At 50.7% G+C, this 70,533-nt stretch overlaps 3 protein-coding genes across 3 annotated transcripts; 1 reads left to right on the plus strand and 2 right to left on the minus strand.

The window, feature by feature from the left end:
* Positions 1–15,930: 15,930 nt before the first annotated feature.
* Positions 15,931–31,366, plus strand: LOC131096402 (serine/threonine-protein kinase pim-1-like). The gene is made up of 6 exons (XM_058044741.1): positions 15,931–15,963; positions 28,867–29,448; positions 29,572–29,622; positions 29,820–30,186; positions 30,835–31,011; positions 31,260–31,366. Exons 1-6 carry the CDS (start codon positions 15,931–15,933, stop codon positions 31,364–31,366), a joined length of 1,317 nt encoding a protein of 438 aa, XP_057900724.1.
* A 6,227-nt stretch (positions 31,367–37,593) lies between these two features.
* On the minus strand, positions 37,594–37,872 carry LOC131096507 (olfactory receptor 14I1-like; the record flags this gene model as incomplete). The annotated part of the gene is made up of 1 exon (XM_058044850.1): positions 37,594–37,872. A coding segment is annotated over one exon (279 nt), but the record flags the coding sequence as incomplete, so codon positions are not given.
* Positions 37,873–61,264: 23,392 nt separating this feature from the next.
* On the minus strand, positions 61,265–66,327 carry LOC131096403 (olfactory receptor 14J1-like; the record flags this gene model as incomplete). Its single annotated transcript, XM_058044742.1, has 2 exons — positions 66,201–66,327; positions 61,265–61,821 (listed from the first exon to the last, which is right to left on the minus strand). Coding segments are annotated over exons 1-2 (684 nt in total), but the record flags the coding sequence as incomplete, so codon positions are not given.
* Positions 66,328–70,533: the final 4,206 nt, after the last annotated feature.

Genomic DNA, 70,533 nt, shown 5'->3' on the forward strand with positions numbered 1-70,533 from the left:
GTGTGCTGGCCAAAGGCAGTGTGCTCTGGAGATGATGAATGAAGAGTCTTCCCAGCTTTCAAAGCACATTGTGAAAAACAACAATCCCTTCTTTTCAAATTTGAACCGTTTAGTAGCAATAAAATGGTTATTAAGATAGTAATAGAAGTTAGAATAATAAGAATTTAGACAATCAGAGTTAGAACAGTAAAGGACAATAAAAACAAAGACATATGGACAGTCCTGGTGCCTCCTGGGCAATTATGCCCCGAAAGCACACACACTAACAAAGGATTAGCCCTTAAAAGAATAGCCTGTTGCATATTCATATATCTCATACATGATGCATAAATTTTTTCCAAACAAAGGGTGTTCTCTGCTTATTGTCAAGTTCTCTCCCTTAATCCTGTTGGCTCCTCAAAGTCGGGAAGGAGGTGGAAGAAAGTTGATCTTTTCCAATAAGGACGCAAGAATTCTTCCCTTGGGGCTCTTGGTGTCCTGTTGCTGTCATCTCTGGGCAAAGAATTTCTTGATTACCCCATCCCTTTCTTGAGCTAGTTAAAAAAGTATCTTACATCACATAGCTCCTGTTTTACATAATGTTATAACCTAAAACTATATTTACCACTGAAATAATTACCAATATAGCTGGACGGGACATACATGAGCTTGTCTGGCCTTTGCTGCCTGACCAAATAGTGGCAACTGTGGAATTTTACCCCAGAGACACTTTTGGCTAGCTGGGTGCTGCAGCTGGGCACTTGGAGGCAAGTCCAGGCATGCAGGAGTTCAGGTTTACCTTTGGTGGAGAAGCTTTAAGGCGAGGTGAAGGAAAGGAGTCGGTTCTGATGGAGGGTTTCTATCCAGAGCTTTATTCCTGGCCCACAGGCCTCTGGATCCAGCAAGGGCTCCAGGAGAACTCCCAACCGCATGGTTTGCTCGCCCTTTTACCCGGGGAAGAGGGGCAGGGAAGGAACACGGGGAGCACCAACCAGGTACGGGGCGGGGAAGTCTCAAGGGACAGAGGACACCGTGATGGCCCAATGTCCTTCCAGGAGGGGAGGGCATCTTTTGAATTCTGCCAATCACTCGACACCCTTCTGGAATGCCAGGATTGACAGACAGCGCTCAGCAGGGGTCAGGGTGTGGAAAGGAGGGATGACTGACACACCTGGCAGGGAATTATCAGGGAGGAACCTGGGGTATCTGAGGCAAACCATGACATCACACCGCAACATACCACACTACTTAATAAAATACAGTACTACTAACTAAGACACCATAACACATATAGTATACTTATTTATTTATATATATATATATATATATATATATATATAATATTTAATATCTGTGAAGAGCCTGTCCTGTAGTATGTACTTTTTACAACACCAAAGAAGCCATTGCACCTTTAAGAGACAGCTGACAACTCAGAAGGAAATGTTCAGCTTGTTCACAGGGTGAGAAAGAAAGAATTCTTCCAGATGAGTTAAAGTTTCAGAAACTTTATTTATTTACAATCCTACTCTATAATCCTGTAGGGTGGTATTTACAGAAAAATGGACAGGCACTAAATGAACCAGCCTAACCTTCTGGAGCTAACTAAAATAACTAACCTTCTAGGACTAAGTCAGGTTTTTAATAAAGCTGCATTCAACTTTGTGGATAAAAAGGTGATGTTGCGAGCAGAAAGAAGAAGCAGAAAAGTTGCTGACAGACAAAGGGGTAGCAACCCAAATAAAATGTCCCTTACAGCATCTACCAATTCGATTAAGAAAAAGATGCAACCAAACAATGCATGACTACAGAAAGCTATAGGATAGGAACTAATTATAAACTATGTTTAGAAGCATAATAAATTGCTTCTCCTTGATTCACATTAAATTGTGCAGAGTCTTTTTTCTTTTCTCCACATAGTCCTACTCTAAATCCTACTCTAAATCCTACTGTACCGTACTACTCTACAATCCTACTCTAAGATGGCTATGGAGAAAATGGTCCTGATACGATTATAGCACCGTTTGCTTCTCCATCCTCCTCTTCACTGAGATGATGAGTGGTGCCAGGGTGGATGCAGCCTCGGCTGATGTTACAAATGGATGCTGTTCACAAAAAAAACCAAAAAACAAAAAAAGGAATACAAAAACAAAAACAAAAAAGAAAACAAAACACAAACAAAAAACCCAAACCCAAAACAAAACAAATAAACCCAAAACAAACAACAAACCAAACAACAAAAAGACAAAGAACAGTGAACAGTGAACCATTACTTTCCAAGCTCAATGCTTTACAGGCTCAGTTGGGATTGCTCTGGGTCCTAAAAAGACCCAGAAAGAGGAGCAGTGGGACCATCTGCTACCCAGCAGTCATGTGCAGGACCCTGCCATCACAGGCAAACCTGGCCAAGAATCCCACTCATCCATTAATTCAGGTTTCTTTATCTTGTTGGGATTTTTGCCCTGCCAGTGCTCTAGAAATGGTGCTTTCTGTCCCTGGGTTTTCTTCCTTTCAGGAAACTCCAATGGCTCACATGGGTCCCTGCCTTTGAAAGACAGGCACTGTGCTGATTGCCACAGGGACAGAAAGCAGTGTCTACCTTTCCATGCCCTACCCCTCGTGTGCTGGATGGCACCTTCCTTCCCAGCAGGGCCAGCCCAGTGGCACTGGGCCCTGCAGTTCCCTCTCTGCCACACAACCTGGCAGTAACCCTGGCGCAGTTCCTGTCTGCTTGAGCGTGCCAGGCAGCAGATGGGGCTGGGACAAGTCCCTCCCAGCTGTCCCTGTCTGCATGGCAGAAACCTCTGAGGGTGGGCTGGGGGGCACAAACCAGGGCCCCTCAGAGTGAGCCCCCCACAGCCCCTCCTGCCCACAGCCAAATCTCTGACTGCTCAGCTGGGACTGGCTTCCTTGGGTTCCTCCACCATCATTTCATGTCTCTGTACCCTGCATTGCTCTACTTCAATTCTTTTGCCATTACATAAAACTGAGCACTCCACCAAATCCCAAAAGAGGGCAACAGACACAGTCAGAGGACAGAGCACCTCTCCTCTCAGGAAATGCAGAGTGAGCTGGAGTTATTCAGTTTTGTGAAGGACAGGCCCCAGGGAGACTTTATTGCCACTTTCCAAGATTTCAGAGTGGCTTTGAAGAAAGTGGGGGACATCTTTTTTAACAGGGTCAGTTACAATAGGATATGGACAAATATTTTTAAACACAAAGGGAATCTAATCAGAGTAGGTCTAAGGAAGAACTTGTTTTCTCGGAGCATGGTGCCACACTGGCACAGCTTGCCCCAAGAGCTTGTAGGTGCCCCATCCCTCCAACCATTCCGGCTCCAGTGGCAAAGGGCTCTGAGCAACCTGATCTCTTTAAAGATGTCCCTGCACATTGCAGGACACTTGCACCACCGGACCTGTACAGGGCCCTGCCACCCAGCCCAGTCTAGGATTCCTCACTGTTTTCATTTGAAGAGCACCAAGAATGGAGGTGAGGAGGAAGGGGGCTCATCTGCTGCCTTGGACTTGAGTGGAGGAGGAGCCCATCCCTCAGAGACTGTTTCCCCTGCAGCCCCTTCACATTTTACCTGCAGGAGCTCCTTGGCAGACCAGCGCCGCGCCTCGTCTCTCTGCAGGCAGCAGCTCAGGAAGTCACGCAGGCAGGATGAAAATAGGTTGGGCTGCTTCAGCTTTTGTCTTCCTCCTGTGGCTATCAGGAGTTGAGGCTGGGGAAAAAGGAGACACCAGGCTCCACCTGCTTCTTTCCCATCTGTCACTGCTCTCCCAGATCACATTGATTAAGCTCCACTCTGCAGTGGCAGTTTCTGCCCTGGCAGAGACCCAGAGATGACTTTCCTTTACCAACCAAAAACCCAAACTCCGATGCAGCCACAGCTTTCCCACTGTCCTGCAGATCTTGCCTTGGCAACTGATTTCATTGCCTGACCTAGTTAGTGGGAACTACATCAGCACAAGCACATTGCCTTCCCTGAGGATTCATATCAGCCTCGAAGAAGGCGTTTTGGAAGAAGGACTTTGCTATACTAACTCTACTGTATCCAAGGGTTAGGATATGAAAAGTATCTCTGCAGTGCTTCTTGTCTCTTAAGCACAGCTGCCATAAAACAAAACCAATCAAGCTTTTTGCTTTGTTCTTGAAAACAATGGGAATTGGAAGGAAAGAAAGGAAATCCACCAGGTATTCCTCAGGTAAGGAGACAAACATTTGGAATCTCATCTTCAACACAGACACATTATGATCCATGCACAAATGTACTGGGATGAAAACGCCTGCTGGGACACACAGGAGCCACCTGCAGCTCTGTCTCTCAGCAGCCTGAAAAATTCTGCTTTCCTTACATGGAAAAGAAAAACCTTTCATGGTCAAATCAGAAGGAGAGGTTCCATCCCTACGGTCACCCTCGACTCATTTGGCTACACAAATTAATGCATGAATGGTAGGCCCATCCCAGAAAGTGCCAGGAAACAAACGGGAGGTTTTGGCAGGCTCTCCACATCACCAGGCTCTGGCTTGGTGATGTGGAGAATGTTGCTTTGGGCTAGGAGAGAAACACGGTCACTGAGTGTTTCAGCAGCACTGCGCAAGAAGCAGAAGAGACTCTGTGGCCTTTACACCCTCATTCCCAGGTTTCAGGCATGTTTTCCAGTGAGAAGAAACTGCACAGGGGGTTAAGTTCCTCTCTAAAATACAGTGCCTTAGCAACTTTCCTGTGTTTGGGCTTCCTTTCTTCATTTCTGGAAATGGAACACCACTTCTGAGAGGCTTGCATTGTGGTTTGAGGGGCATCTTCACAGACAGACAAGTGGGAACAACTTGAAACCCAAAGCAAATGTTGCCTGAGAAGAGCTGGGTAATGTTTGCCTGTGGTGAGGCTTGACCTGTCTGGCAATCCCTTTCCATGATGTGCAGAAACATCCAGCTGCTCCCCAGAACTCAGTCCCTCTGGGCATGCAGGCCTCTGGAAACCCCTGAGGATTCCAGCCTTTCTCCTGCTCAAGAGCATCTAACCTAAGCTGAGCTCCAGTTTCTTCAGCAAGGCCAAGGATGCTCACTTCCATGCAGCTGACAGTGTCCATGGAGCTCAGCAGGTCTTTCTGATACTCCTCAGGCCAAGGAATTACAGTGCAGATTGGCAAGACATCAACTGATCATTATCCAGTGTGGTTCATGTGGAACCAAGCTCTAACACGCTGACAAGTCAGAGGGAGAGAGCTCATTCTGCTTTTGCAAGATGGTATTTAGAAACATAAGACACCAACTTGGAACTATTCAAACCTCAACTTGCAGACTCCATCTCAAATAGACAAAAAGAACAATGGCAAGAGGCCTTGGAGTCTCCATAAAAATGCCCACCACTGTCATGATAACTCTGTGCTCTTGGCACTGAAATAGATGGTGACCAAAGAGACTTTGCTATTATCCTCTTTAAGCCAAAGCAGAATTTCAAAGCCGGAAATGGCAATGCACTCCCCTTGTGTACAAATAATTTATGTGGCTTTCTGTCCTTTTCCCACATCACCAGAGGTGACAAAGAGGGTTTTACCCTGACTCTCAGCTGAGCTCAGCCACTGGCCATGGTGGGGAGCTGGAGCCCTCCCTGTCATTAGAACTGTGCAGGCCAGGGATGGCCCTGCTCCTGAGGTAAAGAAACACAGCACTGTTGTCAACTGCCCACGCTGGATCCCAGCCCAGGCACCTGCCTGCAAGCTCATCAACTTGTTAAAGTACCCAGAAACAGCCAAGGGTTTGGCAAACAATTCTAACTACAGTCGGAGAAAAACACATCCTACACTTATCCAGGCCACCCACACACGTGACTGAACAATGTACAGATGACTTGAAAGCCTGAAAGTTTCAACGACCACAGGATTTGGAAAAGACGCTACAGAATGGAAGAGAAGAGCTGTGTTTAAAAAATGAAAAAGCAAGCAGAACTGCTTGGGCATTGCTTTGGTAGTAGGTTTTTTTCTCTTTTCCTTTTTTGTTTAGTTTTCTTTTTCCTTTTTTCCTATGTTTTCTATGAAATTTAAACTGGAAAGGTCTAACCTCTATTTCTCGGGATATTTATCGCATGTCTCCCCTGTCCACTGAAAAATTCTTGTCCTTCAGAAACAGAGTTCCAACATTGTTCAAAAAACAAGTGGGAAATGTCAGGCATGGCTGGAGGCCAAAATGACAGGTTTCTGAACTGGTTAGGTTTCTGAACTGCCACTTCCCTTTCTGATACAACCAAAGCTACAGCAGATGCTGCTGTGCTGCAGGGGCATTTTTAGAAGGGGACCTTGGTGGAAGTGGTTCCAGCAGATGGCAATGGGATTTTGTCCTATGGCACACAGAACATGGGACAGGTGAGAAAGACAGTGGGATCAGTGAGTATTTGCACCTTACCAAGACAGGAGTTGCATTCCAGGAAGGAACTTCTCGTTCCACCATTTCGATGCCCACGATTCCCAAAGACCATATGTCCACTTTGGGGCCACATGGTTGGCCTGTCACCACTTCAGGCGCCAGCCACCCAGCAGAGCCAGCCACGGAGCTCTGTCTGTCCTGCTCAGGGCTGAGCTGAGCAAAGAGGCCAAAGTCAGCTGTGGAGAAAACAGCAAACCATGAAAGCCAGCTCCAATTAGGAAACCAAGCAAAAGAATTCCCCACTCTCAGGCTAAGAATGTGCTGTTGAATCTCCTGGAGAACTGTCCACACTCGATTTCCTTGGGGCTTTAGCCAAGGGAGTATGGAATTGGCCACCCCCCAAAAACCCCAGGTTTCTTAACGCTGCTCACAGCAGTGGACTTTATTCCCCTGAAGCTTTAGATTGTAGATTCCTCTGTCTAGAAGGGACACACACAGAGCAAGGCCACTCTTGACTGCTTGTGGCTCCTTATACCTCTGTGCACGTTGCAACTGTGCCCTCAGCTCGCAGCAGGGGTCCCTGCACTGCCACCAGCACCATTTTTGGGGAGCTGGCAGTCACTCCAAGCAGCCCCACACCCACATCCCTGGAACGCTGCACCTGACCAAGAATATACTGACCCAGCTTGACAGAACCGTCAGTTCTGAGAAGGATGTTTCTGCTCTTCACATCTTGGTGGATGACATGGTTTGAATGAAGAAAATCCAGTCCTTGCAGGCACTGAGAGAGAAAACAGAAACAGGAGGTCAAAAATGAGTGATGTGATTTCATCACAAAAGAAAGGAAACAAAGAATCTAAAAGATTCCCTCTCCAGGGGAATGGGGAGTAAGGGCAGAACAGTAATGGCCACTGAGAGGAAGAGCTTGCTGCTCCAACACTTGCAGAGCAGGACCTTTCTGAGGAAAGGCATGTCAGCTTTTGAAAGAGCAACAGCACCTGCTGTTGTAGGCTGTCCCCTGCAAACCAGCCAGGATGACTCCTGCTGCAGTGGACCTGCTTTTTCCATGCAGAGGACAAAGGAGGGGTTTTGAAAGGAAAAGTCCCTCTCTTTGGTGTTTAGTGGATCACTTTTGGGTGGGAGGCTGCATGACAAAGATTTTCTTGCTGGCCTCAGCACAGGCTTGGATGTATCACACCAGTCACTTTCCAGAAGCAAAGAGCATTTTGGCTGCACTACTATCCTTTTCAGCTGAGGACTGTGAGAAATGAGTCTTTTTTCTTTGCTGATCATTTCAAATCCTGCCACCAGCACCTTTCCTTTCACAGGCAAGGAATGCAGTGAAGACAGACTCCAGGCATACATTTAGAGAGGCAAGGTGGAGAACAGCAAATACAAATACAAGAGAGAGAGCGAGAATACAACAGCAGGAGATAAGAGTACTGGCACTGAGTACAGGGAGTGCAGGGGCACTGGCAGGCCTTTCACTTGAGATGCTTTTACTTGCCTATAGCATACCAGCAACACAGAAACAAAGCTTGGCACAGGAAATCACTCCAGCTCTGAGCCCCTGTTTCCCAGACAATGCTGCCCAAGCCCTTGGAAACACAGATGGGATTGCTGACCTCCCGACTGATGGCTGCCATCTCATCTTCCGACAGGTAGGTCTGGCTGATGACATTGCTCAGAGTGCCTCCATCCATGTACTCCATAACCAGGGACAGTTCCTCACCCACAAGGTAGCTTAAAGAAGGAAACAAGGGCGTGGAGATGAATGTACATGTCTAGGTTGCTGTTTGGAAAAGATGGGTTGACTCTTCTTTTCAGATCCCTTTGAGACAAAGACAAAACAAAGGAATAGACATTCCCTCTTGGCTGTGCATTGTTTGCCATCTGTGCAGTCTCAAAGAGAAAGGTGCAGCTGCGAAAAAGGAGATGTCTTAGATGGGCAGCAAGCAAAATGTGCAGTTTAGTAACAGCCCAGATAAAAAGCCTGTCATGCATGGTGTTTCTGGGAAAAAGCACCTAGTCTTCCTGGCATGCATAGCAATGGAAAACAGTGGCAACAATCCAAGGGAAATCCTTGTTAGTTTATCTGGATGTAAGAAGACACTTGAATAAAATCAAGCTCCAAAACAAAGTGGTGGCTGCGAATATAGAGATCATTGATTTAGTAAGACACAACTCATCCGGGTTTTTGAACAATTTTCCAATACCATGTGCCAGCGAAGACTCATACAGGCAAAATGCAATCTCTTCCCATCCACTGGAGATGAAAAGAGCAATAATAATTAGCCAATAATTACAGCTCTATTTTCTGCCAGTGACCAAAGTGGGATTTTACCTTGCATGTTTGCAATATGTGAACAAACATTCATGGGACAAAAGTACAACTCACCTGTCAAAACAGTTGACCAGGTTGGGATTCCTGTTCACCTTCATGACCATGAGTTCATTGACTTTTAGTTCCTTCTTCCTCAGTCCTTGAAGACGTATTTTCTTGATGGCCACCTAAAATGGTATTGAAAATCAGTAACTTGAGAGGTTGGTGGCACGAGACCACAAGGCACGTGGAGCGAGTGATTTTGCAATGACACAGCTGAGCTGTGCCAAACTGCCTTGTGATCAGGCACTGCAGTAATTAGGAACTGACATTCCAACAGCCCATTTCTCTGCTCCCTTGGGAGCCAGTTACAGGACACGTGGGGCCACTGACATTTTGCCTTGACCACTTGGTAACAGCAGTGTCTCAGTTATCACCCACAAACCTCTGACCACACTCTCTGCTGCGTCGTTTGGGATTCAGAAGAAGTAATCCATGTCTTAATGCTCTCTGAATACATCTTGTGATATGGGCAGGGCTTAGGGCTTTCAGGGACGCCTTGCAGATCTCTCCCTATGTGCAGTTCCCAAGTGCAGCACTGCAGGTGGCTAAGGATCTGCCAGTAACTTTCAGATGGATTTGCTGGCAGCCAGAAATGAGAATTCAGGACTCTGAAGCTGTAGCCCCAAAGAGCAGTGAGGTGCTCAAAGGCACCACCTTTGTTTTAGCAATGGAGAGCGAGTGAGCGTGTCCTTCTCTGAAAGGAACCGCTGCCCTCCGTGCCTTCCTTCCGGCAGCTGAGGAGGACAAAGTCCCAAATGTGTTCTGTGGGCTGGCACCAGTCTGTGCTTCTTGTGCCTTTTCAGCACAGCTCTGCCCAAAGCTCCAGCCACAGCTCACACCAGAGGGGAAAGCCCTCGAGTGCAGCAGAGTCTGCAGGGGCTGTTGATATTTACCTCTCCTCCTGTGGCAGTGTCGAGCGCTCTATAAACGTCTCCAAAACTCCTAGAAACAAAACAGAAGCAAAGAAAGGAGAAGCCATTTAGATCTTGCAGTGAAAGCCAGCCCACACAGGAGATCTCTGCTGTAAATGCCTGCAGGACACTGGAAGCATGAAGATGTCTTTGACAATGCCTTCTGAGCACACCTAGAAATTCTGATCAGCACTGACAATCTAAGCCCAGTGCCTGAAAACATTTGCAGTTTGTCTGACTTCACACTTGATACCTATTCCACCAGCAAAACACCTGATGCATAGTTTTGTACCATTAACATTGCTTGGACTCACCCACTGCCAATATTTTCCAGTTCAATGTATTTTAGAATAGGACTTTCCATCTTCACCATTCTCCCTGAGGGAAACAAAATGCAAGATGTTCACTTCAAAGCAGAGATCCCACCTTCTAGGAGATACAAAAGGCAGCCCCACTGTCTGGAGCTCTGAGCCCTCCCTTTGTGGACAGCTGGCTAACAACAACAGGAACAGCAACTGGAACACCAAGAAAAGAACAGCAGGCCCACAGCACAAGTGGCTGGCACAGAGACTGATTTCCAGCATCCTTTGAATTGAGAGACCTCTTGACAGCAGGCACACAGGGAAGCACAGGGAGATACATTCACAGGAGATTGAGACCAGAAGAGAATACCTAGCAAGGCAAGTAAGTCTGTCATCTAGAAACATTAAGGAGAGCTGGAACTAACAGTGCCTTTGTTTTCTTGGGAATAAACACTGTGAGATTTAGAAAAGGTTTCCTACTTGCTAAGATTAAATGCACTTGGACATGTAGAATCAATTCCTCTGAACAGATGCCAAGTCCAGAACAGGAGGAATATTGCCAAGTGTTCCCATCTTTTCCACCTTGCAGCAGTTTGCCAGAAGAATGCCTCTGCGTTTGTAAACCAGAGCAGCTCATGCTAGAATCAATCCCCACGGGGCTTTCAGCATCAGGACCCTCACCCTTTATGAGCAGGCTGAGCTCACAGACGCCCTTGCCCGTGCCCTGCGTGAAGAACCGCGCCGCTTCTCGTCACCCTGACAGCGCGGCTCAGTCGCTCCCATTGCACTCGCCCTCTCGGCACCGCACACGTCCCCATCTTCCCAACTCGGCACGGCGGGCACGGGCACAGAGGACAGCAGTGCTCCTCAGGTGTCCCTGTGACACAGAGAGCTGCCCAGAGGAGATGCTGACCCTCTTGTGAGCCCAGGCCGTGCGAGGCAGAAGCCGGCCCAGAGCAGGGGCTGCTGCCTCAGGCAGCTCCGCACTGCAGCAGCTGGGCAGCAGCGGGACCCTCCCAGCCAAGGAAGACTCCAGCCTCTGCATTGCCACAGCCCTCAGGGGCAGGGCAGCGACCACAACAAGGCTGGCAAAGCCCAAGCATGAGCACTGACAGGCACTGATGGGAAGAAGCCAGAGTGAGCCTGAGCCCCGGACAAGCTGTTGCCCCCATTCAGGACACAACAGGATGGGCTTTGAGATCAGCCACACCCAGGCACAGATCAGTGCCCTTTTTGTCCCAACAGGTTATGGTAGACACAGAATGCACTGGGCTCTCTTCTCAACCCTACCAGATCTTATCTGAGGGCACAGCACTGGCAGCTGTTCAGGGCAAGAAGCAGATTCATTGGGTTGTGCTGCAGAATTACAAAGGGCTTGATGTGTTCTCCTAGAGACTGATCTCAGCAGGGCTTCTGCCAATGGCTAGGACTCAAGCAGTCACAGCCTTCTGCCGATCCAGGAACAATCCCTGCTTCTGCCTTCGGCAGAGAGAAGGGAAGCCCAGGCAAATTCCAGCCAGTCTAAGCTGCCCTCAGAGGCAGCAGGAACACCCAGAGCTCTCTCTTGCTGCCTCGGAGCAATGCCAGCACTTCTGTGACACTAAACTGAGCAGAACCCTTGGCTACAGCTGTGCTGACACGTGCACACAACTCACTGTCCCTCAGATAAGAAAGATACCAGACGTACTCTGCTGCTCCAGGGAGTCACCCGCCATCTCCTGTTGCTGAGCAGCAGCTGGGTCAGCACGGCAGGTGAACCAAGGGCTCAGGCTCCACTTCTTCAGCTGGGGAGCAAAGGCTCCTTGGGATGGCACTGCGGCTTCTGCAGCAGCTTCAGTGTCAGAGTCGGTGTAGATCTGAGACAAGAAATGAGTTGATGTCAGGAAGGTGTGGCAGAGATTGCCCTGAAATGCAAGAGAGATTGCCATTTGAAATGCAAGCCCTTAGGAAGCTGCTGTCAGCCACATGCAGAGCTCTTCAACTGGATTGCTTTGGATGTCCACTTGTGAAACCAAATGGTCAAAACCAAAGGCTGGTTTTACTCGAGTTCATAGCCGGTTTCTTGTTCTAAAGGATGACTGCAGCAACGACCGCTCCACTTCTCCCAAAGACTCCTTTCCCCCTCCTAGGTCTGCAGATACGTTTGCAGCTCCACATTCTAATGTTCTACCTCCTGCCATGAAATTCCCTTTTTCTGCACCTTCCTCGGGATGAGCTTATCCTGCAGCATCTCTGGATGGGTCAGTTCCTGGGCCTCATGCCAGCCTCGGGGCTCTTGGTTGCCCATCATTTGCTGGAACTCTCTACAGGCTGCCAGGTAGGATGGCGACACTTCCACCTCAAGTCAAACAGAACAAAGCAGTCAGAGACTACAGCTTGTCCCCGTCAGCCAGGAGCCATCGACTGGGAAGAAAGTAAAGGACAGGAGCAGATTCGCAAGGGATACAGACAGCTTGTAGCTCGTATTCCAAATCTATGTGAGTGACCATGTTCACCTGCAAAAACACCTCAAGAAGCAAGGTCACCTGGAAGAAGCCAGCAGGAGTTCATTCGGGTGACTGCTGGCTAAATGGCCAAAGGAGTAATGCCACTGTCTAGAGCATCAGCTGAGATCCAGCAGAGCAGGAAGTGTCCCTGAGAGCAGCTCTGACAGAGGCCTCATCAGGATGGCACTCAGAGGCATCACCCACCCCCTGCTGCTGCTCTGCACTGGAAAGGCAGGGCAGGCAGAAACCACCCCTTGGGTGACTGCAGTGCTGATTGCTATTTCACTCGCTTTTCAAGAGCCTTTTGCTCCTGAAGGAGGTGATTCATTTTCTCTTTGATGATTTTAATTTTTTCATCTAGCCTCTTCTTCCTTGTCTTTATCCTAGCCTCAGTTTCCTGCAGCTGTGCCTCCATCTGTTCGTCAATTTTCTGTAAACAACAACGGAAAGGACTCTCTTTCATGAGTGGAGTGGCTGCCATTCCTTCATTCACCTGTTTTTGTTGATTGCCCCTCTGCATAGGGAGATTCTTCTCCTCTTGAATGTCTTCATTCCTCCTCTTCACTGCCATGATGGCACTCTGAGCTTCAGGCAGCTCTGCTTGTGGCTCTGCCTTGATGTTCTGTGCACACAAAAGCAGAGCAAGTGACTGAGAGCTGCCATCAAGCTCAGCTTTTCCCTCTTTTAGCCTCAAAATCACATTTATTCAGCCCCTTTTTCTGCTTCCCTACCCAGCTCTGATTCCACTGTAACCTTCCTGTCCTGGTGCTGATCTCTGCAGATTCCAAGTCTCTGTGCTTCCAGTGCCTGTGGGATTCCTGGCCTCCTCAGTCCCAGGAGCTCTGGTTTATGCCCCTCTTCCTGCCCTTCCCTCTGTCCCCTGGCCAGTCAGGCTTACCTGGCCATTCTCCTGTGGCTCTTCCACCTGCTGCCTGAGCTGCTCTTCCTGCTCTCGGGCAGGGAACAGCTCTCCCTGAGTCTGGCATGGCAGCTCAGATGAGGCAGTGTGCTCCTGCTCTTTCTCTAGAAGCACCTGCACAGAAAGCAAGAGAAGATGGGTTTCAGCTTCCCATACGCCCTTTGTGGGCCAAGACTCACAGACTGCTGGGCTCACACGTTCCCAAAGCACTGTGCTGCTGCTCTCCTGGGTCGTTCTCTGCCCGAGGGGAGGCACAGATTCCACAGTGACCCTGGCCTTACAGTCAGGGCCATCTGGGACTGAAGCTCCAACAGCCTCTCAGGCAGCTGACAGGGAAGGGGTGGCATTTCTCAAGGGTCTGGTGAGAGCCTCCCTCTGCTTCTGCCATGTCCTGTTTGTCTTTCAGTAGTGACTGACACCCCGCTCTGTCCCACAGCTCCATCCTGGCTCTGCAGGGGCTTCCTGGGTGAGCTCACTCCTTGTGAGACACTTCTGGAGTTCACATTCTCTTCAGGCCTGCACCAGCATTCCTCCCTCCTGACATCCACACACTCGTTAGAAAACCGGGTCATTCAGGAGATAAGGATGCACTCAAAGATCTCTTATGGAAGTCAGAGAACCCCTATGGCCACCTCAGTATATGGAGGAGGACCAAGGTGTTTCTTCTCCCTCTTTTGTCAACTGAGAATTCTGAGCAACAGTAACAGAGTTTCTCATAAGGCCCCATTAATGAATGCACTTACACAGCCCTGGGGATGCCAGCGAAGGAAACCATGTGTCATGTAATGCAAACCATGTGTCATGTATGAGCAAAGTCACCAGACCCCAGCTACAGCATGGGATAGTTCTACTTCCTCAGGACATGCAAAAATTTAAAGGATAAAAAGAAGGCTTCAGGGCACAAGAGGCTGGAGGAGGAAAACATGAGGGGAAAAAACAACCATCTCTGGAGGGGGAAACATCTCTACCTACTCAGGATCAGTCAATGGAACTTGTCTCTACTCCTCTCCTGAAGGGATGCCTTTAGGTGAGCTTTGCATCTTCCACTGGTTTGGAGCTGAGCCAGGAAGATGCAATAGAAAGATAGATAGACAGATCTCACTTTTATAATCTCTCTTTACTGTGCTGTGGCATTTACATTCTTTGAATACAGAGAGATATAGTTCCTCTCTCTCTCCTAGGTTTTTTTTAAAGGAAGGTAGTGAGAAACTTAGAGAAGAAGAGAAAACAATTATCTCTATTGGCTGTTCTTTTTGTTTAGTACATGTAGAATGTGTTATAGTGATTGTTTACTGAAAGTGATTTGTTAAGTGGATTTTAGTGATAGTTGTTTAGCTTGATTAGCTAATTAGATAAAATCTGTGTTGCGACTGTCTGGAGACAGTCACGAGTTTTTCTTTAGTAGCTTTTTAGTATAGTATCTCTATAGTATAGTTTTAATATAGTACTAGTGTAATATACCATAGCTTAAGAAAGCATTTGTTTAACCTTCTAAATCATAGAGTCAAAGCACATTATTCGCCATGTGGGGGTCACCCTGAATCAATACTGTCCTTTCTGTCACTACACACATCAGCACTCAGTAGCAGTACCGCAGTCAGCAGCCATCCTGAACTTGCTCTCATGTTGCTTCAGTAACCCACACTCTTGGGGAATCTGGAGCATGTGGGTCCTTACAGAATGCAACCAGACCCAGAGCACTGCACTGGGAACTGCACTCTTTGTGCATTTGTGCTCGGGCAAGTTCTTCTCTTGGACTCGAGCACACTGATGGTGCTAAAGTGGCTGGAATCAGAAATGCAGCCCAGCCCCTCCCAGCTCCTCTAATCTCTGAGCACCAGCTGGAATGCAAGGGCATTGATTTCCTGCTCAATTCCCAAACACAACACACACTGATTCCCTAGACTGCCAAAAGAGACGGGAGCTGTTAACCTGAAAGTGATGTGTTTCTGCCAGTGCTGGAAAAGGGCAGAAAAACTGAGAAAAAGCTCCCTGGAGAAGGAGAAATTACACAAAGCTTCTCCTTCTAGCAAACAAACAAACAAATAAACAAACAAAATATGAAAGTGTTACCCACTCCAGTGTCTAAAGCACTTGGATGCAGTGAAGGGATGTTTGGCAGGGAAACAGCCCTTGTGCTGAGCATTGGCTCTATGGATCCAAGGCAGGGATCTATGGAAGTCTGCCTGAAGGTCCCTCATGAGCCCCCATTGTCCAGGCTAAAGCTCTCTCAGCCCCTCCTCCCTGGCCTTGTGCTGCACCCCTTGCCCAGCTCCCCTGTCCCTCTGTGCCCACGCTGCTGCCCCTCCATGACTTTCTGCTTCCCAGGGCCCACAGCTGCACACAGCACTCCAGCTGTGGCCGCAGCGCTGCCCAGCACAGGCCACGCTCCCTGCCCTGCTCCTGCTGCCCCACTGCTGCTGGCACAGCCACCGTGCCCTTGGCCTTCTTGGCCCCCTGGCCCCACGCTGCCTCATCTTCAGCTGCTCACGGCCGCCAGCCCTGCGTCCTTTGGGCCCACGCAGCTCCCCAGCCACAAAGGTGCCCACTGCACTTCAGATACAGCAGGCACCATTGCAAGATGGCCTTCCTGTTCTACAACGACATCTTCGAAGTAGATATCATAAAGTTTGATAGGAATAGAATTCTAAGGGACTCTGACTAAATTAAAATGGTCTAATTCAACTGTACAGGAAATTGCTCCTATGTAAATATTCCACCCTATCTGTCGTCAGCAAGCAAGGTTCTCTCTTCAAAACTAGGTTTGTAGTTCTTCAAAGCTCTGATATAGAAATTTAAAATATCCATTTCGCACTTTGTTATTTTTCTTCAGGCATGAAAATGGATTTTCTTTTGGCCTTCCTAGCTGGCTCTCTACACTCTACTGCTACTGGCCCAGCTCACATCATGTTCTACAATTCTTAAACACCAGGAACTTGAAATGTTCCTTTCTCACTCACCTCAGGATCTTCAGCACTGCTGAATACACGCTTCAGGTGACCTGTAGTGGGAAGGGAAAATGAACCAGATGCTGTCAGAAAACTGCCTGGGCTGCTGAATCCCACAGAACAAGTCAACTCAAACAGAGATGATTTCCCGTTTCACAACATCCCTCCAGCAGACACATTTCATTCACACATCCAGCAAGGGATCAGGACAATATTCTTGCTTGTGCCTACACTTCAGCCTGTTTTGCCAGTAAATGAATACAAATATGACCAAGAAAATGCAAATTGTTCTTTAACACTCAGTGCTCCTGTTCTACCAAAGACATAAAACAGCTTCTGAAATCCTCTCCTTGAGGTTCTTTTTTTTTTTTAATCAGTTGCATGCACCGGTTCTCATTAACTTGCTTGAAACAGTTGCTCAGAAAAGCTTCCCTAAAATCCCCCTGAGCTGTGGCAGACACTCACTGCTTTGGAGTTTGCATTTCCTTGCAAAGGGAATCACTATTTTAGCACTTTGAAAAAGGTCAAGTTAGACAGTCAAATCCTTTCATGATAAAATTTAAAAAGAAATAAGCTTTCTCTGAATTCTGGGAACAACTGCAGAGTTTTTAGAAGGCCTTCCAAGAAGCTCTGCCAGTCTACAATCTCAAAGGTGTCTTGCTTGTCCCAGCAAACTGAGGAAATGACAGACTCTGCTGCCACAGACTCTCCCGTGGAGGGAACGGAAGCCCTGCAGGTTCCCCTGCAAATGCTGCCCCTGTGGCTACAGACCCCCCCTTTTTAGCTGAATGTCATGACAGGAGCTATACCACACCAGTGGCATCCTAATGCTCTTTCTCTTTCAAAATCAGTAACTCAGCCACCAGCAGGAAGACATACAAAAGCCAGGTTAGGATACACCCTAACCTAAGTAGAATGGAAAACTCTACTTACGTGCAAAGTGTGTAACATAATACGCGGAAAAACAAACACCATAAGCAGCAAAAGCTGCTGTGGCCAGATGGTGGATCATATTCCCAGAGCTGTGCCAGTCTTCTCCAACACTAGAAAAACAAATGGCCTCTCAGAGTGCAACTACCCACTGACCAATGCTCCAGCCAGGAGGGTTCTCCTGATGTGAGCAAGGCTGCTCTGACACTCAGGCCTTCTGTGCACAAGGCAACCTTCTGATGTCACCACGACGATGTGGCAACCATGCCGTGACATCACAAAGCAAAGTATGACAAAGAAAAGCATCACAAAGCATGTTGGTCTGTGAATTTATGCAAAGCAATAATCAACCTTCCCTACAGCAAACACAAAAGAGCCCGGGAAGTTCTTCTCTGTCACAAAGCAGCACAAGTTCCCCTCATGGGTAAAACCCTGTTGTTGAGGGGATCCAAGAGGAACTCCAAGAGTGCCTCAAGCATCTACAGCCTGTACCCCAGCTGAGCATTCAGATGGGACCCAAGCAAAGGAAACCAGACCAAGATAATGGCCCACAGTATTGCACATGTGAGAAATGACTCTCACTTTTAACATTTTAAAGGTTTAGTAAACCTTAACAAAGGACTGAATAAGGAAAAATTGCAGCATTGGGAGTCTCTGTGACTAGCAGCCACGTGCTCATCTACAAAAAGGATGCTCTGCCTTTTATACCCTTAGCCCCTCCAAAAGTTTTGTCAGTCAACTCTTTCTCTGCTGTCCATTGGTGGAGATTACTTTCTTGCATCCTGACTGGAGGTCAGGTGTTGTTACACCCTGCCTGCTGGTCACAAGCCAGCCCTCCCCAAATGCCCTGACTACCAAGGCTATTACAAGGGGGACGGGAAAGAGGACTATGGGAGGATATATTACAATACCATCACTACACATTTGAACATCCACATAACATCTGCTTATTAATTGTCAGAGCCAACCATTGCATTACTCGTCCAGAACACACAGAACCGGGAGAGAGGCCACTGTTGGCATCACAGCTGAAATGTTTCCTAACAAATCTCCCCATATATTTGCTCCTTTATTGGACATGCCCAGGGCTCCGGTGCGTGTACATCTCTGCCTTTCTTCCCCTTTGGCAGCAGTTGAAATGGCAGCATCTGCCCGCCAGCAGCAGCTGCTCCCAGCTGGGAACGCCACTGGCGGCGCTGATTTCCAGAGGCTTCTGTGTGCCAGGGGAAGCCAAGGCAGGAGCGGGTTGAACGGTGCTGGCGCTGCTGCTGCTCTGTGCCAGAGAGCCCCGGCTGGGCAGGGCACGGTGCCCACTGCACTGCGGGCTCCTTCTCCTGCCACAGCCGGGCACACCTGGCAACAAGGCATGACAACCTGTGGGCAAGCCAAGGGGTTTCTGGGGCTGCACTGCTCTGCACACACCCAGCACACCTGCAGCACAGAATTTTACCCCTCAAACAGGTAAACCAAAGGGAAACAGCTGGAAAAGATTTCATTTCAACCATTCTTTATGCTTCAATAGAAATTACCAAAATGAAAGTCACCGAGCAGGGCCCAATCCACACTGCCAGCTCAGTGTGAGAAAAGAGGCATTACTTTATTTCAGTGCTGGGTGCGTGAGGAATCACTTCCCTGAAACATGCACACCCACGTGTTAGTATCCACGGAACTAAGACATTACTTTCATTACTTTTATTTATTCCTTTGCTCAAACTCACAGGCTAAACATTCTCACAAAGTGTTTGACATGTTTAAATCACTTCCCCAAAATTACTGACATTTAGAGTAGGGGTCTCTTGAGGGTCTCTGGTGGTCATGGGGTGAACATCCTGTTCCTCAATTTCTCCTTCTATGGTTAAGAGCCTTCTGCTTGAATGCATTGCAGCTACCTCCTCAGCAGGCCCACTGTCTTTATTCTCAAGGCTAAGACATCCACTTGCACACATTAACCACTGCTGTGAGGGAAGGTACTACTAAGCACTGCCTGTTAAAGCTTAACAAATTCACAATTTGTTGCAGGTCAACACTTCCCCAACATCTCTCGTTCCTTCTCTGGGAATCAAACACAAGCATTTTGTGATCCCCGAGCCCAAGGCTGCCTCCAGCCCTCCTGTCACCCAGCAGCCCTTCTCTCCTCACAAACAGCAGGCCCAGAAGTGCCTTCCCTCACTGGCTCAGTCACCAGCTGTGTCAAGAGTTCTCTGTCACACACTACAGGACCATCCTGGACTGTTTGCTCTCCGCTGCACTCTGTTGCCAGCAGACATCCCCACCCTGTTCCATGCCCCTTGCAGAACCCTGCACCTGCTGTCCATGGGCACCTGGAAGGGGAGGCACTCACGGCAGAGATGCACCAGCTGCCCTGGGCAGGAACCAAAACCCTCTGGCGGCACAGCTGCTGGCCTGGGTCTGGCACAGCTCTGCACGCCCCACTCCTCATGGACTTTGGGCTGGAAATGCAATTGCACTTTCTGCCTCATGGAGAAATACCAGGGCTGCACAAACAACGGCCAGCAGGCCACATCCCAAAGGCACTGCAGCATGGAGCTGAGAAGGAAGATCCTTCCCTAATTCCTAACCATACCAAAACCACCATAATGGGGACTTTTAATCTTCTGAATGTAGAGTTGATTCACAGGGTGACAAGGGAATCTTCCAATGGAGTTGAAGTTTGGTAGAGTTTTTATTCTGAGTCCTACTCAGACTGTTGATTTGAAAATTTATTTTAAAATAGTTTTTAAAAGGCTGTGCAGTCATATGGTTTTGTTCTAATACCAAAATGGCTAGATGAAATGTACTGGCATTTTAATTACATCCAAACTGATTAGTCTGTAAAAGCTTTCCTGCAGAATAGCCACTAAACAATAAATGAAAATCTGTGGACTGTTGACTTTGCAAATTTCTACTAAACTTAGCAGACAATGAGGCATTTTTAGGTAGATCATAGAGCAAATTAATTCCTATGGATAACTTGATTTGGATAAACCTGTTGATTTCAAATTAAAACTGCCAGCACATACTAAGTGGAAATCTGAATACTCACTTCCATGAGCTCTGAATTATTAGATAGTCATTGTCTGCCATATTAACAAAAATTAACATTCTGGCTATATTTTTACTTACAGTCAGCTCTTCAACACTCTGTAACACCAGAATGAGAGTTTGTAGCAATGTGAATCATGGGTTGGTGGAGCATTGCAGAAGACTCCTATGTCAGCACTAAATGTTCACATTTACCATGGCATCACTTCTTGCCTTTAATTCCAAGCTACAGCTCAGTTCCTGCAGTATAGATTCACACTTGTAGTCTGTATTTGCAGCTGGTTCTTGCTTTCCTGTCCAGAAAAAAAATAATGCTTGGATCTCAAATCAAAATAAAATGAGGAGAGAGTCAGGTTCTGGATAGGTATAGCAAAAACTAAGAGATTTATTTGCAAATATGTTGAAGAGTTGTTTGTACATGCTGCAAAACCAGCAGATTAAAGACTTGCACTCTAACTTGCAAGCTGAGGTTTGCCTGTTCTTTCTGGACTGATTTTTTGAGGCCAGACACTGAACCTAATCAGTAAGAAAATCCAAACCACAGGAGTAGTTTGGAGAATATTGTAAATTATTCTGTCATTATGCTTTTTGCCTAAAAGTTCTGGCCATCATCCAATTGGAGTAATTAGAGGAGATCGAAGCCATCATACTGTGCCTGTGCACACAATTCCTTCCCAGGAGTAATCCATGAAGCAATGCTGACAAATCCACACCAGCAGCTGTTGCCACACACCATGAAGCAGAGAATATGTATTTCTGCTACACTTGGACAGCTGAAGATGCCTCTGTTGAGCTATTTTTAGTGACTGCCCACCACAGATGAGACCTTGTGGTCAGTCTCCAACAAGTCAGGGCAGTTAATATTCTGCCTAAATGAAGTGAGTCTAGCAATACATAAACCATGGAGCCTGAGGAAAGCCAGCAGCTGTGGGAAATTTAATTTGTTTCCGTATCTTTCTTTTTACTCTTTAATTACAATCAATTATTTAAAGAATGGAAACTTCTGGCATGCCATTGGCTGGAAGGTTGGTCAGTCTTCCATTCATGACTTCTCTGAAAGCATCACCCCATTGTTTTTATCAGTAGCTCTTCCATCATCATGGCTCACACAGCATTTCCTGCAGCTCTTGCTGGAGTCAGGGAAAGGCACCAGGAGAAGGGGGAGAAAGCTGTGTGCAGAGACTGTGTCAGCTGAAGAGACATTTGTTTCCTCTGATTTGGCTGAATGGCTGCAGGAACCTTGCTGGCACTGCTGGCGGGGTGGCCTTTGGCAGGGCTGGGCAGAGTTTGGGGCCCAGGATCCCTCCTCTCGGTGGGACACCAGGGTGAGCAGCCCCTGTCCCAGGCAGGAGCAGAGGTTCTGTGGCTCTGCCCTGGGCACAGGGACCTGCCACTGCCACGAGCTCCTGCCGCGGCTCCTCTGGGGCAGCTCCTGCTCTGCAGTGATGATGGGCACAGCTGGGGGTGGCTGCAATGGAGGGGGGCTTCCAGTGGGCTCTGCTGGTCTGCCACACTGGAGCCAGCAGAGCTTCTGGAAGGAGTCTCCTCTTGTGAGCTGCTGGAGCTGGCACTGGCCACAGAGCCGCTGTGTTCATCCCTGACAGGCCCAGAGCACAGCAGCCTCTGGGCCTCCTTGCTGCACGATGGCAGTGAGCAGGCCATGGACCAGAGGTTCAGTATGTGTGACTCAGTTTCCTGATAAACTGTGCTAAGAAAACCCTGCATCCCTCCTGCCAGATCTAAGACACTCCAAGAAATCTGTTGGCACTTTGGGAGCTCAGAATTGTTTGCATTTTGAACAATTTTCCTATGAGCTCTTTTGATGGTTTTTGTAATTTTGTGTTGATTCAGTTGATCCTTCAGAGAAGCTTTCCTAATAATATAAAACATGGTGAACTGTGGAGACGCTGGGGGAGGCATTCCCTGGTCTAGGGAGACACAAGAATCTTCCCCCAAAAAGCTGTTAGACCCCATTGGCTCCTTCCCCTGTTCCTGTGTCTGTTCCTGCATTCCTGAGCCACACCTTCCCTATTCCCTGATTGGCCTCCTTATCTTTGTACTGCCCCGAGATCAGGGTCAGCCCCCAGGCCCCTGTGGAAACAAAGTGAGACCCTCTGTGTGTGGCTGCTGGGACCTGAACATCTCCCTGCACAGCTGAATAAAACATCTGTGGAGATTATGCAAAGGTCCTTTTTGCTTCTTTACCCTGGACTATGCTAGCAGCAATTCAGACTGCTCCAGAGGAGAAGTTGCCGTACTGGCACCAAGGTTTTGGCAACTTGACCATAGGCACAGAGGGCATGCAGGATGCTGCTCTATGAACTCCTTAACCAGCCATCTCTGCTGCTGGCATATTCCCTCCAGCTTCTGGTGCAGCCAGGGCCACCTTTGGTCCAGCAGATGACATTGTTATTTGAAAAATTCAGCCCACTCCTTGGGCAGGAGCCCATCCACAGGCTCTGGTCCTGCAGCCCCTGCTCAGCTGGGGACAGTGTTCCCTGTGGGGAAGATGGAGCAGCCATCACAGGGTCTTGGAGGCTGCTTTCAGCAAGGTGGCCAGGCTCTCTCCCTGCTGGGCTCTAGCAATTGTTTGGGGGAGCTGGTGGCAAATTGTATGTAGTCCTGTTCATCCTACTCAGAAAACATGACAGCTTCTATCATTCTTCTGCAGAGTTGGCACGCTGGATTTCTCTTTGCCCACTGCAGGATGCAGCCCAGGCAGAACTGGTGGTGACAGGGCAGAGAAAAATTCACATCCTTCTTAGTGCCCTGGCAGATGGGGCAGCTCCATTCTGTCCCCATGGCCATGTCTGTCTGTCCCAGCAGCAGGGAAGAGCTGAGGACCACGAGCTGCTCTCATTGGCAATCCTGCTTGGCCAGAGCCCAAGCTCGAGGCAGAGTGGTCCAGGCTCTGTCAGTGCCCAAACATAAGCAGAAAGGGATGTTGTATCACAATCCATTCCTTGGTGAAGGAGGTCCATAGCAGCCTCAAGAGGCACCTCAGACACTCAACAGTCAAGGCAGTAACATATGGACAGGACACAGATGGCAGTTCATGACTGGGAGAGCATTCGTAGGCATATCCAAGGACAAATTTCCCAGGAACTCTCCACAGCTCTGGGATCTGCCCATCAGCTCTGTCAGAAGCTTCAGCAGAACCACCAAATTCCTAAAAAGCAGCTCCCAGACACTTTTCCTACCACCCTGCCTGAGTAGCCGGGTTGCTTGTTGCAAAACACTCTTTTTATCCTCTTCCCCAATGCCCTGTGGACACTTGCGGCCAAAATAAAAAGCTCCTGGCCCTTTGTGTGATGTGATAATACAGTTTTTATATTTCCATGCTGGGATGAAAGAAAGCTGTGCTGTGGGTCAGGAGAGGCCAGGACCCACTTGTCCTTCCTGCAGGCTGAGGTGGTCCCAGCAGACATCCTGCTGCTTTTTGGGGAATGTGTGAGAGGGAGTGGAGGGGGTGACAGAGAGGCCGAGATCATAGATTGGAAACTCAGCTCCAGAGTGGCAGTGCAGACTCTCCCTGCTGAATGCCTGCTGGGGCTGGCAAAGAAGGAAAATGCCCCAATAACAGCCTGGTGGCACTGTGTCTCAGGGACAGGTACAGGGAGGTGACAACAAACAGCAGCATGGCCCGGTCTCACAGTTTCTAGGAAGCAGTGACAGAGGGGCCTCATGTGCCAGAGATTTCAGAAAGGCTGTCTTCTCAAATGGCCACTCTAAAACCCCTCTCTTTGCCTCTTGGGTTTGTGAATGCTTTTGACAGCCACAGCATCCTGGGGCAACGCATTCCATGATTTCATTAAGCACTCCTTGAAAAGCACCTCCCATTGTTCAACTGAGCTGCCAGCCTGGTCATTTCAGAGGGTGCTGCCTTGGTGGAGAGAAAAATCAATCTTCTGCCTTTCCGGGAGCTGAAGGAGAAGGGACTCTTCACCATCCAACACCTGGCTGGGTCCCATTCACAGGTCCTGCTTTGCAGACTTGGTGAGGTTTGCTTGGCAGTTACCAGCGAGGTGAGAACATTGTTCTGAATTGTCCCCCATACTTCATACACAGTGTGTAGAGTAGGTATGTGCTTGCTCATCTCCATGTGTGCTCAGGGTGTGCCTTCATTTCTGTTTTAGACCTGATATTTCTAATGTCTGTCAGCTCTCATGTTACATCTGAAGAAAATTGCACAAGATCATCAAGAATTCTGCTGTCAGGAACAAGACAAGAGCCTTGCGACACTCACCTGCAGCTGTCCTGGATTGCTGCAGCCCTTTGTGCAAAGCTGCTGCTGACAGAGTGTTTGGAGTTGGTTTGGGCCTGTATGAAAGATCTGTGGAGCAGCGTGCAGGGCTCTCCTGGCAGGAAACTGTTTGTCCAAGCCCAGGGACACGGTGCCGGCAGGAGCGGAGCGGCCCCGCTCCCAGCCTGAGAGTCTGTGAGCTGAGCCACGCCGGGGAGAAAAGGCAGCGAGGGGCTCCAGCCCAGCTGCTTCACTGCCCTGCCCGCTCCATGGAGCTCTGCCACGGGAGAAAGCCGATGCCAGACGAGCCCCCGAGCTTCCATCAGCTGCTGGAACTGCTCCGTGACAGCACCTGTTCTTCCGAGAGAGACCCCGGCGCCTTCTTGTAACGCGTGTCATGGGGGGATTCTGTTTGTTAATAAACTGTTGGGGGTTTTCCACTTTCATCTCTTAGTAATAATTTCCTATTGCTGGTAAGGGGTTGTTGCAACCCTTTAGAGGAGACGACTTATTGCACGATATCCTGTTTGAAGTTGTCTGAAACTGTGTGAGACAGATGGCTTCACACAGGAGCATCCCCAAGGCTGCTGAGGGGAAGGCACAGAGGAAGACAAACCCAGTATTTCTGAGGGAAACTCCTTGACACCAAACCAACCTGAGCTGTCAAACAGCAGACCTGATGTTTCGAGACAGGGGCCACAGGGGAAACCTTTCAGTGTGTTTGGTCTAGGCTGGGTTATGGTCGAGGCAAAGGCGTGTCAGTGTGTTGGATAATACTCTTTTCTTGACCTAGAGATGGGGACACTGAGAGGTGTTTTAAAAACTTTTATTCCATTTTCAGTCTCATGAGAAGGGTGAGACAATACAGATGTTATAATTCATGCCATCACAATCAGAGGCCAACTACTTCCTAATTATAATACATTATAAGCGTTTCTTGGTCTATCAGCCTTTTTGCCATGCCATGTTGTAGATGCCTTAAAGCCAATTATTAAAACTGCCCCTCATGGGTCCCACTACAATGCATCTTTCATAGCTCTGTTTTTCCAAAGTCTTATTTGCAAGGCCATCTTTAGAAACTTTTATCTAGCTCCATTTCTCTCTCAACAATATCTGTCCTATTCCATGGAAATTTTTAAGTTACCATTTCTTGTCTCAAGATTTAAATACATATTCATACTTTGTGGGCTTTCTATCAGGCTCTAAAAACTTTATACAAATCCATTTACCACATCAGTGCACTTGGCTCCTTCTCTCCTCATTGTGCCTGGCAAGCACAGGAGCCCAGAGCTCCTGCAGAACCCATCACAGCACTCAGTGGAAGCAAACTTGTGTCCAGTCCTCACCTGGAGCTGTGGTGCCCAGCATTCCACCACATTGGAATGAGGAACTGTTCCTGCTCTTTCAGAAGGAGCTAAGGAGGTTTGGCCTTCAGATCAATTGTCTGCAGGCTCCTGCAGTGCCTGGTGCTGCTCCCTTGCCAGCGGCACCCCAGGGCAGGGGGGCACATCTGGGCTGCTGTGTCTGCCTCTGGGGCTCCCTGTTCTGGGCAGTGAGGAGGAGCTGCAGAGGCTCTGCAGGACTGACAGGATGGGCTTTGGGGCTGGCAGGAGAAGCTGAGGGACCTGGGCTGCTGGAGCTTCTGAAGAGGAGGCCCAGGGCTCATCCTGCAACTGCTCCAAGGGTGGTTTCAGAGAATCACAGAATCAGCAAGGGTGGAACAGGCCATGGAGATCATCAAGTCCAACCTGTGCCCTGACACCACCTTGTCTCCCCTGAGCCTCCTCTCCTCCAGGATAAGCAACCCCAGCTCTCTCAGCCACTCCCCACAGCTCTTGTGCTCCCGACTCCTCCTCAGCCTTGTTGCCCTTCTCTGGACACGCTCCAGCCCCTCCATGTCCTTCCTAAATTGGGGGCACCAGAACTACAAACAGCACTTGAGGCGCTGCCCAAGCAGTGCCCAGCACAGGGGAAGAATCCCTGCCCTGCTCCTGCTGGCCACACAATTCCTGATGCAGGCCAGGAGCCATTGGCCTTCTTGGCCACCTGGGCACACTGCTGGCTCATGTCCAGCCTGCTGTCCATCAGTCCCTGCAGGTGCCTTTCTGCCTGGCTGCTCTCCAGCCCCTCTGGCACCTTGTTGAGGGAGGGAGGCAGGGATGGAACGGGTCCAGATCCAGTCCTTCCTGAAAAGTGGTTTTTGCTGGCACTGCCAGTTCCCAGATTTTGATATTTCCCTATTCTGGCACAGCCCAAGTGCAGCAACTTGCTGGCAAAGAAAGTCAAAACCAAGCAAAGACCTGGTACCTACAGCAACCCGATCTCATGTTTGGTGACAATGCCAGTACCCAGATCGGGAATGTTTCAGATGCCTGCACAGCCTAATTCCAGCAGTTTGCTGGCACAGGAAATTAGAATCTGGCAATTTCTCAGTGCCAGCAAAACCTGGCTGAAAAAAATGCAGCAATTTTCTGGAAAGAAAGCCAGAACCCAGCAGCTTCCCGGCACTGCCACCAGCACCGCCCAGGTCTGGTGTATGCTGGGCAAGTGCCCAGATCTGGAAATTTCCCAGTGCTGGCACAGCCCAAGTCCAGCAATTTGCTGGCACAGAAAGCCAAAATCTGGCAATTTCCTGATGCCAATACAGGTGCCCAGACCTGGTGTTTGCTGCCACTGCCAGTGCCCAGATCTGGAAATTTCCCTATTCTGACACAGCCCAAGTGCAGCAATTTGCTGGTACAGAAATCCAAAACCTGTGGCAGCTTCCTGCTACTAGGTCTGGCACTGCCCCCACATCTTGTGTTTCATGTAACCAGAACCCAGATTTGGAAATTTCTCAGTGCCAGCAGAGCCCAAATCTGGCAGATTTCTGTCGTTGGCAATGACACCACCCAGATCTGGTGTTGGCTGGCAGTGCCAGCGCCCAGATCTGAAAACTTCCTGGTGCCGGCACAGCCCAAGTCCAGTGATTTGCTGGCACAGAAAGCCAAAATTTGGAAATCTGCAGGTTCTGGCACCAGCATCATCCAGCTCTGGTGTTTGCTGGGACCGCCAGTGCCCAGATTTGGAAATTTCCCGATGCCTTCACAGCCCAGGTCTAGCAATTTGGTTTTAGGTAGCTTAGGAAGCGAAGCTCCTTGGACTGTGGCTTTCCTTTTTCTTGGAACTGTTTAAACCTGCTCTGGACTGAAAGCCCAGACAAACACCGGCAGCAGCTCACACCTGTGGCCCACCAAGCTCTGGGACGCTGCATTCCAGCACCAGAGGGACTTAGAAGAGACCAAGTGAGCAAACTACAACCCACAAAAAGGACTTCCTGAATTTGCCATCTCTTCACCACTGTCAGAGGTTTGATTTAATATTATTCATTTTTCATGTTTGTGAATACTTTACTTGTTAAATAAACTGGGGTTTTTTTCACTTTTCTCCAAGGAAGTCTTTTCCTGAACTAGTAGGGGGAGGGGCCATTTGAACTTGCTTTCTAGACGGACCCCTTTTGGAGATTTCCTCCCAAAATTTGCCTTAAGCCAGCACAAACAGTCACAATGAAAATTTCACCAGTGGCATAATTTCCCGGTGGCAAATCTTGTGACAGAAGCTTGACCTTGTTCTCCATGAGAGATTCTTGGGAAGAGCAGACAGGTGTAGATTCCTGGAAAACTGAAACAGCTTTCCAGAAGTGAAATGAAAATAAAAGAAACAATCCAAGATCTTTTCCTCTATTTATTTCTATGTTCCCCTTTTCTATGTTGCATCCCCGTAATTCCAGATGCACAGCACCTCTAAGATCGGTGACTTAGTGATCTTTAGGCACTAAAATACCATGAGCCACACAGAATTTTCCTTCCCCTGTTTTTACAGGAAAGCAACACTGGAGATGTAAGTGCAGTGCAGTGCTGGGCTCAGGTAGGAATCCTACCCCAAGGGAAGGTGTCCCGACAGTGTTTGCCCCTCAGCAAGGACAATGCACAGCAGCGAGCGAGGGGATCGCTGTGCCAGCGTGCAGGAGTCAGGGCTCTGCATCTGGGCTCAGCATTGCAAAGTTCCCGTGTTTGGGCAGACGGAGGGGCTGTCCCCGGGGCACGCGGGGCTCGAACGTGGGGCTCGTGGGGCGAGCGGGGAACGGACACGGGGACGAACGGCCCCGGTGCCTCAGTTGCAGCGGCGGCAGCGGCGGCAGCAGTAGCGGCGGCAGCAGTAGCGGCGGCAGAAAAAAAGAGATATTTTGAATACTCTCTTTCTTTCTCTTCTCGCTTTCTTTCTCTCTCTCTCCTTTTCCCGCTGTCGGGCACCCTTCTCTCAGGGTCCCTTGCCCGGCGTCCCTCTCCTCTCCCCGCCTCCCTCCCCCCTGCAGGGCCGGGCCATGCCCCCGGCCCGCCCCCGGCCCCGGGCGGGGCTGCCCCGTGCCCGGCCCCGGCCGTCCCGCCGCGGTCTCGCCTCCGCCCGGCTCTGGCCGTGCTGGCGGTGGCGCTGCTGGGCGGGCATTAGTGCCTGGGGCGGGGGCGGCATCGCCGCCTTTTGCCTCCGCCTGGCCCGAGCCCGGCCCCGGACCCGACGCAGGGTCTGGTCCCGACCCCGGCCCCGGTCCCGGCCGCGGCTCCTCCCGGGGCCCGCGGAGCACACACGCGGCGCGGCCGCTGCCGCCGCCTCCGCTGCGGCTTCCCCGGCCCGAGCTCCACCGCTCGGCAGCGCGGCCGCCGGCCCCGAGCCTCCCGTGCCGCGTTCCCGGGAGCGAACGCCTGGGCATGGCCGGCCCGGGGCGGGTGAGCGGCGCTCGGGGGCCGTTGCTGGCCCCGGGCCGAGCGCTGACCGCCGCGTCCCGCCCGCAGGGACGGCGCAGGAGGGCCTGCTGGAGCGGTACCGGCTGGGATCGCTGCTGGGGCGCGGCGGCTTCGGCAGAGTCTTCGCGGCCACGAGGATCTCGGACGGCGCCCCGGTGAGCGGCGGGGCCGGCGGCGGGCGCAGGAGGAGGGGATGGAGGAGGAGGAGGGCGGAGGGCGGAGGATGGGGCTCGCAGTGCGGGCGGCGAGCTCACCCCGCTGCTGCCCTTGGCTTGCAGGTGGCCATCAAAAGGGTGCCACGGAACCGCGTCCGGCACTGGGGCGAGCTGGTGAGTGAGCGGGGCCAGCAGCCGGGGCTGCCGGCCGGGGATGAGCCGGGGCCCGGCACGGTGGGAGCCGCCAGGACGCCCCGAAGGAGAGCGGGCGTGGGGCCAGTGCAGGGCTCAGAGCATCCCGGCCTGGCTGAGGGCTTCCCCAGGCCTGGCATGGCATCGGCCCCACTGACGGCATCGTGCTCCTCCCGCAGCCCGACGGCACCAGCGCACCCCTGGAGGTCGTGCTGCTGGCCAAGGTGTCCACTGGCTTCCCCGGTGTGGTCCAGCTGCTGGAGTGGCTCGAGCTCCCCAACTGCATCGTGATGGTGCTGGAGCGGCCAGAGCAGTGTCAGGACCTGCAGCACTTCATTGGGGCACGGCAGTTCCTGCCCGAGGAGGAGGCGCGGGAGCTGTTCCGCCAGGTGCTGGAGGCCGTGCGGCACTGCACCAGCTGCGGGGTCCTGCACAGGGACATCAAGCCAGAGAACATCCTGGTTGACCTGGACACCGGGCAGGCCAAACTGATTGACTTCGGCTGTGGCACCTACCTGCAGGACACAGTCTACACTCACTTTGCAGGTGAGCCTACACAGGGCTGTGCTCCCGCTGCTAACATCTCATGGCCCAACATCTCTCAGCCCAAGCTGGCTGTGGCAGTGGGGATTCTCCCTTTTGCTGCCAGTCAGGGCACTGAATCTTCAGCTGAGTTGCTTTAGAGCGGGGCTGGGTGGGCAGCCATCTTCCAGCCCTGCTGGCAGCCTTTGCCAGCCACTCTGCCCAGGACTGGGGCTGTGCTGGGGCAGCCAGCCTGACCAAAACCCCCGACCTGCTACCCCGGGGTAGCAGAGAGGGAGGGCGGAACCTGTGCCCCAGCCACTTTGGTGTGCAGACGAGAGGAAGGGCTTGGGCTGCTCCACTCGCCCTGTTTGCCTTGGCTTCATAATATTTTTGGGGCAATGCAGGCAGGGAGGATATGGGCATGTTTTTTCCCCAGCATGGAGTGGGTTTTTCCTTTGCATGTCATGGTCGGGCCTAGCCAGGGCTGCCCTCTTCCAGCACCAGAGGCTTCTTTTCCAACTCTAACTTCGTGCACAAGTCCCAGGTGCTGGCGAGAGGGCAGTGGTCACCCTGTGTGCCCCTGATGCAGCCCCCGCACACCCAGGGATGATGGGGCCAGGCTCTGGGAGCAGCAGCATCCCCCTGATGAACTCCATCTGTATTCCATAGGAACACTGTCCTACAGCCCCCCGGAATGGAACGACTTTGGCTGGTACCATGGCGAGGCAGCAACGGTCTGGTCCCTGGGCATCCTGCTGCACCAGATGGTCTGCGGGGAGCACCCTTTCAGGAGGGGCCAGAACCTCAGCTGGGGCCAGCTCCCGCTGCCACAACGGCTCTCTCAAGGTGGATCCTCTTCTCTGGGCACGGGGGGAATCCCAGTGCTGGGAGCCAGCAGCGGGGTTGTGGGCATCCCACTCTGGCAGCTGCTGAGGGGGTGGCACATGTCCTGCTCTCCTCCAAAACAGGGAATTGATGGCAAAGTTTAGGCCCAGCTCTGAGCACATCCAGCATGGCCTGGGCACGGGAATAGTGGGGTAAAGCAGACAGGAGCCTTCTCTGGCTGACCGTCACTTTCTGCTTTCTCTCCCCAGAGTGCAAAGATCTGATCAGGTGGTGTTTATCTGTGAACTCCTTGGACAGACCCGCACTGGAAGACCTCTTCTGTGATCCTTGGATGTGGGATATTCCTCTGCCATAGAAGAAAGGAGAGAGCCACAGGCACACTTTGATCCAGAGCCCTGGTAAGTTCCAGCTCCACACATGCTTTGGCAATGAGAAGCAAAGGAACCCAGAGCTTTTTGTGCTGCCTGTGTCACTGCACCGGGGTCATGGGATGGGAACACACAGCCCTTGTGCTGGAGCTGAGCTGCTCTGCCCAGCACTGGTGGCCGCCATCCCAGCTGGTTTTGCTTGTCCTGGTTCCCTGACAGCTTGGGCCCTGGGCAGAGCCCTGAGAGCCTGGTCTGCCCCCAGGGAAGGAGAAGGAGCCCCTGGAGAAGCTGTACCGGGTGGGGATGCTGCTGCTGCTGCTGCTGCTGCTGCTGCTGCTGCTGCTGCCTCTGCTGCTGTTGGAGACAGTGAGGGTGACACCAAGGATGAAAAGCTCTTCCTCAGCCTGGCCACGGGAGGCTGAAGGTGATGGACTTTGATTCTGGCACCTTCTACAAAGCCAAACTCCACAGGGAATTTGCAGGTGAGTCCCCACCTGGGGAAATTCTGCCAGATGTGGGCATGACCCAGCGTGGCGGGGAACCAAAGGCTCTCCCTTTGCTGGGGCAGATGCAACTCATTCTTCAGTGGCTGCCAAGCTGCTTTTGGCAGGGCTGGGAGGATGGGCTGGGGTGGGTACGAAATGGGAGTGGGCTCCTGGCCCTGCCAACAGCCCCCAGCACCCACCGTGCCCCGGGCTGGGGCTGGGGCAGCCAGCCCGACACAAACCAACCCCATGGTGGGAGCAGAGGTGGGGCTCCAGAACCTGTGCACAGCTGCTTTGCTGTGCTGGCAAGGAAGGGCTTGGGCTGCTCCACTGCCCTTGTTTGCTTTGGGATCACCGTGATTTTGGGGGGCAGTGCAGGGGGGAAGAGAGAAAGTGTGGGTTTCTCACAGCCATGGCTGGGTTTTTCCCTACCATGTAGGGGTTGGGCCTTCCTCAAGGCCCTGACAGAGATAAGAGTTTTTACTGTTTTTCTTGTTTTCCCTTTTTGTCTCTAAACTCTTTTCAATAATGTGTTGTTTGTTATTCCAGAGGAAGCATTCGAGGTGGTCCAGTGTGGATGGGGTAGTGCTTGGGAGCAGCTGTGGCGTGGATGGGCCGTGCCCTTGGAGAAGGCTGAGGCCATGGTTTGGGAGCAGCTTTTCTTGCAGCCGTGGGTGGTGTGAGGTGGGTTCCTGTGTGCTTGGCAGGGTGGGATCAGAGCTTTTGGGAGCTGGCAGCGAGCACAGGAGCATCCTGCTCTGGGCAGCTGCTGAGGGCTGGGTGTGCCGTGGCTGGCTGCAGGCTGGGCACGTGTCCTGCCCTCCTGCTCTGTGCCAAAGGCAGCAGGGATGGGCAGCTCTGGGCACAGCTCTGGGCACAGCCAGCATGTCCTGGGCACCGCAGGCCTTGGCACAAGGGCACAGGAGCCCTCAGCTGACGGGCAGTTTCTGCTTTCTCTCCTTGCAGCCGGGCTCTGCGAGTGCTGAGGCTGCTCTGGGCTCTGCCAGGGCTCTGCTGGGCTCAGCCCTGGGCCCAGCTGGGCTGGCTCTGACCTCACATTGCTCTGACAGCTCTGCATCAGACAAGCCCCTTGCGAGCACAGCGCCTGAGCTTTCTGCTTTGGCCGGTGAGTGAGACTCTGCTGCAGGTCCAGAGATTGCAGCTGGGGACACACATCCAATTGGCAAGGACCCAAACTCTCCACAGTCCAGCTGAGCACCTGGATCTGCACAGGGTGTTTTGTCTGTTCCATTCTTCCTTCTTGACTGGCTGGAATTGTGCAATTGCACTTTGTTCCTCCTCTAGCAGTGGCACGAGTGGGCCAAAGCTGGCGAGTGGGCCGTGTTCCTGAGGCAGTGCAGTCTGGAGCTGTTGGATGGAGAATTGCCCTTCTGCACTTCCAAACCAGAGCAAAAAGCCGTAAGTGGGACTTTGTATCTCTAAGAAATCCCTGACAGTTTCAAAGGGAATGTGCAGCTCATTAGCAGGGTGAGAAGGAAGGTCATCTTCTAAAGGATTTGGGCTTTGACAGAGTTTCCATTCCCAGTCCTGCTTGGAGCTGGAAGGGGACAAAGCAATTTCCTCTTGCTTTGAGCACAATTTCAAATACCAATGTTGGAAACAAAGCCCAAAATCTTTTAAAAGGCTGCTGAGATCAGTAAGATGGATCCATGCCATCAGCACATTTACAATGTAAATGACTGAGTTCTCTTTTTAAAAAGATCATTTACCTTTTAATGCAAATAATGTAACTTTGCATTTATGTTTTGGTTTTTTCACTGACATGTTACGTTTTTTCACTAACACTTGGATTTTATTCTTATCTTTTACAATTTACCTAGTTTTTTTTTTCTTTTTCTTTTTTTTCCCTTTCAGTAGAAAACATGTCCTACAGAAGAAATGTCCTTTGCTCCTGGTTCCCGTGTGGAGCAGCTCCCTTCCTGCTGGCTGAGCTGCTCAGGCACAGCCTGGCAGGTCCTGGTCCTGCAGGGCTGAGGCTTTTCCCCGTTGCTGGGCACAGACTGATGGAGCAGCACTGCTGAACTCGGGCACACAGAGGGACCAGCAGCAGCTGCCTTTGGCCACCTGAGGCTCCAAGGCCCAAACTCTGAGCAGCCAGGGCTGGAAGAGACTGGCAGGATCTGATCCCTGACTCTGGGCCAGGGCTGCACAAATGACCCTACAGCAGCAGCAGCAGCAGCAGCAGCAGCAGATGGAGCTGACTTTGAGCACAGCCCCTGCCCCTCTTCCCTCCCGTGTGCAGCGGTGTCACAGCAGCCTGAGGCACCTGGCAGCCCCCAGTGCCAGCAGGGACTGGAGATGGCAGTCCTGGGCTCCTGGAGGCTGTGCAAGGAACGAAGCTGGGCACTCCCTGTGCATGGGGAGCTTCCAGATGGAAAAGGCTGCTGTGCCCAGGCAGCTGCAAGGGCACAGAAGGGAGGCTCTGGAGCACTGGATCTGTGCCAGTGCCACAGTCCTGGGCAGCAGCCAGCGAGCCCAAGGTGGATCACCTTTGGACAGAGAGGCAAGTAACTCAGGAAATGTTTAGGATGTTGTTAGGTTATGCAGAAAGAAAATTAGGGAGGTGAAAGCTTAAGGCTTAACCAGGCCACTTCTGTGAAGGATAATAAAAATCTTTCTATAAATACATCAATGGCCAAAGGAGGTACAAGAACAATCTCCATTCATTATTGGGGGAGATATGGTTACCAAATATGAGGGAAAGGCTGAGGTACCTAACCACTTCTTTGCCTCAGTTTTCAAGAATAAGACAGGTTGTCCTCAAGAAAAGTGCTCTCCTGATCTGGTGGATGGGCACAGGGAGAAGAACAGCCCCCTGTATTTCAGGAGGAAGCAGCTGGGGACCTGCTGAGCCTCTCAGATGCTCACAGGTGTATGGGATTGGATGGGATCCATCCCAGGGGGATGAACGAGCTGGTGGATGAGCTCCCCAAGCTGCTCTCCATCATTTACCATCAGTGCTGGCTCAGCAGGGAGGTCCCAGGGGACTGGAGGTGCCAGTGTGAGCCCATCCCCAAGAAGGGCTGGAAGGAGGATCTGGGGACCTCCAGGCCTGTCAGCCTGACGTGGGTGCCAGGCAAGGTTATGGAACAGATCACCCTGAGTGCCATCACAGGGCACCCACAGGATGGCCAAAGGATCAGAGCCAGCCAGCATGGATTTCAATGTCTGCACTGATGATCTGTATGAGGGGACTGAGTCCAGCATCAGCAAATTTGCAGATGACACCAAAGTGGGTGTGAGTGTGGATCTGCTGGAGGGCAGGAGGGCTCTGCACAGGGCCCTGGACAGACTGGCTCCAGGGCCCAAATCCAACAAGCTGAGGTTGAACAAGCCCAAGTGCTGGGTCCTGCACTTTGGCCACAACAATCACTGCAGTGCTACAGGCGGAGGACAGAGTGGCTGGAGAGCAGCCAGGCAGAAAGGGACCTGCAGGGGTGATGGACAGCAGGCTGGACATGAGCCAGCAGTGTGCCCAGGTGGGCAAGAAGGCCAATGGCTCCTGGCCTGGATCAGGAATGGTGTGGCCAGCAGGAGCAGGGCAGGGATTCTTCCCCTGCACTCGGCACTGGTGAGGCCACACCTCGAGGGCTGTGCCCAGTTCTGGGCCCCCAATTTAAGAAGGCCATGCAGGGGCTGGAGCGTGTCCAGAGAAGGACAACAAGGCTGCGGAGGGGTCCGGAACACAAGAGCTTTGAGGAGCAGCTGCAGGAGCTGGGGTTGTTTATCTTGGAGAAGAAGAATCTCAGGGAGACAAAGCAGTGTCAGGGCACAGGTTGGACTTGATGATCTCCAAGGTCTTTTCTAACCTTGCTGATTCAGTGATTCTCTGCAGCACTTGTAGGATGATCCTGCTGCCCAAGGGACATTCCCATGGGGCCAAGTCAGGAACTGCAAGGGGGAGTGGGGCCAGAGAGGAAAGGGCAAACAGGGATGGGCTGTTTGCAGGGGAAGGAAAAGCGATGGGCAAAAGGAAGAAATCTGTATCAGGAAAGAAGAAAGAAAGCAAAGGTGAAGCCAAGGAAATGGAAATGCTCAGGGCAGTTTGGGGGTGGCTGCCAGGCAGCCCTGGCTCTGAACAACAGCATCTGCAGTGGGAAAGGAAACTCCCGGCTGATGGGAACAAACTTTCTGGCTGACTGCAGAGGCCAGGACAAAGCTGAGTGGTTTCCGTGGTGTCCCCCAGCCCTTGCTGGCCCCAGAGCTGATGGCATTTGTGCTCCCTCAGGTTCATATCCCCACACCAACAGCGTGGGGGTGCTCCCCCTGCTGTGTGCAATGCAAACAGGGGCTGCTGAGCCAGTGCTGCTGTGTCTGTGCCTGCAAGGATGGGGCACCTGCATGAGCTGGGGGAGAGGCCAGGGCTGCAGAGGGGGGATGTTGTTGGCAGCTCCATGAGGACGCTCTGGGATGCTGCCCTGGGCTGTGCAGCACACTGGGGATGGATCAGCCCCTGCTCTGCTGCTCCTTCCCGTCTCCCCCAGGGCCCTTGCAGAGCCCCAGCCATGCTGTTTGCCCCCAGCCTGCCCACGGCCAGCCTGGGGCAGCTCATGGGGCTTTTCTGTGCTGAGCATTGGCCTGGCTGTGTTCTTGAGAGAGCCTTCACAAGGAGCCTGGAGCCCCCAGGCCCTGGGCTGAGGCGTCAGCGCTGCCCCAGCAGTGCCCATGGCCTGTCCCTGCTGCAGCCACGGCACTGCCACCCCCAGGGCTGTGCCCGGCCCTGAGAGCACTCAGGCCCTGCAGCAACACCAGGGCCACCAGGGCAGCGGGGCAGGGCCACGGCAGCAGCACTGGCAACACCATGTGCTGCTGCTGCTGGGCACAGCTGCTGGGCCAGCACTGATCTGCCCCCAGCTCTGCACACAGACATTGCTGCTGCAGCTCCAGAGAAGGAACAAAAGGGCATCTCTGCAGAAAACTTTGCTGGGAGATCCTTTAGTTCCTTTAAAGTCACCCAGAGCGCAACCCCTCATTGACACAGTCTGTGTCCATAAAGAAGGTGGAGAGGAACAAAATGAGAAATGGCACAAACATTGACATTTATTTGTGGACAATATGAAAAAAAGTAAAACAACGAAAATCAACCCTCCAAATAAAACCATCAAGAAGTATCGAAGATGACTTTTATTACAAGTGATTTGCAGAAATTACCCAGCAGTTTAATGTTTCTGAAAGCATGCAGTCATCAGTTTCCTCGCAGAAGCCTTGAGGTCCTGGTTCCTCAGGCTGTAGATGAAGGGGTTCAGCGCTGGAGGCACCACGGAGCACAGAACTGACAGGGCCAGATCCAGGGATGGGGAGGACATGGAGGGGGGCTTCAGGTGGTAAATTAGGCTGATGGTGACAAATAGACAGACCACTGCCAGGTGAGGGAGGCAGGTGGAAAAGGCTTTGTGCCGTCCCTGATCAGTGGGGATCCTCAGCACAGCCCTGAAGATCTGCACATAGGAAAAAACAATGAACATAAAACAACCAAATAGCAAACAGGCACTAACTGCAATGAGTCCAACTTCCCTCTGGTAGGATTTGGAGCAGGAGAGCTTGAGGATCTGGGGAATTTCACAGAAGAACTGGCCCAGGGCATTGCCATGGCACAAGGGCAGGGAAAATGTATTGGCTGTGTGTAGCAGAGCATTGAGAAAGGCACTGGCCCAGGCAGCTGCTGCCATGTGGGCACAAGCTCTGCTGCCCAGGAGGGTCCCGTAGTGCAGGGGTTTGCAGATGGACACGTAGCGGTCGTAGCACATGATGGTCAGGAGGAAATACTCTGCTCCAATGAAGAACATAAAGAAAAAGAGCTGTGTAGCACATCCAGTGTAGGAGATGTTCCTGGTGTCCCAGAGGGAATTGTGCATGGCTTTGGGGACAGTGGTGCAGATGGAGCCCAGGTCGCTGAGGGCCAGGTTGAGCAGGAAGAAGAACATGGGCGTGTGCAGGTGGTGGCCGGCGGCTATGGCGCTGATGATGAGGCCGTTGGCCAGGAGGGCAGCCAGGGAGATGCCCAGCAAGAGGCAGAAGTGCAGGAGCTGCAGGTGCCGCGTATCTGCCAATGCCAGCAGGAGGAAGTGCCTGATGGAGCTGCTGTTGGACATTTGCACTGCCTTGACATCGGGATCTGTAAGAAAAGTATTCATGGAATAGTTGGGTTTGGAGAGGACTTGAAATATCCCAGCACAGCCTGGGGGCACTTCCCCCCCACTGCCTGCCCTGGGCTCTGCTGCCTGGAGCTGTCCCTGCCAGCAGCTGCTCCCTGTGCCCAGGGCTGGGCCCTGCCAGTGCTGCCAAAGCCCAACCCAGCCCCGGGGGCTCAGCTCTTCCCTGCAGACCCCTCCCAGCTCTTGCACTGCCCAGGGGCAGCTCTGGCTCTGCAGGCTCTGATGGCAATGTCAGAGCAACCCTGAGGAGACTGGAAATGTGACAAAGATGCTTCCTGTAAGGGGCCCTGTGCTGATGTTCGTCAGCATCTGGTTTATTCACATCTGAGATAACTTTTTTTTTTTCCTAAATGTGAACTGAGAGATTAATATCTGTGTGCAACTTCCCATCCAGGTAACCCAGAGTAGTTGAATAAAAAGCATGATTTTCTCTTTTATGCAGCCCCTGCCTTGCTGTGCTCCCTGTATATTCTATTTGCAAATATTCAGCAGTTTAATGCCATGCTGGGAGCAGTCCTGAACAATGCAGCATCCACCCCACACAAGGAGAAAACTTCCAAGCCTGACCAGCTGTCTCCTGCCCCCCATATCTTGTCCCCCAGTGCTGGGAGCAGCTGCCAGGGCTGGCTGAGATCTGTCCCTGGCAGGCAGCAGAGTCCCTGCACCAGCACAGCACCCTGGGCTGCAGGACCCTGCTCAGCAGGACAGCCCTGGGCACCCCTGGCTGCTCTGCAGAAGAGACAATCTGAGAATGTACTCACAGAGTCTGTAGGCATTAGAATGTTCCAGCTTTAGGAGATGGCTCCAGGAGCTGCAGCTGCATTGTCCTGCAGCCAGAGGTTCCTGTGCCAAGGGCTGGCAGTGATTCTGCCCCAGGCACTTCTCAGCACCTTCCCAGCCCTGACTGATTGAAGTTCTCTGTGCCTCTGTGCTGTGCCTGGGGTGGTTGCAGGCAGTGCCCCAGCCCTGCTGGGCTGGAGAAAAGCTGCTCATCAAGAGAAATGTGCTTTTGAAGCTCCTCTTGGTTACCAGGAGCTGCCTCTGTGCTAGGAGCCCAGCCCAGCTCAGCAGCACAGACGCAGCACAAGGACTTTAATGAGCCTCTGGGGCTTTGTGCTCAGGCCCTGAACATCAGTCCCTGAGAGGGAGCTGAAGAAACTTCTCCAGAACTCCAAGTCAGAATTCAACTCCAAAGTTTCTTGGACTTTTAATGGGTCCCACTGAGGGACACAACTGAGAAAGTGCCCCCAGGCCCCAGGCAGAGCAGAGAATTGGAGGCAGTTATGACAAGTGGGGACAAAGAGAAGCCAAGTCTTGGTGCCCTGGGGCACAGGAAGGTCTGTGCCACCAAGGGCTGTGAGGAGACACCTTGTCCTGAGGCCCTGGGGCCTCCTGGCACAGCCCCAGCCAGGCTGGGCACTGTCAGCCCCTTGTCCTGCCCTCAGCATCCCCCCCTAGCCCACATCCCAGTGGCCTCAAGGATCTGCTGGAAGGAGTCCCTGGGGAGCCTTGCTCAGGAATGGCCCTGGGGAATCCTTAATGCTCCCTGTAGGGACTGCAGATTTTTGAAAGCACTTTGGGTTTGGCTTTGGCCTTGGAGTCTCTGAGAGGTTTGTGCAATCATGGCCTCCAATTATCTGCTTTAATTATTCCTGGAGAGGCTTTGTCAGTAACAACACTCAGTGGGGCGCATTAATGCTTCAAGTTACTTCAGTTCTTTTAAGGTACTTGGTGTTTCCCTTTGGATACAGACTCTGGGAGAGGTTTTGCAATCATGGCCCCAATTCTCTGTTTTAACGAGTCCCAGGAGAGCTTTGTACTGACACTCAGTGGGGCTCATTACTGGCTTTAGATATCTATGGTTTTTAATGTACTTTATGGATTTAAGAATACTTTTAGGTAATTTTAAGGATTTCCTTGCCCACACTGAGTCTCTGAGAGGTTTTTGTGCCATCCTGACCTCCAGTTCTCTCCTCCAAGGAGTCCATGAGGAGCCTGTGTTGGGTATCATCTTCCCTCTTTCTGTTTTATAACCAAGATGGAACTGAAAGAATTTTGTAAGGCTTTCTGAAAGCATCCAAAAAAACATGAGACATTTAACAATACAACAACAGCTAAGAAAATTAAATGTCCTGTTTTAGATACACATCATCCAACCCTTTAGTCCCTTGGATTGGAAGAGTTCATTGACCCAGTCTTTGTTTTCCACTTGAAGCTTCTTGAACTCTTCATTCAGTACTTGAATGCTCTTGTGGATTGACTCGCTGTGGCTGGAGAGGTTCATGCAACACATGCCCTCAGAGTCTACACAGCCATGCCCATGTGCCCAGAGTAAAAATTCTATCGCTGTTCTGCAAGGCAGCATGTCTGACGGTCTCTATGTCTGAGAGCAGGCCACTCAGTGTGAGGGAGGTAGCATCGATTTGCTTACTTAACAGGCACCCAAGATGGTCTGATTGTCCTAAAGCTTTAGCTGCAGCCACCCAAGGTAGTCAAAATTGGGGGTACTACGATGTGATACCTGCATTAAAGCTTTCAAAGCCATCTCTTTGATATCATCCAGTACTTCTCTGGGGATACCTGCTGCTTGATCATCTAGTCAGCTTTGCTGTCCTTCTCCAGCTAGATGGTTGATTGTCAATTCTGCCCTTGCCTCATTATTAGCATAGTCTGCTATTAATTGATTTAGTAAACACTTCCATCCCCCTTCCCACAGGTTGTATTCTGTAGGTGACAACAACATGGTCCTAATACATTTTAAATCATTGGGGGTTATGATGTGCTGTAAACATGGGCCTCATTAGGTCATTAAAACAAAGTAAGTTCTTCCTATGGTCTTTAGTTGCCCTACACAGATCCTTGATTTCCCTGTAAACCAAAGGCTGTTACCTGGGATTCTGCCCCCTTCTTTCATAACGTACGTGGCAATGAGGGGTTTTGAGACTATTTGCCAGTGTCCTTCCTTAACTGCTTCCTTCTGAATCCTTTCCTAAGGACCTTCTGGGGTTGAGGGGAAAGGTGGCTCTGGGGAATCCAAACTGTCTTCCGGGGAGGAAGAATAACTTGGAGGAGAAATATTTGGATTAGAAATAGAGTGACAGTTGGGCTTAGTATCTGTGACCATGGGATTATATTGTTGCCAGAGGGTGAGGCAAAGGGCAATGCCATTTTGTCAAGTGTTGTGGAGGAAGGGCCTTCATTTATGATGGCAGACTTCCAGGGTAGAGTTCTGGGGGCATTGCCCAGGGTGAAAGTGGAATGATTTACAGTAGGGACATGACCCACAGTTGTGGGGATGGAGTCTGGAGGTTTGTTCAGGGCGGAAGAGAAGGTTGTGGTAGTAGGAAGTGGAGGAGCCAAGATGGAGGGAGGATGATCCGGCTCCCAAGCCACATTCAGGCTCCTTCCATCTTGAGTCTCCAGGGCATGATATTCCAAGACCATGTGGCCATTGCCATTTTGGACCATTGTGGCAGGTCTGAGAAAGGCATGTTTGATGGGAGGTCCTGAGTTAGGAGTGACCAACGGATTGAGTTTTTGAGACATTGCTTGCTGCTGAAGGATCTCAAGGATGGTATGGAAGATGGGGAGCATGTGGGCTGGAATGGGCTCCCTTTTGATTGAAAGGTTGGAAAGGTTGTACAGTTTAAGTCCCACTGAGTCCTAAAATTCAGTGGTATGGATTTCATCAGCCGAGGCATCTGGGAAATTTTTAATGATCCACCTCATGATTGATTTTAATTTGTTCTTTGAAAATATTTTGTCACGATCTGTTAGAATTAACTTAAAGCATCCGTATATGCTCCTTTCTACTTTGGACATCTAGCTGCCCATTTTTCTCCTTCTCCACCTTAGGGGCAACAGCCACCAGAGCACACCAAATCAATAATGGGACTTGGGTGCATATTGTAAAAACACAGTGGCAAAATGGGCAATAAATGTCTTGCATTTCCCCAAACCCACCTGCAATCCTATACATGTGAAACCGTTTTTGCCCCTGCTGATCCTGGGCCGAGGTCCCTTGAAGCAACAATGAATCCACCAGGCCTGCACAATCCAAAATCCTGGGGAGCACTGGCCTATCCATAAGCTAACCCCAGCTGACGTGACTGACACAGGGAGGCTTGAATGTCATGGTGCCTGTTCGTGTGCCAAATGTCACAATGAGGGTGGCTGCGACAAACCTCTCTGAGTCCCTGACTTCAGCAGGGCGAGGGTGGCAAAAATGAAAAGGAGTGGGTTCGATGGAGTTTCCCAAAAAGAACTTTAATTACAGGGTGAAAAACAATAAACATGGAGAAGTCGAGCACGGTACGAGGGGCAGTATCCTAAAACCTGAGACAAAGAGGAAGTCACAACATAGACACATGGGGCTAGAAAACTAGAACAATAACCATATAGAAGAAACAAGTAACCAATAAACCAATACAGGAGTAGAATTTGGACAACTTAGCATAACAACACCAAAGGCATATGGGAAAAGTCTCAAGCTCACCCTAAGTAAATTGAATGATTCCTAGAACTTGAAACTCACGCCCAGTTCTTCCAGGGTAAAATCTGTCTGACTCTGAGTTACAGCTGGGCTAACTCCCACACCACTGCTTTGCACTGGCCCCTTGGGACCATGCGGCCAAACAGAGCCACAATGCTGTCCTTGGTTCCACAAGGCTCTGCAGTGTCACAATGGCCCCTTCATTTCACAAGGCTCTCAAATGTCACATTGGTCTACATAGGAAGGAAACCACAGAGCCCCAGTGTTTCAGGAGCTGATGAACGGCAGCCATCAGTGGCCAAGGCAAGCCTGACCTGTCTGTCCTGGCAGGTTTGCTTGGAGCAGCACTTGGATATTTCAAAATATGAATGCGGAGTCCTAATTTAGAACATTTGTGCCTGGAAAAGAGAGATTTTTTTTTTTTCTCCATACAAAGAAAAGCGCAGAGCCCTTTCCAGTGTTTGGAAAATAGATGAGTGCTGCCACTCAGGAGTCAATGACCAGCCACACTTGTCTGTCCTGGCAACTTTAGTCTGGCAGCAATCCTTGAATACACAGATATTTGGAGGTGGAATCGGAATTTTGGCCATGGATGCCTGGAAAAAATGGACAGTTCTTTTTCATAAAAAGAAAAGCCCAGAGCCCCAATGTTTCAGGGGCAGATGGGAATGGCCTTCAGCATTCCAAGGTCAGGCAGACCTGTCAGGTGACCCCTGGGAAGCCAAGGCAGCCACACCTATTTCATGTTCCCTTGGTTCCACAGGGCCCTGCAGTGTCACAATGGCTCCTTGCTTCCATGAGCCCCTCAGGTGTCATAACGGTCACTTGATTACACAAGTCCTTAAGGATCTTAATGGTCTCCATGGTTCCACAAGGCCCCACAGTGCCATAATGGTCTATTGGTTCCATGAAGTCCCGTTGTGTCCAATGGCCCCTTGGTTCCATTGGGGCCCAGTAGTGCAACAATGATTCCCTTGGTTCCACAACTTCCCATATTGTCATAAGGGCCCCTTCCTTCCATGAGACTCTGCAGGGTCACAATATTCTCCCTGATTCCATGGGGCCTCGCAATGCCACAATGCTCTCCATGGATCCACAGTGCCCTGCAGGATCACAATGGCCCTTTGGCTCCACAAGGCCCTGAAATGCAGCAATGGCCTCTTGGTTTCACAAAGCCCTGCTGCTTCACACTGGCCCCTTGGGACTGTGAGGCCCAACTGGGCCACATGTTCTTGGTTCGAAGAGAACAGAAAGATGTTCTTGGTTCCACGAGGCCCCAGAGTGTCACAGTGCCCCCTGGAATCCATGGTACCCTGCGGGGTCACAATGTTCCTCTTGCTTCCAGAAGTCCCTAAGTGTCACCATGGCCCATTGGTTCCACAATACTCCGCAGTGTCACAATGGTCTCCATAGGAAGGAAACAAGTGAGCCCCAGTGGTGCAGGGGCAGTTACCAGAGAAGCAGTCACCAGAGGTCAAGTTTAGCCCAACTTGTGTCATCCTGGTTTTTTAAGATTTTCTAAGCCTTCTGATGTTGACATTCTTGTAGTGAACTTTCTCACACACTTTCTGTAAATAACTCAGTGTTTCGCATTCCTTTTATGGAGGAAGGGAGAGTTGGTTTAATCAGTGTCATTGGAGAGGTGGCACTGTTCACCCTCCAATCCGCTGTCACTTTTGGAAAACTATAAATTTTGGATTCAGAATATAAACTTCACATTTTTTCTTCACCTTGAGAACAGCCATGTGTGCTACTGTTCTTTCCTGTCCTCTAGTGACATCAGGGGAGTGCCAAAGTGTACTGCAGCCTAGGCTGAGACAGAGTCCGGATTGACGGTGAGGTTTTATTGTCACCTCTCTTTGGTGCTTTGCCTGCTGTTCTTGGGGTAATGGCAGCCGCTGTGGGTTTCAAGGAGGATTCCCTCATTTTGGATCTCTGGAGGAGGGGTTCTGGAGTGGAAACAGGTTTCTATTTCCTGGAATGATTTTGAGCGATTTCTTCTGTGGGCCTGAGAGCGAGGGCTCTTTTCGGACTCTGCAAAGCCGTTCTCCAAGGAGGAGTGGTCTCTTGTGGGGGTACACCTCATGGAGGCCCTCTTTGATGATTGCACTGTAGACGTGGGATCACTGCTGGTGGAGTGGAAAAAGTGTGAGGATCTTTGGCGGGGGTCTGGTTCTTGTACCCCTTGGAGTTCCCAGTGGAGCTCTTCTGTCTCGGACATGGACAAGGGGAAGTTTGAGTTTCTGTGTGATGTGGAGCTCTCTCCCCACCCTGGGACGGTGTGCTGGGGGACGGGTCCAACACGGGGGATGGCAATTGTTCCCCTGGGGTGGATTTGGCTGTGCCAGGCTCCCTTGTGCCGCTCTGCAGTGATGCGGCTCCACAGGCTGCACCTCTCTTGGCACCCCTCCCCTCCTCCATGTCGGGGACAGGGCCCCGCGCCGATCTCGTCCTGTCACAGGCATCTTTTCATTAAAATCCTTTCATTAGGATTTTTTCTGCTGAAGCTGAGAAGTTTCAGCACCAAATTGTAAACAATGGTTATCTGCTGCTGTGCAATGCAACAGGTGGATCCGTGATTAGTCTCCTGTGGATGTTTGGATTTACTGACCACTCACGGCAGAGCTGCTCTTGCTCTCTGATGAGACACAGATCTTTGTTATTCATTCTTTTCAATTCTATTCTTAGCTTAGCCTTCCGAGAAACCTTTCCTTTTATATTACTTTTTAGTACAGTTAAAATGTAGTATATATATAATAAAATAATAAATCAAACCTTCTCATCATGGAGTTAACATTCTTGTCTCTCTCTCATCCTGAAAACTCTTGTGACCACCATCACATCGTCCCAGTCAACACTGGGTTTGCAGGCCGTGCTGGCACCTGTGCCCACCAAGGCGCCCCCTGCCAGGGCTGTGGCACAACAGGGCGCTGAGGTATTTACCTTTAGTGTGAATGCCGACATGGCCGGCGGGAGACCGGTGGGTGCCCGGGGCCATGGCGCTTCCTCACCAAATTTGTGGACACTTTCCTCATGCCAGGTGACCGTGCGTCCGAGGAACCCCGAGCGTTTCTGGCAAGAAGGCAAACCAAGTCCGATGAGATGTCTGAGCCTGCCTCCTCATGGCATCTGCAGGGTCATGGAGGGGGCTTCTCTGGCTGCAAGGGGTGCAGAGGCGAGTGGTGTTGACCTGGCTCCCAGTCAATCATATCCTCTTGTCCCTGTGGGGCTAAAGGACTGGGACACAGCAGGTGCTGTGGCTTCGTCGGAAGGTCCCCAGGCTTTCCCTATGCTCAAGGGTGTTACTCATAACACCCATGAACCGCTTTTGTATAAGCTGGAGAGGGAAGTCCATGATGTGGTTGCTCAGCATGGTTTGGAGTCTGCTGAGGTTATGCAGACTCTCTGGAGGGTCGTTATGGATGTGCTGACACCTCATGACCTCTGTCGTGTAGCACATTCGCTTTTTGACTTTGTGCAGTTTGATGTTTTTGAGACCAAGTGGGCTCATTTGGCGGCCCAAGTGGTGGTGCAGAATGCTGAGCTGGCGCCGCAGGACCCCAGGCATGTGGATGTCACTGACATGCTGCTGGGCACAGGGCTTTATGAAAATGCTCAGGGGCACGTTGGCTTCGATCCCCTTGTGCTTGGCCAGTGCCACAAATTGGGCATGGCAGTGATTGTTCAGACCCTGAAAATGGCTGCTCCAAGGCAGCCGCTTGTGACCATTCTCCAGGGGGATGATGAGCCTGTGGGATCTCAGCACCTCAGGACTGATTTGCAGAGTGACCGAGACCACCCTTGGGGGGCTTGGGAGGTCCTGGAATGTTGCCAGAAGTGTCTGGTGGCTGGACTTTGATCCTACACTGGAGACAACACCTGTATGAGGATGGGAGGATTTCACTGGGGTAAATGGTGAAGGGATAAGTTAATTAGAATGTGAAACACAGGGTTTAAGATTTCTGTACAGGGGGGTCTAAAGAAGTAAGATGGAGGAATTGGGGCGTGTCCTGTTCTTCTTCTTCTTCTTCTTGGCCTCCATCTTCTGTGGTGATGTTGGCACTTTGGGATTGGTTATTACTAAAAGTGCACTGGTCAATAAGGGTAAAAGGTATTGGGGAAAACTGATAAATATTGTATACGTAATCTTGAGTATAAAGATAGGTGACCGCCCCGGGGCGCTCAGTGTGCTCATGGCTGACTTGCTGCGCAGACCTCTGTTGGGCCGAGAGAAAATCTTTTAGATAAATTGCAAACCATGTGAGGTGTAATTGGAATGATGCTTGTAGGAGGGTCATAGTGGTTCTGCCTGATTTTCCTACTGTCTCTCAGATGGCGGAGGACTGTGTGGACATCATCCCCTCGGGTCAGAAGTTGGCTGCCTTGGCTGCCGCTGTGCAGCCAGTCTGGGCAGCACCGCAGGGCAGGCGGCCACAGCAGGGGACTGCGCAGGCTGGAAAGAAGCAGAGGAAGAAAGCACAGAAGTTCAGATTTCCCATGTTCTTATGTGGTCAGTGTGGTAGGCTGAATCACATGTCCAATATCTGCAAGGCGACTGTTCATGTTAATGGCCAAGCTTTACCATGCTCGGGAAACATGAAGCGGAGCACGCAGCATGGACGTGCCCAGACACAAGCTTCTCTCCAGACCCTGGAGGTGATAGAGGTCTTCTTTGCCGGCTTGCAGCCAGCACCCGCGGATCAGCAGGTGTGGATGTCTGCACCACAGCAACAGTTGTCTTAGAATCTTGTAAAATACACAAGGTTCCCCTGGATGCCTTTGATCCCTGGGGTGGGGGCATGAGTGCTCTCCTGATGGGGAGATCTAGTGCCACCCTTCAGGGCATCATTGTGCACCTGGGGCTCATTGATGCAGATTTCACAGGGCAGATTTGTGCCATGGTCTCCACACCCACCCCCTCCCGTCACGATCCCAAAAGAGACGCAACTTGCTCAACTTGTGCCTTTTAAGTCTTCTGTTCGCAGGACAGCTGACCGGATGCGTGTAGCTGGTGGCTTTGGATCCACTGGGCTGCCTCAAGTTCGCTGGACTGCTGTCCTGACCAAGGACTATCCCGAGATGCTGTGTACCCTGTCTGTTCCTGGTGCGACGCCATCGGAAATCCACCTCTGCAGGCTTCTTGACAGCGGTGCTGACATCCTGGTTCTCTGCCTTGCTGCCTGGCCCCCAGAGTGGCCCCTGGATCCGGTGGGGATGTCTGAAGCAGGTCTGGGAGGGACGGCGCAATGCTCCGTGAGCCTGTGGCCCATGCTGCTTGCGAACCCAGAGGGACAGACAGCCTGGGTTAGGCCTCATGTTACTTCAGCTCCTCCCAACCTCTGGGGGAGGGATCTTCTTCTGTCTGGAGGTGCACATCGGGACGAATTTTTGATGGGGGCCACTGCAGTGAAGGGCACAGAGTGTCTTACTCCTCCTATTCGGTGTCTGGTGCACAAATCTGTCTGGGAGAAGCAGTGGCTTCTCCCTCAAGACAAATTGGTCACCCTTCAGAACCTGGTGCAGCAGCACTTGGATCAGGGTGAAGCTGGCAGGGGGGCTTTGTACAAACCAAGAACCAGACAGGGCTGCTGTAGAACATGCCTCGAGCTGCTTTAATTTTCAGCATCAGTCTCATTACATGGTTATGACAATGGGAAGATGCCAGCAGCTCACATTCCAGGCAGCAGACCAGGAACTTAATGGTACAACTTACTTTATAAGTTTCTTGACCAATCACACAAAGCAAAAGCACATTGACAGCAGTTCTAGCCAATCACCATAAGCACACGTACCTTTGGTTAAAACAATGCTTTCTTATTTTGAATACAATACCTGCTTGTAAGCCTTAAAACACAATGCACAGAGCTCCATTATTAAGCTTTAATCTTCCTAATATCTTGCTAGATAAACTTTCTGTAGCTTACAGAGCTATTCCAGACAAGTGTTAATACACAGACCATTGTTCTAGTTGCCCTTGCTTTTCTACAGTTTAAATAATTTTTCTGCTGACCTATCTCATGGCTGCTGCATAGCTCTGCTCACAGTTCTGCTGTGTCTGAGGCCTGCATCTTGAAACTTTCCCAAAATCCTCTAATTTTGTGGATTCCCACACAGGGTCATGTGGAGTCTTCTACCAGTCTCTGGAACACTCCTGTCTTCTGCATCAAAAATAAATCTGGGAAGTGGAGGTTGTTGCAAGACCTCCGAAAGGTTAATGCCAGATGGAAAGCATGGGGACATTGCAGGTGAGCATACCATTGCCTACCATACTTCCACAAGACTGGCTGGTCCTCTTTGTGGATCTGAAGGATTGTTTCTTTACGACTCCTTTGCATCCCGATGACAGACTGAAGTTTGCCTTCTCAGTGCCAGCGATTATCGAGGCTGAACCCGCACAGAGATATCCATCGAGGACGTTGCCCGAGGCATGCAGAATTCTCCTGCCTTGTATGGAGTTCACAAGCAGTTTCCTGATGCATGTCTGTATCATTATATGGACAACATTCTGGTGGGTATGCCCACCCAGGATGAGCTGCTGAGGATTCAGCCTCGGTTGCTCGATGCTTTGCATGCTCATGGACTGCAGGTGGCTCCAGAAAAGGTTCAACAACAACCACCTTGGAAGTTCTTGGGGGTCAAAATTCTGGAAGGGATGATCTGTCACCAGGAGGTGCAATTTGTGCATTCTCTGAAGACACTGAATGATGCTCAGAAATTGGTAGGTGTCATCACTTGGTTATGTCCGTACATGGGGCTAACCGATGCACAGGCATCTCTTCTGTATGATTTGTTGAAATGAGACTCTGATCTAAAGTCGCCTCGCATACTGACCCCTGAGGCATGTAAGGCGTTGCAGGTGGTTCAGCAAGCTGTTTCGGCTTGCCAAGTTTATCGCATTGATCCCTCTGTTGATGTCACTGTGTTCATCACCACTCCAGATTCGCATCCCACGAGCATTATTGGCCAATGGAGTGACAAATGGTCCCATTCCTCGCACATGTTGGAATCAGTTTTCCTGCCCCATCAGCTGCAGAAGACGGCAACTGCATTGTTTGAGCTGATTGCTCGCTGGATAATCAAATGCCGGCAACGGAGTTTGCAATTGATGGGTGCGGATCCTGCAAAGACCATACTCCCGGTGCAACAGGAGGATTTTGACTGGAGCTTTGCAAACAGTGTGTCCCTGCAGAGTGCTCTGGAAAATTTTTCAGGGCAGATCATTTGTCATCTGCCCAGTCATAGGCTACTGCATATGGTGAAATTCACACAAATCTCTTTTCGGCCCAAAAAATACCCAGGAACCTGTGCAAGGACCCGCCGTCTTCACTGATGGTTCAGGGAGAACAGGAAACGCCATTGTTACTTGGAGAGACCAATCAGAGTGGCAGGTTCTGGAAGCTCATGAGGTTGATTTTCCCAGGAACCTTTCAATCTGGTCATGGATTCCGCCTATGTGGCCAATACCGCACAGAGTTTGGGTCATTCCGTTTTGAAGGAGGTCAGTAATCCTGCCTTGTTTCGGGGTCATCCATTCCATGTTCTGCATGTGAGGAGTCACACCAATTTGCCGGGCTTTATAGTGGAAGGTAATGCGAGGGCTGACAAGTTGGCTAACCCAGCGTGGGTAGCGCCTCAGCCTGATACACTCGCGCAGACCGAGGCATTGCATGGGTTTTTCCACCAAAACGCACATACCCTGCAGAAGCAGTTTCAGCTGACGCCAACTGAGGCTCGTGACATTGTTGAGTCATGTGATGAATGCCATGCACTTGCTTCACCTTTGCCGGCTGGGGTAAATCCCAGAGGCCTTAGGGCCTTGGAGCTTTGGCAGACCGATGTCACCCAGATTGCCGAGTTTGGCCGGCTTAAGTATGTGCATGTCAAAGTGGACATGTTCTCCTCTGTGATGTGGGCTTTGGCTCACACTGGGGAGAAGGCACGTGACATCCTTGCCCACTGGAGGCAGGACGTCGTTCTGGGCATACCTTCTGCTGTGAAAACCGACAATGCTCCTGCTTACACATCGCAAAAGTTGCGGCAGTTCCTGCAGTTGTGGGGTGTCTCGCACAAGTTTGGTATCCCTCATTCTCCAACTGGTCAAGCATGGTACTCTGGAGCAGGTTCTTCAAAAACAAAAACGGGGAATGCAGGGTGAAACCACGCACAGTCGGCTGGCAAAAGCTTTGTGCACAATCAGTCATCTCACTGTGCTGCAGAACTCAAATAACCTTGTCATTTTGAATCACCATCTCTCATTGCAGGCGGCAGACGAGGCACATCAGCCTTGAGTGAAGGTACAGGTGCAGAATTTAGTCACCAAACAGTGGGAAGGTCCTTATGACCTTATCGCTTCCGGGCGCGGGTATGCTTGTGTATCCACACACACTGGGGTACGCTGGGTACCTTTGAAATGTGTTCACCCTGACCTGCAACCGCAGAGACAGAATCCAGCTGATGAGCAAGATGGAAACCGTGACCATCCTGGAAGGCATCAAGCGGGGGAATCATTGAGTGATGATTCGGATGCAGATGATGAGAGTGATCACTCTGATGATTCCTCACCAAGTGGACACTGAACAGTGTTCATGTTTTCTTTATCATATTGTTCATTTTCTTTTTTTTTTTTTTTTTTTTAAAGGAAAACAGTGAGATGTTGCCCTGTTTTTTTAAGATTTTCTAAGCCTTCTGATGTTGACATTCTTGTAGTGAACTTTCTCACACACTTTCTCTAAATAACTCATTGTTTTGCATTCCTTTATGGAGGAGGAGACAGTTGATGGACGGTTGGTTTGTCCAGTGTCATTGGAGAGGTGTCACTGTCACCCTCCAATCCACTGTCACTTTTGGAAAACTGTAAATGTTGGAATCAGAAAATAAACTTCCCCTTTTTTCTTCACCTTGAGAACAACGATGTGAGCTTGTGTTCTTTTGTGTCCTGTAATGACACTCCTGGGCCAGCGACTCCCTCTGAGTGGGGCCACTCCCAGCCAGGAACTCTCCCGTTTGCTGCACTCGGGGATCCTGAACAACGACAGAGCCTGGGCCGATCCCCCCACTCCTCCAAGCTCTGCCCTTCACCCCCTGGGGAGATGCCAAAGGAGAACACAGGAAGCATTCCCTTCCCTCAGGGGAATTTCTCCCAGGTGCCTTGCACTGACTCTTTGTGTCTATGTGCACACAGGAGTGCCTGTGATAGGGAAATGTGGCAGAAATGCTGCTCTCTAAGGGGTGGGAGTGCCTTGGATAGCTGAATCAGTCAGGCGTGTAGGTAAGGTTAAGTCACAAGGTCTAAGTGAAGTTAAATGCTGCTAAACAGCATTTAACTTAAATTATAACCTATGACTTAGCAATTTAAAAGAGGACTAACACTTAACAATATTTAACTTAGCTTATAACTTATATTAAACTTAAAACTTAGCAAAAAAACAACTCTTAGTAGCATTTAACTTCATTTAGACACTTGACAGCCTCATGGAACCAAGGGGCCATTGTGACACTGAGAGGACTCATGAAATCATGGAGATCATTGTGACACTATGAGGCCCCATGGAATAAGCAAAGCATTGTGACACAGCAGGGCTTCACGGAACCTCGAGGCCATGGTGACATTGTGGAACTCCATTGAACCAAGGGTTCATTGTGACACTGCAGGCCTGCATGGAACCAAAGCTCCAGGGTGACAGAGAGTGGCCTCCTGTCATCAATGGTCCATTGTGACACAGTGGAACCAAAGAGACCATTGTGACACTGCGAACCCCCAGGGTCCAAAGGTCCATTGTGACATTGCAAGGCTCATGGATAAGAAGAGTCACATGACATTGTGGGACCTGGGGAACCACGGAGACCATTGTGACACTGCAAGGCTTGATGGAATCAGTGGCACCATTGTGACACTGTGGGGCCTTCTGGAACCTACGGGCCATTGTGACACTGAGGGACTCCATTGAACCAAGGGTCTATTGTGACACTGCAGGTCTTCTTGTAATCAAGGGACCATTGTGACACTGCTGGACCCCATAGAAACAAGGCACCATTATGGCACTGTGGGGCCTCATAGATCCAAGGCATCATTGTGACAGTGTGGGGCCCCATAAAACCAAAGGAACAAAGAACAGGTCTGGTTGGTTTGGCCTCCCAGGGGCCACCTGACGGGTCCAGCTGACCCTGGCATGTTGAGGATCTCTTCTCATCTGCTGCTGAAGCACAGGGACTCCATGCTTTCCTTCCTATGGAAAAGAACTCTCCTTCTCCTCCAGGAACGCATGGTCAGATTTGGGATTTCTCCTCCGAATTTCCTTATACCCAGGGATTGTTCCCATAGGAATATTGCCAATACAAATCTGGCTGCAGTGGTTTCACAAGGGTCACTTCCCATCTGTCCCCAAAACATTGGGGAAATCTCTGTGCTTTCCTTCCTATGGGAAAGGACTGTCCTGCTTCTCCAGGTGTCCATGGCTGAGATTGTGTTTTCACCTCCAAAATTCCCTAAATCCAAAGACTGCTCCCAGACAAAATCTACCATTCCTGACAAGTCTGGCTGGCCTTGGCCAAGTGAGGCTCTCACCAGCCTTCCAAACACTGGGGCTCTGTGCTTTCCTTCCTATGGAAAAGAACTGCTGTTCTCTTTCAGGCGCCCATGGCCAGAACTGGGGTTCCACCTCCAACATTGCCTGTTGTGACAGACTGGAGGGAGATTTTTGGCTCAAAATATTTCATGTGTGAGGGAGGAAGGGGCAGGTCCAGCCTTGCCCTGCCCTGTAAGACCAGTCCCCCCAGAGCCTCTATCCCAGCCCAGCAGTGTCTGCCAGTCCCTGGCACAGCACAGGCAATGCTCCACAGCCACCTCTGCAGCCCCAGCCCAGCTCCTGAGGGACAAAATGAGCCCAAGGCCCATCTGGAGGAAGGGCCCAGGAAGACCAAGTGGTATTGAAGACTGACCACATGGCAAGCACACATCTTGACCCTACCTCCTCTTGGAATTCCCACCTGAACAGTGCTGGAATCCAGGAGTTGGTAACTGTGTGTGTGCTTCTCTGCATCTTTTTGCCTTGCTCTCTTTCTGTGTCTTCTTCCGTTTCTGAACTCCTGCAAATTTTGATCAATATGAAATGGAACAGGCTTAGAATTTGTGAAGTTGAATGGCTCAAGTCAATGCTTTGAGAAGTGTTTTATGTTGACTTAATGTCTGTTGTGATTTGAGATGAGAAGAATTTTAAAAGGTAAAACTTTTTCGTGTAAGTGACAATCTGTTAAACCACTGAGATACTGAACACGTCTCTGTGAAACACAAATGTTAAAGATGAAAAAGTCCAGGAACCTCCTCTTTCTTTTCCAGTCAAAAAAGAAGCAGTAGGCCCTGGCCCTGGCCCCCATCTCAACCAAACCAAACCAAACCAAACCAAACCAAACCAAGCAACCCTGCCATGGGCTGAGCTCCTTCTGCCCTCCCCTGGCTGCCCCTCTCCACATTGGCCCCATTCTAACCAAACCAAACCCCAACAACTACCAAACAGGAAAACAAGAGGCTACAAAACCCCAACCAGAACAAAGCAAGACACAGCCATTGAAATCTTACCAAGTCCCCTCCCCCCAACACAACTAAAACAAAAACCCCCTACAACCTACAACCCATACAAAATAACCTTACAACTAAAAACTTAAACATAAAAAAAGCCAAAAACCAACCATAAAACCAATCCTAACACAACCCAACCACAACTTCCACCACAAGTTACCGGCAGGTCAGGTGTTAGTCCTTTCTATGCTTCAATCCTCTTTCAAGTAAAAGAAAAAAAAAAAAACCAACAAAATGCATGCATATTAAAAAAACAATAAAAAATCATCCAAGTCAGTAATGAAGAAATGAAATCCCAAATAAAAAAAAGGAAAAATACCTTAATTATAAAACTAAAATCCTTTTATAACTATAAAGAAAAACAACTTTTTTTTATAGTACAAAAAACCATTAAAAAATTAATATCAAACAGAAACCTGCATGCTAAAATTAAACAAATGTTAAAATAGCAGTACTTCCATAGTACATTTAAACAGGGGAAAAAAAAAAAAAAAGTAGTCCAGTATCCCCAAGAGAAGATCTCTATTTGCAGAGATAAAAATAATTTTAAAAGTAAAAAATAAAAACTTTTACACTTAAAGAACTCATCTTTAAAAAAATACCCCATAAGTCAGCATGGCCCATCTATAAGCTCTAAAAAGGCTTGTAGCAAGAAAAACTTCACAATAAAAGAGTTCCTCAGACAAATGTTATCCATGTCAGAATTAAGAATCAAAAAAAAAAAAATTTTCTTCTTGTAAAAAAATCTCCATAACATTTACAAGAAAAACTTCTCTCCCAAAGTAAATTTAAAAAAGACTATTCTAGAAATAGTAAATACCTAGAAATTTTAAGTTTACTTTACATTGGCAGTAAAAAGAAAACTTTATAAAGAATAAAGAAAAACCAGTGTTCTAAAGAATTTATTTAAATTTTTACTATTTTTTTCTTTTTGAATTTACTTTTAATAAAAATTTCTTGATAGCCTTTTAAAATGTTAGGCCTACTTTACCTTTCTCCTAATTCTATCTCAAAACAAAATAAATACATAAATAACAAACTGACACTAAAACCCATTACACTCATCAATACATTAATTAAGAAATCTCAAGATTAGAAAAATGTTAAATTAACCAAACGAAAACCACTACAATGTCATAATAAACCATTTGCCAAATTTTATCTCATTGTTTAAAGTTTTCAGTAAAGGCTGTTTTTTTGTTTTGAGCCCCTGAGAATCTCTTGCTGGTATTTCTCCAGTGAGTTTAACTCAGAGGAGACAAGCAATTGTTATTCCTCTAAAATGTCTCTTTGAGTGAGCTTTCTGGGGGGAGTCGGCTTGTGTGCCCTGCTTGGCCCAGCCCAGGCAGGGCTTTCCCAGCCACATTCCACACTCCATTTCCCAGCTGGAGCCGCTGCTGCCTCTGAGTTGTGCTGCCCCAGCCCCAGGGACACTCTCCTTGTCTGCCCATTCCCCCACGGTCTCTGGGCAGGGATGGCCTCAGAGGGGGCTGCTGACATCCTCAGCACCTTGGAGGCTGCTGCTGAATTTTCGTGCTGCAGAGGCTTGTTCAGCCTTCAGCTCTTCAGTGCAGGAATTCAGTGTCCCAGGGCTCAGTAACTTTCAGAACACCTTAACAAGCCAAGCCTCTGGGAATAATTTGATTTCAGTTTCTAAAAAATTTGTAGTTAAGTAGATCTCAGTAGTATATTTCAAGCAAACTCATAATATTTAAAAAGACAGTGAGAAAATATTTTTTAGATCTGGTTTAGAGTTTTTTCCTGTTAATTTATTGAAACGTGCTATCTCCAGCTGACACTGAATCCAAGTACCTCCTCATGCAGTTTGAATAGATATGAAAATCAAGACCCTTCATGGCTGACAATCAATCAGACTCTGTCCCTACCCCCACCCCACCATTTCCTCCATCCAAGCCCTGGCCCTCAGAGTAGCCTTGTGCAAATCTGAGCTCCCTCCAGCCCAGGCGGCACCTGCAGCTTTCAGCTCCTTGGCTCCAACTCCCACCTGCTTTCCTTGGAGAAGGAGCTGCCTGAGACACAGAGGGATGTTCACTTCTTGTCAGCCAACAAAGCCAAGGGAAGGCACAGCTCCATCAAATGCAAAAGTCAGTCTTGTCCCTGGATCTACCCCGCACCTGATCCCCACAGCCTCTCCTGTTTCCTTCATTCCTCCTTTGCCAGGGACTTTCTGGGACAAGCAAGCTCTGCTCTGGCTGTGGAGGAGGGTGGAAGTGCCACCACTGGAGTGGGAAGCACAGCTCATCAGGGTTTCTGTCCTTTGGGGGTCAGGAACAGATGAGACTCAGAGGCACGGAAAGATTCTCTTCATGGCCAACGGACCACAGTGGAACAGGACACAATTTAATAACAATCACGCTCTTCCCTGAGCTATGTGCAATGTCCCAGCAGCGTCTGATGAGTCCACCATTCACACGTTATTTCCATACTAAAATAATTTTATAGAAATATGGTTCTGTGATAGATATAAGCACAATTAAGTTCTTGTATCAGGATGCTTGTTCTGTAGTGGGGACAAAATAGCTCAAACAATTCCTGATTTGGAAAGCTGTCAGTGGTGGATGGAGTTGGGAGGTCAGGCTGCTCTTGGTGGTGAGAAAAAGCTGAAAGCAGCCTGACTCATTTCATCTCCTCCTGTCCTGGCTGATCTGCCCTCTTTCCCCTTCCACCCATTGGCTTTTGTCTCCCCCCAGCCCCCTGTGAAGAGCCTGGCTCTGTGTTCTCCATCCCCTCCTGGCTGGCACTGCCAGGCTGGCATGAGGAGCCCCTCAGCCTTCCCTGCTCAGGGCTGGACAAGCCCAGGTTCTTCAGCCTCTGCTCACAGCCCAAGGGCTAAAGCCCCACCTTGGAGGCCCTTCCCAGACCCTGCTCCAGCTGCCAGACATCTTTCCTGCCCTGGCCAACCCAACCCAGGCCACAGTGACTGGATAACCCACGTCCTTGATGTCCTGGTCACACAGCCCTGGCCCCTTGTCCCCTGTCAGGCTCTGGGGTGGATCCTGTAGAACATCCTTTGGTGGAGGCTATGGCTCCAGGTGGGCCAGGGGCATCCTGGGGGACAGGGACCCTGCTGGGCATGAACAGCATTGGACTTGTTGGGAGAAACTGTGAGGGGGAGCTGGGGCAGAGTGACCAACCCAGTGACCTGACACAGCCCTGCTGGGATGTCACACAGCCCCTCTGGGATGTCACAGCCTGCTCTGAGATGTCACAGCCCCTCCTCTAATGTCACACAACTGGTCTCTGATGTCACAGCCAACTCTGTGATGTAATATTCTGCTCTGTGATGCCAGATCTCTGCTGTGTGATATCAAAGCCTGCTCTGTGATGTCACAGAGGCAGTCTATCATGTCATAATTCTCGATAATCTCACATGACCCACTCTGTGATGTCATAGCCCACTCTGTCACCTCATGTTACAAGATCATAAATTGTCTCCACCAGCTGAGCTGACACCTGGAGCTTGTTCTCCAAAACCCCAGGCCTATGGAGGCCACACAATGCCCATTGTGTGAGAAGGGGAACTGGAAGTTCACCAGCGTCAGTGTCCTGCCAGCTCAGCCAGGCCCTCTGGAACATTGGGGTCCACGACCACCAGGGACCACCAGAGAGACCCCAAGACCGAACAACACATGGGTGAAGGGGAGGGGAAATATGTGAATGATTTTGGGGAAACCATTATCATATTTATGTTTAGTCTGGGAAAATCAATGAATATGTATGCAATATACAGAATATAAACAGAAACTTTCCTTTACTCAGCCTGCAGGGCTTTGGGATGAGCTGTCCCCGTGCATCCCCCGGAATAAATAATGCTGCTTTTTAATGCTGCATTGGTGTTAAGGAGTTTTCTATTTTACTGAATTTTTGGTAATACTCCCACTGCCAAGGAAAGCTCTGTCTGCTGCTGTTCACAAACACAGAAGGGCTGGTGGCAGATGTTGGGCTCAGAGGTCGCCTGGGGCACAGTGACCATGAAATAATTAAGTTTTCAATGTTCTGGGAAAGAAGGAGGGGCAGCAACAAAACTTCTGCACTGGAATTAGGAAGGGCAGACTTTGGCCTGTTTTGGATGCTGATTTTGGGAGTACTGAATCAGGTCCTGATTTTTTGAAGGAAAACATCCCTTAAAAACAAAGGGGTCCAGGAAGGATGGACATATTTCAAGGAAGTAATCTTAAGGGGGAAGGAGCAGCCTGTCCTAGTGTGGCAAAAGATGAGCTAGTGCGGAAAATGACTGGCCTGGCTGGCCATGGAGATTTTGTGGGAACTCAAGGGTAACAAGAAGTGCATCAGCTTTGGACAGAAGGTCAAGCAGCTTAGGAAATGTTTAAGAATGTTGTGAAGTCGTGCGGAAAAAAAGTCAAGGGGTGAAAGCTCAATTAGAGTTTAACCTGACCACTTCTGTGAAAAAAATAGACAAGGTTTCCACAATTAAATTAATAGCAAAACATGGGATAAGGAGAACCTCTACTTTTTATTGGATGCAGTGGGGAATATAGACACTAAAGATAAGGAGAAGGCAGAGCTTCTTAACATCTTGTTTCTCTCAATTTTTGATATTAGGGCAGGCTGTCCTCAGGACAAGTGCTCTGCTGAGCTGGTAGATGGTACAGGGAGCAGAACAGGCCCCTGTAATCCAGGAGGGAGCAGCTGGTGACCTGCTGAGCAACTCAGATGCTCACAAGTGTCTCTGGGAGCAGATGGGATCCATCCTAGGGGGATGTGGGAGCTGTGGATGAGCTCCCCAAGCTGCTCTCCATCATTTACCATCAGTGCTGGCTCAGCAGGGAGGGCCCAGAGGACTGGAGGTGCCAATGTGAGCCCATCCCCAAGAGGGGCTGGAAGGAGGAGCTGGGGAACTCCAGGCCTGTCAGCCTGACCTGGGTGCCCGGCAAGGTTATGGAACAGATCACCCTGAGTGCCATCACAGGGCACGCACAGGATGGCCGAGGGGTCAGAGCCAGCCAGCGTGGATTCCAGTGTCTGCATGGAATGGTCTGGATGAGGGGACTGAGTCCAAGATCAGCAAATTTGCAGATGACACCAAGCTGGGTGTGAGTGTGGATCTGCTGGAGGGTAGGAGGGCTCTGCAGAGGGACCTGGACAGGCTGGATCCAGGGCCCAAATCCAACAAGGTGAGGTTTAACAAGTCCAAGTGCTGGGCCCTGCATGTTGGCCACAACAACCCCTGCAGTGCTGCAGGCTGGGGACAGAGTGGCTGGACAGCAGCCAGGCAGAAAGGGACCTGCAGGCACTGATGGACAGCAGGCTGCACATGGGCCAACAGTGTGCCCAGGGGGCCAAGAAGGCCAATGGCTCCTGGCCTGGCTCAGGAATGGTTTGCCTAGCAGGAGCAGGGCAGCGATTGTTCCCCTGTGCTCAGCAATGCTTGGGCAGCAACTCGAGTGCTGTGTCCAGTCGTGGGCCCCCCAATTTAGGAAGGCCATGGAGGGGCTGGAGCATGTCCAGAGAAGGGCAAAAAGGCAAAAAGGGAAGGGGTCTGGAACACAAGCTACCAACTCCTGTGAAGAGCAGCTGAGGGACCTGCAGTTGTTTATCCTGGAGAAGAGGAGGCTCAGGGGAGACAAGGCAGTGTCAGGGCACAGGTTGGACTTGATGATCTCCAAGGTCTTATCCAACATTTCTGATTCTGTGATTCTCTGGAAACACCCTTGGAGCAGTTGCAGGAAGAGCCCTGGGCCTCCTCTTCAGAAGCTCCAGCAGCCCAGGTCCCTCAGCTTCTCCTGCCAGCCCCAAAGCCCATCCTGTCAGTCCTGCAGAGCCTCTGCAGCTCCTCCTCACTGCCCAGAACAGGGAGCCCCAGAGGCAGACACAGCAGCCCAGATGTGCCCCCCTGGCCTGGGGTGCCTCTGGCCAGGGAGCAGCACCAGGCACTGCAGGAGCCTGCAGACAATTCCTGCAGCACTTGTAGGATGATCCTGCTGCCCAAGGGACGTTCCCATGGTGCCAAGTCAGGAACTGCAATGGGGAGTGGGGCCAGAGAGGAAAGGGCAAACAGGGATGGGCTGTCTGCAGGGGAGGGGACAGGGGTGGGAAATACGAAGAAATGTGTAGCAGGAAGCGAAAAGAAAGCAAAGAAATTTGTAGCAGGAAGAGTAAAGAAAGCAAAGAGTAAAGAAAGTAAAGGAAAATGAAGCCAAGGAAATGCTGAGGGCAGTTTGGAGGTGGCTGCCAGGCAGCCCTGGCTCTGAACAACAGCATCTGCAGTGGGACAGGAAACTCCCAGCTGATGGGAACAAACTTTCTGGCTGACTGCAGTGGCCAGGACAAAGCTGAGCGGTTTCCCTGGTGTCCCCCAGCCCTTGCTGGCCCCAGGGGGTGATGGCATTTGTGCTCCCTCAGGTTCATGTCCCCACACCAACAGCATGGGGGTGCTCCCCCTGTTGTGTGCAGTGCAAACAGGGGCTGCTGAGCCAGTGCTGCCGTGTCTGTGCCTGCAAGGATGGGGCACCTGTGTGAACTGGGGGAGAGGCCAGGGCTGCAGAGGGGGGATGTTGTTGGCTGCTGCATGAGGGCGCTCTTGGACACTGTCCTGGGCTGTGCAGCGCACTGGGGATGGATCAGCCCCTGCTCTGTTGCTCCTTCCCGTCTGCCCCAGGGCCCTTGCAGAGCCCCAGCCATGCTGTTTGCCCCCGGCCTGGGGCTGCCCACGGTCAGCCTGGGGCTGCTCACAGGGGTTTTCTGTGCTGAGCATTGGCCTGGCCATGTTCTTGAGAGAGCCTGGGCAAGGAGCCTGGAGCCCCCAGGCCCTGGGCTGAGCCGTCAGCGCTGCCCCAGCAGTGCCCATGGCCTGTCCCTGCTGCAGCCCCGGCACTGCCACCCCCAGGGCTGTGCCCGGCCCCGAGAGCACTCAGGCCCTGCAGCAATACCAGGGCCACCAGGGCAGCGGGGCAGGGCCACGGCAGCAGCACTGGCAACACCAAGTTGGCAGAAACGATGAATATTTTCACTTTGTAGAAAATATTTAAAATTTTAAACAAGGACAAAGAACTTCCAAAATGGAACTAACAAGAAGTATTAAAGGTTACTTTTATTACAAGTGATTTGCAAATACTGGCCAGCAGTTAATGTTCCTGAAACCATCCAGTCATCAGTCTCCACACTGCAGCCTTGAGCTCCTGGTTCCTCAGGCTGTAGATGAGGGGGTTCAGGGCTGGAGGCACCACTGAGTACAGAACTGACAGGGCCAGATCCAGGGATGGGGAGGAAATGGAGGGGGGCTTCAGGTAGGCAAATGTGCCAGTGCTATAGAAAAGAGAGACCACGGCCAGGTGAGGGAGGCAGGTGGAAAAAGCTTTGTGCCGTCCCTGCTCACAGGGGATCCTCAGCACAGCCCTGAAGATCTGCATATAGGAGAAAACAATGAACACAAAACAACCAAATGATAAATAGGCACTAACAGCAAGCAGCCCAAAATCCCTAAGGTAGGATTTGGAGCAGGAGAGTTTGAGGATCTGTGGGATTTCACAGAAGAACTGGCCCAGGGCATTGCCACGGCACAGGGGCAGGGAAAATGTATTGGCTGTGTGCACCACAGCATTGAGAAAGGCACTGGCCCAGGCAGCTGCTGCCATGTGGGCACAAGCTCTGCTGCCCAGGAGGGTCCCGTAGTGCAGGGGTTTGCAGATGGACACGTAGCGGTCGTAGCACATGATGGTCAGGAGGCAAATCTCTGTTGCAAGAAAAAAAAAAAACAGAAAGACTTGGGCAGCACATCCAGTGTAGGAGATGTCCCTGGTGTGCCAGAGGGAATTGTGCATGGCTTTGGGGACAGTGGTGCAGATCATGCCCAGGTCAGTGAGGGCCAGGTTGAGCAGGAAGAAGAACATGGGCGTGTGCAGGTGGTGGCTGCAGGCTACGGCGCTGATGATGAGGCCGTTGCCCAGGAGGGCAGCCAGGGAGATGCCCAGCAAGAGGCAGAAGTGCAGGAGCTGCAGCTGCCGCGTGTCTGCCAATGCCAGCAGGAGGAAGTGCCTGATGGAGCTGCTGTTGGACATTTGCTGCTGCTGGCCATGGGGACCTGTTCATGAAGAAAGGACAGCAAAGATTTAGAGGAGATACCTGTCACCAAAATGAAAGCCGTTTCCCATATACCCTCCTCTGGAATAGACACACACACTCTTTTTTTTTTTTTTTTTTTTGGCGTTCTGGGGTTCTTTTAAAAAGCTTCTCCCTTTCTCTGCTGCTGTTCTTGGATATCAGAAAGCCTCAGAATTTCTGCTGCGTCCAGGGAAACAGAGTGCATTCTGTGAGGCAAAGTGATGAATGGAAAGTGAGGGTAGATGGTCTCTCATTCTGACCTGTTCAGAGTTTCTCTGGGCTTTAACCTTTCTCAGGTGGAGGAGGGTCACATTCCAATGATTCCCCTATAATGTCACCAGGTCCTGGTGAGAGCAGATGGATCCACCACAGCCCAGCTCCACATTTGAAGCCAAAACCTCATATTGCTCATTTCTCCAACCCAGCAGCATTTTCAGTGTCAGAACACCTCTGCATCTCCTCATCAATCTTATAACTCAGAGATGCTCTAGGACAGGTTTGCACCCTGGATTGGAGCTCCCAGCTTGGACTGAAATCTCAGGGACCCTTCCAAGTGTCCTTATGATGGCATTGGATGAAGGGAGATGCAGCTCCTTGCCTGGCTGCACTGACAGCATTGCCCAGAGCTGGGCAGTGGGGACAGCGTCACCCTGAGCCAGCTGTGCCCCCTCCAGAGCCCCCAGTGCTGGGCAGCTGCTCCCAGCCCTGCGCTCTGCAGAGGGAACTGGGCCCGGGGCTGCAGAGCTGCCCCACGGCTCTGCTGCAGCTCTGCCTGCACAGGAGGGGCTGCACACCTTGGAGCCCCGGCCCTGAGGGCACAGGCTGGGCTGGGGCACAGGAGGGAGGGGGCTTGTTCAGAGGGAGAGGCTGCACTGGAGGGGATCCTGTGGGCATCTCTAAACTCTCCCTGCCACAGTATTGCTGGATATTGTTTTCTCTCCTTTCCTGATATTCTCTCTGCTTCCTGAAGATTTTCCTCCTGCAGGTGTTTCCCTGTGCCTGATCTCTCCCTGCCAACACTCACAGACCCCAAATCTCTGTGCCCTCTCCTTGGCCTGACAGAGCCCTGCCTGTTTGCAGGGCACTGGCTGGGGCAGTTTCTGTTTGCAGCTGGGAGAAACGACAGCTCAGACTGAGTCTGTTGGCTCCAGCAAAGGTGATGCTGGTGCTGTCCATGGGCAGAGTGACTGAAAGCACATTAGGGATCTCCTGTGACCCTATAATCACCAAAAGTAACAGTTCAGACGTCTCAGACACTTGTCAAAATTCATAATTAATAATTCATAACCTACTTTTAATATTTATCCCCCCTCCCTGCATTCTCCAAAAGCAGGAAACTGATTTCAAAGTCTTAGGAAATTTTCTCATTTTTGTTAAAATCCTTGACTTGCAAATATTCTATGACTGATTAGAACCCCTCAGCATATCAGAGTTTCATGAGCCTTTCACCTCCCCTGCACCAAAAATACTCAGAGTTGTACTCACAGGGTCTGTAGGCATTGGGATGTTCCAGCTTTAGGAGATGGCTCCAGGAGCTGCAGCTGCATTGTCCTGCAGCCAGAGGTTCCTGTGCCAAGGGCTGTCAGTGATTCTGCCCCAGGCACTTCTCAGCCCCTTCCCAGCCCTGACTGATTGAAGCTCTCTGTGCCTCTGTGCTGTGCCCGGGGTGGCTGCAGGCAGTGCCCCAGCCCTGCTGGGCTGGCAGAAGAGCTGCTCATCAAGAGAAATGTGCTTTTGAAGCTCTTCTTGGTTACCAGGAGCTGCCTCTTTGCCACGAGCCCAGCCCAGCTCAGCAGCACAGACACAGCACAAGGACTTTAATGAGCCTCTGGGGCTTTGGGCTCAGGCCCTGAACATCAGTCCCTGAAAAGGAGCTGAAGAAACCTCTCCAGAACTCCAAGTCAGAATCCAACTCCAAAGTTTCTTGGACTTTTAATGGGTCCCACTGAGGAACACGACTGAGAAAGTGTCCCCAGGCCCCAGGCAGAGCAGAGAACTGGAGGCAGTGATGACAGGTGGGAACAAAGAGAAGCCAAGTCTTGGTGCCCTGGGGCACAGCAGGGTCTGTGCCACCAAGGGCTGGGAGGAGACACCTTGTCCTGAGGCCCTGGGGCCTCCTGGCACAGCCTCAGCCAGGCTGGGCACTGTCAGCCCCTTGTCCTGCCCTCAGCATCCCCCCCTAGCCCACATCCCAGGGGCCTCAAGGATCTGCTGGAAGGAGTCCCTGGGGAGCCTTGCTCAGGAATGGCCTTGGGGGCTCCTTAATTCTCCCTGTAGGGACTGCAGGTTTTTCAAAGGACTTTGGGTTTGGCTTTTGCCTTGAGTCTCTGAGAGATTTGTGCAATCATGGCCTCCAATTATTTGCTGTAATTAGTCCCATGAGAGGCTTTGTCAGTAACAACATTCAGTGGGCTCATTAATGCTTCAAGGTACTTCAATTATTTTAAGGTACTTGGTGTTTCCCTTTTGATACAGACTCTGTGAGAGGTTTCTGCAATCATGGCCCTAATTATCTGCTTTAACGAGTCCCTTGAGAGCTTTGCACTTACATGTAGTGGAGCTCATTAATACTATGAAATACTCAAGATTTTTAAGGTACTATGGATTTTCCTTTCCACACTGAATCTCTGAGAAGTTTTTGTGCCATCCTGGCCTCCAGATCTCTCCTCCAAGGAGTCCATGAGGAGCCTGTCTAGGGGATGGACCTCAGTGGGATGCATCCATGATTTGAGACACTTGGTGGTTTTCTTCTGACTTTGACTCCTAGAAATGTTTCTGCAATCTCCTCTCAGACCCTGAGGTTCCAGGGCTCAGCTCCAAATGCACCACAAGGCTCATTAGGATCAAACAAGTCCTGACAACCCATGGCTCTGCCTTGATTTCCCTCTGCTCTAGTGCAGTTCATCAGAAATATTTCTGTAGTGATTTTGGTTCACCAATTTGAGATTTCTTGGAGAATGCAGCAATTATTGTGGTGGCTTCAGTGTTGGCTAATTACCAGTGCACTCACTAGAATATACTTACTCATTTCCTCCTGTGTGATAAGATTAGGAGAACAGCAAAGCAGGCTCAAAACTTTAAGAGGGTATAGGGAAAAGTTCATTAATAGCAACTAAAAGAAAGAGTAATAAGAACACAACTTTCAGAAAACTTCTCGTCTCCCTACAACCTTTTCTTTCTTACTGACATTATAAAGAGATAAACCTAGAATTTTCAGTCAGTTTACCCCAACTAGAATAGTCTTTCTTGAGTTCTCTTAGGGAGAGGAGTCTCTCTTTCATGCTATGGAGACTTCTCCAGAAGAGACACTTCTCTTGTGGCTACCAATTTCCATGAATAGCAACTGCCCAGAAAAATCTGCAACTGTGACATCCCTCCCAGTTGTTCAAAGCTCTTCTACAGTTGTGATTATGGACCATGTCAACTTATGGGGTATTAGTTAAAAGATGAGCTGTGTAAGAGCAAAGATTCTCCTCATCTATTTCTGAAATCATCTTCATCTCTGAGAACATCTTTTTCTTCTCCCTGTGAAGGCACAGGATCTCATCACGCTTCCCTTTTTCCATGTTCAAACTTCTCATGGGATCACAGCTACTTTGACATTTGCTTCTTTAGCATGGATACCTTTGCTGAACAAGTAATGTCCCCATACTTTTCAATGCGATACAGGGAAAAAGAGAGTCTGATGTATCAGTTACATCCTTCTCCATGGCTTTACAAGAGGATTTCAGCCCCAAGATCAGGACATCTCCTCATCCCTCCCATCTGGGACTCAACTTCCTCTTCACTGACCTCGATGTCTTCATGTTACTCCTCTATGTGCCTGCACTTTGTCCTTTTCTCTCACTCGAGGGAGGATGGAAGCACTGAAAGAGTTCATATATCACCCGGGGCCTGCAGATGGTTCCGTGACCCCAGCTGGGCTCAGTACTTGCAGCCAGACCTGCTCCCTGTTCCCTCGGTTCCATGGGGCCCCACAGTGTCCCAGTGGTCCCTTGCTTCCATGAGGACCTGAGGTGTCATAATGCCCCCTTGGTGACACGAGGCCCTGAAGGGTCACAATGGTCTCCATGGTTCCATCAGGCCCCACAGAGTCATAATGGTCTCTGGGTTCCATGAAGCCCCGCTGGGTCACCATGGCCCCTTGGTTCCATGGGCTCCAATGGTGCCACAATGATCCCCTTGGTTCCATGGGCTCCAGTGGGGCCACAATGATCCCCTTGGTTCCATGGGCTCCAGTGCGGCCACAATGATCCCCTTGGTTCCATGAGGTCCCCAGAGTGTCCCAGGGATCTTCCTTCTTTACCAAGGAAAGAACCCAGCCCCAATGTTGCAGGGGCAGCCACCAGAGGCCAAGGCCAGCCAGACTTGATGGTACTGACAGATTTACCTGGGAGCAACCCTTGGTATAGGGAATTTTGGAGGTGGAATCCCAATTTCAGACATGGACACCTGGAGGAGAAGGACAGTTCTTTTACATAGGAAGGAAAGCAGGGAACACCGACATTTGAGGGGCAAACGAAAGGTGGCCATCAGAGGCCTGAGTCAGCCAGACCTCTCTGTTCTAGTTGCTTTTGTATGAAAGCAACCCTTGGATATAGGGAATTTGGGAGGTGGAATCCCAATTTTGGCCATTTCTTTGTAGATAAGAATGACAATTCTTTTTCATAGGACGGAAAGCATGGAGCCCAAGTGTTTCAAAGGCAAAAGAGGAGACAGGTGACTCCTGTCCTGGCTCCCAAGCCAGCCAGGCCTGATTGTCATGGCAACTTTTGTCATGGAAGGTCCTTGGATATCAGAGGAGAAATCTCACTTTTGACCTTGGACTCCTTGAGAAGAAGGATGGTTCTTTTCCATAGGAAGGAAAGCATCGAGCCACAGTGTTTTGAGGCAGGTGAGGGACAGCTCCCAAGCGGCAAGGGCAGCTAGACCTGTCTGGCATTCATTTGGGAGCAATCCTTGGATGTACGGAGTTTTGGAGGTAGAATTCCAGGTTTGGCTATGGGCACCGGGTCAGGATGGATGTTTTTTTACAATAGGAAAGAAAAATGCCAAGTGTAAGTGTTTTTGAAGAAGATGAGAGGTGGCCACCCTTAGGCCAACACAGCCAGACCTTTCTGTCCTGGCACCTTTCATCTAGGGAATCTCCTTGGACATAGGGCATTTTGGAGGTGGAACATCAATTTTGGTCGTGGGTGCCTGGACAGAAAGAAGAGTTCTTTTCATTAGGAAGGAAAGCACAGAGCCCCACGGTTTCAGAGGCAGAAGAGTGCCTGCCCTCAGGAAGCAAAGGCCAGCCAGACTTGTCAGTCCTGGCAGCTTTTGTCTGGGAGCTATCCTTGGATATTGGGAATTCTGGAGGCAGATTCTCAATTTTGGCCATGAGCACCTGGTCGAGATGGATGTTATTTTCCCCTAAGCAAGAAAAGGGTTTCAAAGGCAGATGAGAGGTGGCCCCTGGGTGGCCAAGGCAGGCAGACCTGTCTCTTCTGGCAGATTTTATCTGAGAACAATCTGTGCATATACGGAAATTTGGAGGAGGAATTCAAATTTTGGCCATGCTCCCCTGGAGGAGAAGGACAGTTCTCTCCCATAGGAAGGAAAGCCAAGAGTCCCAGTGCTTCAGGGGCTGATGAGAAGCAGCCCTCGACATGGCTTCCTGGTTCCACAAAGCCCTGATGTGTCACCATGGCCCCTCGGCTCCATGCACCCTCGCTGTGTCACAGGGGCTCCTCTGTGACACTATGGGCTGCACAAGGTCACCATGGACCCATGGTTCCTTGGGGCCCCCAAGTTTCACAATGGTCTCCTTGATTCCATGAGGCACCACAGTGTCACCATGGCCCCTTATTTCCACGAGGTTCCGCAGTGTCACTGTGGTGTCCTTGGACCTGCATTGTCACAACTGACCCTTGGTTCCATGAGGTTCCATACTGTCACCGTGGTCGCTGTCAGAGACTGCATGAGAAAGATGTCCCAAGACACCTTGGGATGCTTGGAATGCCCGTGTGGGGCCAGGGCCGGGTCAGGTTTGTGGTGGAACAGAGCCCCGCCCCCAGCCCTGGTCTGGCAGAGCTGTCAATCACACAGCAGGGGCTGTGCTAACCCAGCTCTGATTAGCCCAGATGTTAATCAATCAATCACACACTAGCAGCTGGTGCCTACCCTGGCTCTGATTGGACAAGCAACTGGCATTCCCACCCCAGGGAATGTAGTCCTATTTTAAAGGGTGTCTTTCATTGCTGTTCCTATTACACAAGAGGTGATTGCAGCATTCAGTGACTGATATTGATGCAGGGATTCTCCTAAGGAGGTCTGGCCTGCTCAGAGAAGCGGTGCCTTGAGCTCTGAGCCAGTGTGGACAACCTTGCTCCACTTTCCCCAAGACCATTGTGTCTCTCCTCACTCACCTGGAACCTGCTTTGCTTGGAGAAGTGGCTGCACACAGCCAAAGAGGGATTTGCCTTCTTTGATTTTTGAAGCAATCTAAAACTCCTGAGTTTCCCCATTGCAAACAGACATCCTCCTCAAGCGTGTGCCAAGCCCAAGCTGCCACCAGGAGCACTCCAGACCTGCCCTGGGCCAGCTGTGTGGGTGGATCATCATCCCAACATGCAGTGGTGCCATTGCAAGGGACTGTTGCCTTGGACACTGCAATGACCCAATGGGTTTGGGTCCCATGGCAACCCCCATCAGTTCAGGTTTCCTTGGAAACCAGCCCAAGGAGCCATTTCTGAAGCCAGGTTCCATGGCCATTTGCCTGCAGAGCTGTTGCTGTCCTCAGCGGCCATGGCAACCCTGGGACAAAGCGGTGCCAGGGCTGTTCCAGGTACAATTCCAGTGACAATTGTACCTGGAATTGGTGCCACCAGGTGACATGGCAACGGCCACGGAGACCCGGTCCTTGGTTTGGTGCCATGGCAACCAATGCCCGGCCCCGTTGTGATGGTTGGTGGCCATGGAAAGCTGCCCTGGGCCCTTGCTCAGGGCTGGCTGGTGTCAGTGCCCAGAGCCAGAGGGGATCCCTTGCTGGGGGCTGTGCCATGGCCACCTGCCCTGTGCCGCGCTGGCCGCTCAGGCACCAGGAACCAGCAGCCACCGGCACTGCCAGGGCCAAAGGCCAGGTCAGCCAGACAGAAAGGGGCGGGGCTGGGCACTGTTTCCATGGCAACCGGCAGTGGGGGGACACCTGGGTCACCTGGCCTGGCAGTTGCCATGGAAACCCCTGGCAGGGACTGAGGGCACAGCCCCTGGCACTGAGACACTGCTGGGCCGGGTGCTGAGCACAGGGCTGGGCACGCAGAGATGGTTTTGTTCTTGCTGAGCTGCAGCACAGCCAAGGCCTGTCCTGCCCCTCGTCAGCCACGCTGGGGAGGGGCTGGGGCTGCGGGGGAGCTGGGCAGGGGGCACAGCCAGGACAGGGGACCCCAACTGAGCCCGGGCATAGCCCAGACCAGAGCACATCATGCTCAGGGTGTGAAGGGGGGAAAAGGGAGGAAGGGGGGAATTTTGGAGAGAGGGCTTTTGCCTTCCCAGGGAACACTTAGGCAAGAAGGGGCCCTGTTTCACCAGTGGGCAGGGTCATGACCAAAGACACAGACACCAACTTAAGGAATTGTGTCATTTATATCATGCACAGCTGCAGAGATTTACAAAAGGATAAGCTCAGCAAAGCACATCATCATTAGCAAAGAATTACAAAAGAAGCTCAGCAATCCGTCATAAACCGTCATTACATTTTCATGACCAATTCCTTGGTGAAAGACTAGAGGTGTTTGTGGAGACAAAGATTCTGGCTGACTATCAAGGTACACCTTACAGACATCAGTAGTACTTTAGTGACAATGTTCTTCATTCTTTTTTTTCAATCTCATTTGAGTTAGGAACAAGAATTCTGTTGTCCATGGAGCTGGCACCTTTTTAATTCCAGAATAATGCCCCCAGGCCCTTTGCTGTTCAGCTTTACCATGCTGTCTGTGGCTTACAAGGCTTGGGGGGCCCTTTCCCCTCTGGCTGGAAGGGGCCGGGTCCCAGTCCCTGAGGGGCACCCAGGCTCCTGGATGGAATTCCTGTGCAAGTCCCTCAGTGTCACAGCAGCCTTCCCATGGAGCCCCATGGATCAGAGCATGTTCCACAGGGGCCCTTGGGGCAAACAGGGAGATCTGGTCTGGCAGGATGTGTAGAACAATCTCCTGGCAGATCTACTTGTTCTCACACAGAATCCTTGGCTGCAGGGACACATTCCCATTGTTCCTGCCCAGGGTTCAGGACTCAGAGTTGTCTTTCCCAGGAGCTGCTCCTTCAGCTGCCTTGGGAGGGCCTTTTGGCCTCCAGACCCACACTC

The sequence above is a fragment of the Melospiza georgiana genome, unplaced genomic scaffold, assembly GCF_028018845.1.
Source record: "Melospiza georgiana isolate bMelGeo1 unplaced genomic scaffold, bMelGeo1.pri scaffold_29, whole genome shotgun sequence".
NCBI lineage: Eukaryota > Metazoa > Chordata > Aves > Passeriformes > Passerellidae > Melospiza > Melospiza georgiana.

What these genes read in the sequence shown, in the direction of transcription:
- LOC131096402 (XM_058044741.1), top strand. Translation starts at nt 15,931, where the DNA reads ATGGCCTTCCTGTTCTACAACGACATCTTCGAA. An exon ending in TCTACAACGACATCTTCGAA is followed by an intron (nt 15,964 to 28,866) that starts GTAGATATCATA and finishes TCCCCCCTGCAG; the next exon opens with GGCCGGGCCATGCCCCCGGC. An exon ending in TCCGGCACTGGGGCGAGCTG is followed by an intron (nt 29,623 to 29,819) that starts GTGAGTGAGCGG and finishes CTCCTCCCGCAG; the next exon opens with CCCGACGGCACCAGCGCACC.